The sequence below is a fragment of the Ornithorhynchus anatinus genome, chromosome X1, assembly GCF_004115215.2.
Source record: "Ornithorhynchus anatinus isolate Pmale09 chromosome X1, mOrnAna1.pri.v4, whole genome shotgun sequence".
In the NCBI taxonomy this organism is placed as follows: domain Eukaryota; kingdom Metazoa; phylum Chordata; class Mammalia; order Monotremata; family Ornithorhynchidae; genus Ornithorhynchus; species Ornithorhynchus anatinus.
The window spans coordinates 109,666,594-109,737,590 of NC_041749.1; the positions used below are offsets into that span (position 1 = coordinate 109,666,594).

At 47.7% G+C, this 70,997-nt stretch overlaps 1 protein-coding gene and 1 long non-coding RNA gene across 4 annotated transcripts; both read left to right on the forward strand.

Annotated features, from left to right (window-relative positions):
- Positions 1–897: 897 nt before the first annotated feature.
- LOC100086278 (adhesion G protein-coupled receptor E3-like) lies at positions 898–37,126 on the forward strand. Of its 3 annotated transcripts, XM_029049981.2 has the most exons (18): positions 898–1,033; positions 7,062–7,214; positions 11,663–11,818; positions 12,253–12,399; positions 15,457–15,603; positions 19,540–19,604; positions 20,427–20,528; positions 21,706–21,883; positions 22,839–22,958; positions 24,350–24,522; positions 25,555–25,713; positions 27,483–27,677; positions 28,075–28,310; positions 29,222–29,288; positions 30,669–30,760; positions 30,960–31,140; positions 34,000–34,095; positions 36,684–37,126. In XM_029049981.2, exons 1-18 carry the CDS (start codon positions 1,012–1,014, stop codon positions 36,738–36,740), a joined length of 2,346 nt encoding a protein of 781 aa, XP_028905814.2. In that variant the 5' UTR covers positions 898–1,011; the 3' UTR covers positions 36,741–37,126. The 3 variants fall into 3 exon arrangements, with proteins under 3 accessions (XP_028905814.2, XP_039766360.1, XP_039766361.1); XM_039910426.1 differs by lacking the exon at positions 15,457–15,603; XM_039910427.1 differs by lacking the exon at positions 11,663–11,818.
- Positions 37,127–43,000: 5,874 nt separating this feature from the next.
- LOC103166347 lies at positions 43,001–43,364 on the forward strand. The gene is made up of 2 exons (XR_484824.2): positions 43,001–43,142; positions 43,244–43,364. It is a non-coding gene; the product is annotated as an uncharacterized LOC103166347 (long non-coding RNA).
- Positions 43,365–70,997: the final 27,633 nt, after the last annotated feature.

The window sequence follows — 70,997 nt, forward strand, 5'->3', positions numbered from 1 at the left end:
GTTTCACTCTCAGATGGGGTCTAATTAGATTTTTCAAAGTTATGTACAACTCACTAACCAAACTTTATCAAGTGGAACTTTTACTGAAAGGCAAAGCCCAGTTAAAATTATATCCTCTCCAGGAAACCTTCTCTAAGTTCTTATACCCCATCACCACATTTTCCCGCCCTACTCCCTCTTCCATTCACTTAGTTCTACCCCCTAAGCACTTAGGTTCGCTCCCTGTCCGCCCCCCCACAAACCCCCACAGCACAAAATATACATATTTTTATACTCAGTTGTTTCCTTTACCTGTCATTTATTTTAATGTCTGCCTCCCCAGTTAGACTGAAAGCTGTGTCTGCCCACTCTATGGCGTTGTACTTGCCCTAGGGCTTAGTCCAGGGCTTCGCACAAAATAGATATTTAATACCATTGATGGATTAATTGATTGATTAAGCTGGGCCAATTCTCACGCATCCTCAGCGTTTGTCATCCAAAAAAACTTCTTAGTTTGCTGGGGAACTTGAGGCTGAATAGTAATAATAATAATTATGGTATTTGTTAAGCACTTATGTGCAAAGCACTGTTCTAAGCGTTGGGGTTGATACAAGGTAATCAGGTTGTCCTACATGGGGCTCACAGTCTTAATCCCCATTTTACAGATGAGGTAACTGAGAGACAGAGAAGTTAAGTGACTTGCCCAAAGTCACACAGCTGATAAATGGCAGAGCCGGGATTAGAACCCACGACCCCTGACTCCCAAGCCCATGCTCTTTCCACTAAGCCATGCTGCTTCTCATAATATACAATAATGTGCAGTAGGGTGGAATTCCTCAATTCCTAGAGTCCTAGGCAATGTAACATTGCTGTTGATATTAGCAACTTAATTTTTCCTTCCTTTCTTCTTAAGTCCAAGATGGATGTCAACCTAACTCTTGTCCTGTTAATGCAACTTGTGCTCAAACCCCTAAAGGCTATGAGTGCAGTTGCATCGATGGGTTTGAATCAAGCTCTGGAAAACAAAGCATCATGGGAAATATGGAGTGTTTAGGTAAGTGTACAAAAAGGTGAGTCTGTTGATAATGAAGTTTGTGTTAATAATTATGGTATTAGTTAAGCACTTACCATATGTCAAACACTGTTCTAAGCACTGAGGTCAGGGCAGGCACAGTCCCTGTCTGACATGGGACTCACAGTCTAAGTAGAAGGGATAACAGGTATTGGATCACCATTTTACAATTGCAGAAACTGAGGCACAGAGAAGTTAAGTGACTTGTCCAATGTCACACTCAGTGGTCAAGTGGCAGAGCCGGGATTAGAACCCAGGCCTGTGCTTTTTCCACTAGGCAGAAAGCCTTCAGAAGTTTCTAATAAATCTTGATTTCCTTCTGATTGCTAAGAATTCCTCTCCCACACTTATATGCGGGTAATGGGAGTAAATGCCCAAAGGCCTCTGACAAGATTATTCTCCACAGAGGCTTTCTCCTCAAAAGATTAAAGATGGGGCTGCTCAGCTGTATACCATCCAACTAGGGTTAAATTTACTGACTCTCCATTCCTTCCCTCCGCCCAGCTTATATTCACTGCCATTCAAGGCAGATATGGGATTAAAAAAAACTCCCACCAGGATGCAGTTAAGGTTTTGGGGAAGGCCCAGTGACTCTGACTGAACCAGAATCCCTAACAAGATAATGATCAAAATGGGGATTTCATTAGTAATGCAAACAGGAAAAGATCAGGACAGAAAATACAAGTCTAGGTTTGTGAGGTGATATTTAAAGCCACTGAGGTTTAAGACTGTCAGGTCCAAGTTAAGGATTTGATTCACAGAAAGCAGACACCACATGCTAGTCTGAAAACTGTTCCTAGAGAAAAGGTTGGGAAGTAGGAGTTAGCCTTAGGGAGGGGTCAGGAACCTATGGCTTTGGAGCAAAGCTGGCTCTTTGGGGAACCAAATGGGCATAGGTGCCCACCTGCACACTCAGTATCATGAGAACAACACTTAACCTTACCCTCCAGAGCAAAAAAACTTTGCTGGAATCTGGGCAGGATGTAGCTGGCTCTCCTTGCCCCGTTAAGCAGGAAAGGGGCTGAGGGGAAGTCAAGATGGTGGCTGCCTGCCTCCCCAAACAGTATGGTGAACTCAAACTACTCTCCTCCTCCACCCCCCCCGCTTCCCCAATTCCCATGTCCCACTACTCACTGAGAACAACAGCAACTCTGGAACAGACCAGCAAAGTCAAGGAGGGAAGAAAACTGCTCCCACTTCATGTGAGCTGGATCAAGAGCAATCTCTGTGCCAGGTGCCACGAATACTGATTGAAGCTGGGGATGGGCTAATCAGTCAATCTATCAGTGGTATTTATTAAAGGCTTACTAGATGCAGAGCACTGTACTAAGTGTTTGGGAGAGTACAATAGAGCAGAGTTAAGAAGACACATTCCTTGCTCACAAGGAACTAGAGGAAGGGCTAGAAAGGCAAGCCCTGGGCAGGGAATGAGATCAGTTTCTGTGTGAGGGTGCCTCAAATACTGTTTCCAGGTTCCCCGTGCACAGCAAGGTCTGGGAGAAGCCAAGCCAAGCAGAGGTATTGGTTTTGGTAGCTGAGGTAGAGGAGGAGGAAGAAAATCAGTAAGCTCAATTCTTTTTTTTGAAATGATATTTGTTAGCATTATGTGTCAAGCTCTGTTCTGGGCACTGGGGAAGATACAGAACCATTCTGGGCATGTCACACACACACACCCCCACACCCCAAAATGTCCAGTGGCTGCCTATCAACCTCTGTAACAAACAAAAACTTCTCACTATCGGCTTCAAAGCTCTCCATCAGCTTGCCTCTTCTTACCTCACCTCTCTTCTCTCCTTCTACATCAAGATCCGCTCCTCAGGTGCCGCTAACCTCAGTGTGCCTCGTTCTCGCCTGTCCCACCTTCAACCCCTGGCCCCCATCCTACCTCTGGCCTGAAACTCCCTCCCTCCTCAAATCTGCCAATCATACTCACTCCCTGTCCCACCCCTTCAAAGCCCTACTGAAAGCTCACCTCTTCCAAGAAGCCTTCCCAGATTAAGCTCCCACTTTTTCCTCCTCTCCCCCTCCCATCCCTGTCACCCCGACTTGCTCCCTTTGCTCTTTCCCCGACCCCACAACACTTGTGTATGTAAGTGCATATCTATAATTCTATTTATATTAATGCCTATTTCCTTGTTTTGATGTGTATATATCTATAATTCTATTTATATAGATGCTATTCATGCCTGTTTACTTGTGTTGATGTCTGTCTCCCCCCTTCTAGACTGAAAACCCACTGTAGGCAGCAAATGTCTCTCTTCATTGCTGAATTGTACTTTCCAAGTGCTTAGTACAGTGCTCTGCACACAGTAAGCGCTCAATAAATGCAATTGAATACAAGTTTTTTAGATTGGCCATAGTCCCTGTCCCACATAGGATTCACCATCTACGCTAGAGCGAGGAGGATTTAATCTCCATTTTCTAGATGAGGTAACTGAGGCACAGAGAAGTTGTGACTTGTCCAAGGTCACACAGCAAGCAATTGATAGGGAAGGGTTTAGAACCCAGGTCCTCTGACTCCCAAGCCTGTGCTCTTACAACTAGGTCATGCTGCTTATCTTTTTCTCTCCCTATCTCTCCCTCTCTTCCCCCGATTTCCCAGGTCTCCTCTTCATTAGTAGGGTAAGACAAATGTAGGCTTTACTAAACTCCCCTGCCATTCCCTTATCCAGTTTCTGCTACTGGTGCTAAAGTAGACTTTGAATTGGCCCTTTAGGTCAGATAGCAGCTGGAACAGGGATGGGAACAGGAGCAAAGCCTGGAATGAGGCCTCTGCCACCTTCCTTCCCTCCTGACTCAGCAGTTTTTGGAGTCTGGGGAGAGAGGGAAGAAGGAAATTGAGGGGCTACAGACAGGAGTGGGAGGAGGACCTGGGGCAATGATGAACCAAAAAACTACCTGAGAGGGTGGTAGCATCCAGAGTAGGAAGGATTCCCACCCTTCCTTCTGACTGGTACGTGGCGGGTGGAAACTCCATCTCTGGGCAGATCTCGGAGAGGCATTCTCTAGTAATGGTGGTCTGAGTCTGGGCCCAGGTGCCTCTCCGGCTCCCAAGATGGAGGACCAAGTCTGTGGCCTTCTGGGGGTCAGCATCCACCCATCCAACTTGGCACTTGTACTGCTTGCTGCTGACAGATAATAATAATGGTATTTGTTAAGCACTTTCTATGTGCCAAGCACTGTTCCAAGCCCTGGGGTAGATACAAGGTTATCAGATTGTCCCAATGGGGCTCACAGTCTTAATCCCCATTTTACAGATGAGGTGACTGAGGCACAGAGAAGTTAAGTGACTTGCCCAAAGTCACACAGCTGATAAGTGGCAGAGCTGGGATTAGAACCCATGACCTCTGACTCCCAAGCCTATGCTCTTTCCACTAAACCACACTTCTTCTCTATGTGCCGGAGGAGCTGGGGTGCAGAGCTAGGCTAACATAGGGGCTCAAAGCATTTAATACCAGCGTCCCAGGACTAAGGTGGAGACCCAAAACTCCAACAAATGCAGCCACACTGTTTCTACCCACCACCGGAAACTTTCCTCAAGCACAGCTGGATGGAGCAGTGTGGTCTATTTATATTAATGCCTATTTCCTTGTTTTGATGTGTATATATCTATAATTCTATTTATATAGATGCTATTGTTGCCTGTTTACTTGTGTTGATGTCTGTCTCCCCCCTTCTAGACTGAAAACCCACTGTAGGCAGCAGATGTCTCTCTTCATTGCTGAATTGTACTTTCCAAGTGCAGGACTGGGAATCAGGAGACTTGGGTTCTAATCCCAGCTCTGTTAGTTACCTGTTGTGTGACCTTGGGCAAGTCACCTCACTTCTAGCTTCCTTTTTATCCCAGGTATAGCTTAGCTAGGAAAAATAAGTTTAGCTCATGAAGATCTCTTTTGACTGGGTTTCAGAGGAACAGGCAAGCAGTACCGTCACCCTCCCAACTGCCTGACTTCCCTTTGTTCTGCCTTCAGGAGACCTTGCCCCCTGTCCTCAGAATGGGTGGAGCTCTCCCTCTATGGGCAGAGGGCCCAGCCTTTTCTCAGAATGTTCCAAACAATTCTCGGGCTGGCGGGGCGGGGGCAGCTAGGCCATTGCCTTTCTGCCAGGCCTTTGTCCTTTCTGCCTAATGAAGACCTGAGAGTTTCCAATCACAGCAGAAAAGACTCAAAACAGTTCCTTTCCAGTGTGCTAGCTTTTTGATCCCCATTCCATCTAACCCCCATTCCCTGTGCTCTTTCTCCCTAAAATTCCAAATTTTTGACATTTCCACACCCAAAATGAAGTTAGCACATAATATTAACACACAAAATTTAGATCCACAATATGGACAGAGCAAGGGCCTGGGAATCAGAAGGACCTGGGTCCTAAGCTCAGCTCCACCACTTGTCTGCTGGGTGACCTCGGTCAAGTCACTTGACTTTTCTGGGTCTCAGTTATCTCATTTGTAAAATGGGAATTAAAAGTGTGAGTCCCATGTGGTACAGGGATTGTGTCCAACCTGATTATCTTGTATCTACTCCAGTGCTTAGAACAGTGCTTGGCGCATAGTAAGTGCTCCACCAATTGTCTGCAAATCTGATTTCTCTGTGCCTCAGTTTTCAACTTGATTATCTTGTATCTACCCAAGTGTGTAGTACAATGCTTGTCACAAAGTTAGCGCTGAACAAGTACCATAGAAACAAAAAACACAATTTTTAAATCATTACTATTACTGTATTCGCTTTGCTTGCTTTTCTTCATTAACTGAAGCTTCTTGCATTTATCCCAATTGAATTTCATCTTGCTTTTGTTGGACCAATCTTCAATAATAATAATAAGGATAATATTTCAATCAATCCATGTGTCTTTTAATAATGTTGGTATTTGTTAAGCGCTTACTATGTGCTGAGCACTGTTCTAAGCGCTGGGGTAGACATAGGGGAATCAGGTTGTCCCACGTGGGGCTCACAGTCTTGATCCCCATTTTACAGATGAGGGAACTGAGGCACAGAGAAGTTAAGTGACTTGCCCACAGTCACACAGTGGCAGAGCTGGGATTCGAACTCATGAGCCCTGACTCCAAAGCCCATGCTCTTTCCACTGAGCCACGTTAACTGTGTACAGAACACTGTACTAAGCACTTGGGAGAGTACAACACAACAAAGTTGGTAGACATGTTCCCTGTCCACAAGGAGCTTACAGTCTAGAGGGGAGAATAAAGAAATTACCGAGTGCATTTAATTACTGTGGGACTGAGGGTGGGGCGAATATCAACTGCATAGGTTGGATGGGATGGGATGGCCTCCTGGAGGAGATATGATTTTAATAAGGCTTTGAAGATGGGGAGAGTGATGGTCTGTCAAATATGAAGGGGGAGGGAATTCCAGGCTAGAGGGAGGATGTGGACAAGGGGTCAGCAACAAAATAGATGAGATCCAGGTACAGTTGGAGTTGGAGGGAAGTGTGTGGACTGGGTTGTGGTAGGAAATCAGTGAGGTTTGGATAGGAGGGGATGAGCTGATTAAACCCTTTGAAGCTGTTGGTAAGGGGTTTCTGTTTGATGTGGAGGTGGATGGGCAACCACTGGAGGTTCATGAGCAGTGTGGAAACATGGACTAAACAGCTAAACTTTTTTTTAGAAAAATGATCCAGGAGTGAAGTATGGACTGAAGAGGGGAGAGACAGGAGGCAGGGAGGTCAGCAAGGAGGTTGATGAAGTAGTAGAGGCAGGGTATGAAAAGTGCTCATATTCAAAACCATTTGAATAATATTCCTGTCTTCCAAAGTGTTAGCAACATGGCCAATTTAATAGCATCTGAAAAATTGATAAATATGTTCTCAATTCTTTCATCCAAGTAATATGGTATGATATCACAAAGAATGGGTTGATTCCCTATAAGACATCAGCCAACAAATACTTCACATAGACACAAAACTTTTATCACCACTCTTCGGGAGCAATCCTTGAGCTAGCTGTGAACCCACTTAACAGTAAAATGGTGAGTGGCATGTCTTCTCCTTAATTCTGTAGATATCAACGAATGTCAAAAGCAAAAAGGATTCAACTGCCCGGTTAATTCGACTTGTTTCAATACTGTGGGAAGTTACTACTGCCAATGCTGGCAGGGCTATAGAACAACATCTGGAGAGCACCAATTCCAGGGTCTTGCCAAACGCTGTTTCGGTGAGTAGTGGGCCAGAGGGAAAATTATATTTGGTCCTGAAATATAGCTAAGGTTTATAGGTAAGACTCTCTGAGCAGATAGAAGTGGTGCAACATAGACCTGGCCTTACTGAAGGGGAGTGTGACATGCAATGAAAGGGCAGGGCTAGCAAGATAGATTTGGGAGTTGTTTGCATCAAAGTGGCTACTGTTGCTCTGGGAGTGGATGTGCTCCCTAAGGGAGACAGGGTAATGTGAGAAGAGTGGGGGATCCAGAACAGTCTTGAGGGACACCCACAGTTAGGGGATGAAAAGCAGAGGAAGAGCTGGCAAATCAGTCTGGGAAGTGAGAGGGGGATGAGGAGAAAACTGTGGCAGTGAAGCCAAGGTTAGATAACGTTTCCAGGAGAAGGGGTGGGCCATGGGGTTGAACGCAGTGGAGAAGTCATGGAGGACAGAGTCCTTTGGATTTGGTAAGGAGGAGTCCATTGAAGACGTGGAAGAGAAGAGGGTGACGCTGGATTGTAGAATGTCAACAATAGTTGGGGGAGAGGAAGTAATGCGTGTAGACAACACATCTGAGGAGTTTGAACAAGAATGGAAGGAAGGAAATGGAGCTGGAGGGCACAGTGGCATCCAGAACAAGTTTTCTTAGGATGGGGAGACACCCTGCAGAAACGCTCTGGGCATGTCACTTCCCTTAAAAACCTCCAGTGGTTGCCTATCAACCTCCGCTCAAAACAAAAACTCCTCACTCTAGGCTTCAAGGGTCTCCATCACCTTGCCCCTTCCTACCTCTCCTCCCTTCTCTCTTTCTACTGCCCACCCCACAAGCTCCGCTCCTCTGCTGCCCACCCCCTCACTGTCCCTCGGTCTCGCCTATCCCGCCGTCGACCCCTGGGCCACGTCCTCCCGTGGTCCTGGAATGCCCTCCCACCTCACCTCCGACAATCTAATTCTCTTCCCCTCTTCAAAACCCTACTTAAAGCTCACCTCCTCCAAGAGGCCTTCCCAGACTGAGCTCCCCCCTTTTTCTCTCTGCTTCCTCTACCCCCCTTCACCTCTCCGCAGCTAAACCATCTTCTCCCCCCTTTCCCTCTCCTCCTCCCCCTCTCCCGTCCCACCCCCTCAGCACTGTACTTGTCCGCTCAGCTGTATATATCTTCATCACCCTATTTATTTTGTTTAATGAGATGTACATCACCCTGATTCTATTTATTTGCCATTGTTTTTATGAGATGTTCTTCCCCTTGACTCTATTTATTGCCATTGTTCTTGTCTGCCTGTCTCCCCCGATTAGACTGTAAGCCCGTCAAAGGGCAGGGACTGTCTCTATCTGTTGCCAATCTGTACATTCCAAACGCTTAGTACAGTGCTCTGCACATAGTAAGCACTCAATAAATACTATTGAATGAATGAATGAATGAATGAATGAATGAACGAGAATGTTTGAAGGGACTGGGGAAGGAGCCACAAGACAGTGTGAAGTTGAGGATGGCAGTTAGGAAGGGAAGAAGAGTGGGCTCAAGTGTTTTTAGGTAGTGAGAAGGGATGGGCTTGAAGGTGAATGTAGAAGGGGAAGATTTTGAAAGCAGGTGTGAGCTCTCTTCTTGAGAGATGGCCGAGTCAGGTAACTCTGATATTTGGTAAGTGTTTGCTATGTGCCAACCACTGAATAAAGTGCTGGGGTTGATACAAGACAATCAGGTTGGACACCGTCCCTATCCCACATAGGGCTCATGACCTGAGGGGAAGGGAGAACAGATATTTCATCCCCATTTTACAGATGAGGAAACTGAGGCCCAGACTGTAAGCCCTTTGTCTCTATTGCTGAATTGTACTTTCCAAGCACTTAGTACAGTGCTCTGCACACAGTAAGCCCTCAATAAATATGATTGAATGAATGACTTGCCCAAGGTCACTCAGTAGAGAAGTGTCAGAGCCAGGATTAGTACCCAGGTCTTTCTGGTCCCCAGTCCCTTGCTCTTTCCACTAGGTCACACTGCTTCCCATTGCTGTTATTTGGTTGGGTCAGTGAGGGAGTAAGAGAGTTGGGTAGGTAAGGGAGATCATGCCTGATGATATCTATTTTGATACCCAAGAAGTTGGAGGGGTCATCGGGGCAAGAGGAAGGAAGTGGGGGCATGGCGACTTCAGAAGGGAGTTAAAGGTAGAGAATAATTAGTGCAGTCAATGGGCATAGGAGTCTATGAGCAAAGAGAAGTAATGATCAGTCATCTCTAGAGAGGGTGAGAACAGTTTTGCAGAGATTGGGCTTGTGGGTGAGAAGACAGGCCAAGACAACTCTTGTGGTAGGAAAGTTGTTGAGGTTTGAAATGATACAATCATTAGTGATGATGAGACTCAGTGAGTGTCCAAGTTTGAGAGTCAGTGAAATAGGGTAGAGGAAAACATCTGTGGAGTTAAGATGTGAGAGGAAGCAGGTGACTGGGGGAATTAATAGAATCATCCACATTCTTTCAATCATATTTGAGTGCTTTCTGTGTGCAGAGTACTGTACTAAGCGCTTGGAAAGTACAATTCAGTAATAAAGAGAGACAATCCCTGGCCACACAGGGTTTACAGTCTAGAAGGGGGAAGACAGACATCAAAACAAGTAAACAGGCATCAATATAAATAAATCAAATTATAGATACATACACAACAAAACAAGTATACAGGCATCAGTAGAAATAAATAGAATTATATATACATAAATACATAAGTGCTATAGGGTGAGGGGGAGAGCAAGGGGAGTGAGTTGAGATGATGCAGATGGGAGGGGGAGCTGAGGAAGAGGAAAAGGGGGGCTTACTCTGGAAAGGCCTCTTGGAAGAGGTGAACCTTCAGTAGGGTTTTGAAGGGGGGAAGAGTGATCTTTTGACATGGATAGTGAAATGTCAAAAGGTGAGTACTGGGAAGAAGAGAGAAGGAAGGTGAAAGGCAGCAAAATCCCACACAAAAGCAAAGGTGGGATCAAAGAGGTGATAAATGGCAGCAATTAGTGATTATAATGAGTGGAGGAGAAGGAGGATGACATGAGCTTCACTAAAGGAGTTGGGGGAAAATGGCATTGGTGGGCTAGGAGCGGGCTACCGCCATCCCCTTTCTCCTTGTGGGCCAAATTTAATGCACTTTCTCCTCAATTTCTCACCTACCTTTTGACAATGTGGACCAACCCCTTCTCCAGGAAACACTAACCTAGGTTTTTCTGATACAGTCTTCTCCTGGTTCTCCTCCAACTTCTCTGGTGGATCCTTTTCAGTCCCTTTTTCTGGCACTTCCTCTGCCTCTCGCTCTCCAACTCTGGGAATCCCCTGAAGCTCAGTTTGGGGTTCCCTTCTATTTTCAATCTACATTCATTCCCTTGGGGAGGTCATTTGATTTCATGGCTTCTACAGCCACCTCTAGGTATATGACTCTCAAATCCCAACTACTTTCCTTCTCTGAAATCATGCTTCTCCTGCTGCCTCCAGGACACTTCTGCATGGATGTCCTGTTGGCACCTCAAGCTCACCTTGTCCAAAACTGAACTCCTTATCTTCCTTCCCAAATCCTCCCCACAACTATCATTGACTCCTCTCTCTCTCTCTCTCTCTTTCAACTCTCATATTCAGTCTGCCTCCAAATCCTGTTGGTTCATTCCCCACGTCTTCAGAAACTGACCCTTCCTCTCCATCCAAACTGCCACCACACTAGACCAAGGACTTGTCATAGCTCCACTTGATGTCTGCAGCAGTTTCCTTGCAGACCTCCCTCCGTCCTATCTCTCTACTCTCCCTGGCCATACTCCACTCTGGTCCCAAATGATTTTTTTTTAAGTGCTTACTTTGTGCCAGGCACTATACTAAGCACCGGGGTAGGTACAAGATAATTAGGTTTGACACCATCCCTGTCCTACATGGGGCTGTCTTAATCCCCATTTTACAGACAAGGTAACTGAGGCACAGAGAAGGGGAATGAGTTGCCCAAGGTCACAGAGCAGACAAGTGGCAGAGTCAGGATTAGATCACAGGTCCTTCTGACTTCCAGGCCCATGTGCTATCCACCATTTTTAAGATTTTTATTATTGCTAAAAAGTTGTATTTTCAGTCGCCAATGGGCTATATACTTTACATTTGTTATCAATAAACAATTCTTGCAGCTTGCACACATGTGGATTTTTGGTCATGTGTTCCACCCCTGAAAAACCGTGGATGCCCCTGGCCTAAATATTTGTAACTGGCTCAACCGTACCTTTTGTAGTGTTTAGTGGAGATCTAGCTAAATACTTCGTGAAGCTACAGTCTCCTGTCCATGAAGCCTGATGGCTCCGTTACCCCCAGAAACTACAGATGGGATCATTTTTTCTACTTCCCTACACAGATGATCATGGCAAAGAAACACTTAGTGCTTCATATGTGTTTCTGATTGCCAGTAACATCTTAGGACATGAAATACTTTTTGACTCAATGTCATCTGTTTTCTAGACATAGATGAATGTGCTCAAAGGCCTTCACCTTGTGGCCCTTATTCTACCTGCAATAATACCCTGGGAAGTTACTCATGCAGATGTTTAGCTGGATTCTGGCCTCCCCCTGGAACTGTTTGGAAACCTGGTATCCGTGGGACTTCCCACTGTGCAGGTAACTTGTATCTACCCTAGCTCTTAGCACAGTGCTTGATACATAGTAAATACTTAACAAATGTCTTAATAATAACAATAAGCTAGAACAGCATCACTGGCCTCTTCAGCCCAGGCCTAGAATCCTAGAATCAGAATTTAACAGGAACTTCTCCAGTAGTTCCAGAAATTGATGCCTGTTTCCATGGTTCCACCTGCCTTCAGAATTTCGACTGTCACAACACCATGGGGAGTTACACCCGCACGTGCAGGGATGGCTTTGCCTCCAAGAACCTCCAGTGTAAAGGTTCTGTGGACATTCATTTTTATTTTTAAGCCTATTTCTGTTTTTGCTAACCTCATTTGCCAACCTGTGGGAATGTGAACTAGCCAAGATCTGGCTTATAAAACCAGCTAACTAGACTTCCCTCCATTGTCTACTCTTCTGCCCCCCAGATGTTGATGAGTGTCTGGACACCAAGATTTGTCCTTCACATGCAACTTGCACCAACACGCCTGGAAAATATTTTTGCACCTGCAAAAATGGATTTGCAACAAGCAGTGGAGAACAGACATTTGTGGGTCAAGGAGTAGAATGTAAAGGTGAGTGGAGAGCTGGTTCCAAACAAGGGTACTGAGACTTATGTTTGGGACAGATTTCAAAAGAACTGCAGTCATAATAATCATTGATAATAATGATAGTATTAAATGTTAGTATTAAATGCACACAGTAGTATGTGCTAAACTCTAGGGTAGATGCAAGATTATGAGATTTGACATACCTCTACCACCTCTGCATGGATGACTTCCAAATCTGCCTCACTAAAGCCTAAACCTCTCTCCTCCACAACCTTGCCTTTCCTCTTGCCTCCAGGATATCTCTACAGGCTTGTCCTACTGGCAATCAAACTTGATATAACCTAAAATGAGCCCCTCATTTTCCCTCCCAAATCCTCTCCTCCAAATAACTTTCCCATCAAACTTGACAACCCCATCACCCTCCCCATTTCTCAAGCCCCTAACCTTGGCATTACCCTTGACTCTTTGACTCCTCTCTCTCTCCTTCCACTCCCATATTCCAACTGTCACTAAATCCTATCAATCAATGGTATTTATTGAGCACTTACTGTATCCAGAGCACTGTATTAAGGGCATGGGAGAGTACAAAAGAGTAAATATATACAATCCCTGCCCTCAAGGAATTTACAATCTGGCAGGGGAGGCAAACACTAACAATCTCCTCTTCCTCTCCATCCACACTGCCACTTCACTAGCCCAAGCACTTGTCATATTCCCCACTTGACTTGTTCATTGGCCTCTACTCAGAACTCCCTTCCTCCTGTCTCTCTCCTCTCCGGCCCATATTTCACTCTGCTGCCTGGTTAGCTTTCCTAAAACATCTTTAATCACTTATCTCCCCAGTCCTCAAAAACCCCCCATTAGTATACATTCCTTGCTGCATCAAGCAGAAACACTCAGCCTCCCCTACCTCTGCCCTGCTTGGCCATTCAATTCTCCCCCTACTACCCAGCTTTCATGTTTTGTTCCTCTCAAACCAACCTACTCACTGTACCTCACTCTTGTCTTTCTTGCTCACACCTTCTCTTCTGCTGAGAACTCCCTCCCCCTTCACACCTGGCAGACCACTATTCACCCTGTCTTCCAGGCCCTTCTGACATCACATCTACTTCAGGAGGCCTTCCCTGATGAAACTCTCATCTCCACAACCTATTTCCCTCTTAAATGCCATTTCAATACTACAGCATCATCTGAACACCTGGGTATTCACATTCGCTCCAATTGTCTTTGGCTGTACATATCTTTACACTCTGTTCTTTCTTCTTGCCTCTAATTGATTATAGCATCTTTCTCCCCTTCTAGACTGTAAGCTCCTTGTGGGCAGGGATTTTGTATACTATCTACCATCTCTATTATCTTGTATTCTCCCAAGTACTTAATAGAGTGTGTTGCCTGAAGAAAGTGTTTGTGCTCTTCATTGACTAAACTCTCAGTGTATACTATGGATTGGTTGATTGTTTGATTTCCTTGTGGGACTGAGTGGAGTGGGAGAAATTTAGGTCCACATAGGAGACAGCAATAGGGAAGAAAGTATCATGCTTACCTAGTGAACTCAGGCTCGGGCAAACAGTAAATGGCATAGGAAGAGGTCAAGAATGAAGGGGATTTTTGCCCTCAGTGGCTGTTGGCGGAGATATGTCGTGGAGAGCTGGGGAAAAGGCAGTCTAAGGAATGGAGATTGGAGGTTTGGGTTGGTGGTGAAGAGAGGAGGACTGGGCCCCATCTGAAATGGAGGGCTGTGAGGAGGAGGCCAGGTGACTGTCCCAGCCCAGCTGGGTTTGTGTTTTTGATGACCACCTCAGGTTGAGGGGCTCAGTCCTGAGGGCTCATGCAGAGCTTTACCTACAGATTTTGGTGCTAATTCCATCTACCTTCCAATGCCTTTTGGCCTTTGAAAACATGGTCACCAGGGCAATTTTAGGTGATGAGATGAGTTACCGCTAATAGGTATCAGGAAATTTATTAGAAATTAACCACACACTTTGCCATCCTTTTTATAGATTTTTGTCAGGAGTCTCATCAGCTCAATCTGTCCTTGGAATTCCAATTGTTCCAACCCTGTGGGCAGTTGGTTAAAAGTACACCAGTAAAAGCAGGTTTGGCCCCCAGAAACTCCCGATTTGACGGAGGTCAAGCTCAGATCGCTACTGACAATGTGAAGTGAGAAATCATTGCTGTTTTCTGGGTGTCTCAGTCACAAACACCAACTTTCTCCTGCACCAACTAGTGTCCCCTGAAATGCCTAAGTCAGGGGGGCTGCATCAGGAAACCCGATTGACTGCAGTGTGCTGCCTGCTTCATATTTTTACCACCTATTTTTACACAAGTGGCTAGCACACAAGGCCAGCAGGGTCTAGTCAGAATTGATATGTGCCCTGACTGAAAACCCCCCACAGTTCTTGAGAGTAGTAGAATCAATGCCAGCATACTCACTGATGTGATCAGAATTGATCAATGGCTACTACTAGGCTTGGAACAGTACCGTTATGTACTAAAAATGGTGATTAAATGGTTTCATCAGTTTAGTTACTGCTATGCAGGCAACTTGCATCTACCCCAGTGCTTAGGAGAGTAATTGACACAGACTAAGTGCTTTATAAATATCAAAATAATAATAATAATTCATCTTAGATGAGGAATTCAAGTCAGGCCCTTTCAGGATTTAACCACAACTTTTCCTGTAGATTTTTTTTTTAATATTCAGTCATTCAACTGTATTTATTAAGCGTTTACTATGTACAGAGAGTTGTACTAAGCACTTGGGAAAGTACAGTACAACAATAAACAGTGATATTCCCCATGCACAAAGAGCTCACAGTTGAGAGGGTTGACGAGTATTTCCTTGGTTCCAGTGTTCTGTGGTCACAACAGTGTGGGAAGTTATTCCTACATCTGCAGGGATGGCTTTGCTTTCAGGAATACGCAGTGTGAAGGTGCTGTGGGAATTCATTCTAATTTGTAAACTTGTGATTTTTCTGGCTAATCTGATTTGTGAACTTGTGGGATTGTGAACTAGCCAAGGTCTAGCCTATTAAGCCACTGAACTAGACTGGCCTTTCTGTCGACTCTTCTGTCCTCCAGATATTGATGAATGTCTGAACACCACAACTTGTCCTGCATATGCAACTTGCAGCAATACTTTGGGAAGATACTTTTGTACTTGCAATAAGGGATTTTCATCTAGCAGTGGCAAACTGAAGTTTGTGGGTAAAGGAGTAAAATGTAGAGGTGAGTGGAGAACTGATTCCAAATAAGGGGACTGAGACTTACGCTTGAAGAATAGTCTTCAAAAGACCTGCAATAATAATAATAATCAATGGTAATAATTATAGTTTTTATTATGTGCTAAACTCTGTGGTAGATATAAGATTGAGATAATAATAATAATTTTGGTATCTGTTAGGCTCTTGCTATGTGCCAAGCACATCGGACACACCCCTACCACCTCTGCATGGATGATTCTCAAATACCTTATTAAAGGCCTGACCTGTCTCTTCCACCACCTTGCATTTCCTCCTGCCTCCAAGATGCCTCTAAAGGCATGTGCTGGCAATCGAACTCAACATGTCCTAAACCGAACCTCTCCCTCCCAAATCTGCTCCTCCAAATAACTTTACTCTCTTTCTTAGCTTTACCCTTGTCTCCTTGATTCTTCTCTTTCAACACTTATATTCAGCCTGAGCCAAATCATATCAATTAATCAATTGAAAAATGGTATTTGAGTGCTTACAGTGTCCAGAGCACTGTAGTAAGTACTTGAGAGAGTACAACTGAGTAACCATTTACAATCTCTGCCCTCAAGCAATTTGCAATCTAACAGGAATTTACAATCTAGCGGTAGAGATAAACATTAACAGAATCTCCCCTTCCTCTCCATCAAAACTGTTGCTTCACTAGCCCAAGCACTTGTCATATCCTCACTCAACTTCTGCATCAACCTTCTCTCAGAACTCCCTGACTCCTGTTTCTCTCCTACCCAATCCATACTTCACCGTCAGGCTTGGATCATTTTTCTAAAACATCTTTTATCACACGTCTCTCCAATCCTCCAAAACTTACATTCAATTAATCAATCTTCTCAATCAATGAATGGCATTTATATGGCATTTACTGTGTGCAGAGCACTATCCTTAGCTACAGTTAACAGAGTTGGAAGACATGTTATATCCCCACTTGACTTTTGCATCAGTCTCCTGTCAGAACTCCCTAGCTCCTGTCTCTCTCCTCTCCAATCCATACTTCACTCTGATGCCTGGATGATTTTACTAAAGCATCCTTCAACACTCATCTCCCCAGTCCTCAAAGATATCCTCCAATAGTTGTGCATTCCCTTCTGCATGAAGCAGAAACTCCTGACCAGTGTCTCTAAGGCACTCAATCAGCTCTCTTAATCAATCATATTTATTGAGCACTTACTGTGTGCAGAGCACTGTGCTAAGTATCTGGGAGAGTACAATACCACAGAGTTAGTCGACACACTCCATAGCCACAAGGAGCTCACAGTCTAGAGTACTCTCTCTTCTACTTAGCCACTCAATTCTCCCCCTAAAACCCAGCTTGCATGCTTCGTTCATCTCAACCTACTCGCTGTACCTCATTCTTGCCCCTCTTGCTCATGCCTTCCCTTCTGGTGGGAGCTCTCTCCCCCTTCATATCCAGCTGACCCACTGCTCACCCTGTCTTCCAGGCCCTTCTGACATCACATTTACTGCAGGAGGCCTTCCCTGATGAGGCTCTCATCTCTACAACCTACTTCTCCCTTGACTGCTATTTCAATGCTAAACACCTGGCTACTCACATCCCCACATTGTCTTTCTCTTTACATATTTTTACGCTTTCTTGTTTCCTTCTACCCCTAACTGATTTTAATGTCTGTCTTTTCCTCTAGATTGTAAGCTCCTTGTGGGCAGGGATTGTGTCTACCAACTCTATTTCATTGTACTCTCCCAAGTGCTTATAGAGTCCTCTGCATGGAATAAGTGCTTAAATAGATACTATTGATTCACTGATTTCCCTGAGAGCTGAATGGAACGAGCAAAGACAAAATCTCCATAAAGAAAGCATCATGTATATTGAATTGGGTCTTGGAGGAAATGTTATTGGGTTAGGAAGAGGTCAAGAATGAAGGGAATCTCGCCCATGACAGCTCTTGACAGGAATATGTGGTGAAGGGCTGGGGAAGGAGCAGCCTTAGGAATGGAGATTATGGGTTGGGGATGGCAATAAAAAGAAGAGGACTGGGCCCCACCTGAAAGGGAAGGCCAGGAGACTGTTCAAACCCAGCTGGGTTTGTGTTTTTAAGGACCGCCACAAGTTGAGGGGCTCAGTCCTGAGGGTTCATGTAGAGCTTTATTGGTGGAGCAGGGATTAGAACCCAGCATGGCATAGTGGCTAGAGCTCGGGCCTGGGAGTCACAAGGTCATGGGTTCTAATCCCGGCTCCGCCACTTGTCTGCTGTGTGACCTTGGGCAAGTCGCTTCACTTCTCTGTGCCTCTTTTCCTCATCTGTAAAATTGGGATTAAGACTTAGTACAGTGCCTGGCACATAATAAGCACTTAACAAATACCACAATTATTATTAACCCAGTTCCTCCTGACTCCTAGGCCCGTGCTCTATCCATTAAGCAATGCTGCTGCTATTTCTGGAAGCCTAGTTCTCCTGGGTGTTCCCATTGTACAGATATCAATCAAAACATCACTGGCCTCTTCAGCTCAAACCTAGAATCCGAGTCAGGCTCTTTCGGAATTTAATGGAAACTTCTCCCCTTGCTTTCCAGATATTGATGAGTATCTCCATGGCTTCATCTGTCCCCAGAATTCTCAATGTCACGACAACGTGGGGAATTACTCCTGCATGTCTTTGCCTTCAGGAATTCCCAGTGTAAAGATATCATGGGCCAAGTCTCTACTAACATAACAAAACCCAGACCTGAGCAAATTACCCAACGAGGTTGCCCTAGGAGCCTGTCAATATACCAACTGACTGAGACTCCATTTTGGGCTTTTCTCCTCCTCAGTCAGATCCACTGTAGCCTTCCCTGTGGACCCCAGGGGAACCTCAAAGTCGAATTTAAAGTCCAGGAGTCTGGCCAGGATGCAGAGGTCCAAGCATTCTGGGGCAACAACTGACATTCGGGCTGATTAATAATAATTATAGTACTTGTTAAGTGTTTTCTATGCACCAAGCACTGTTCTAAACGCTGGGGTAGAGGTTAATCAGATTGGACATAGTCCCTGTCCCACTTGAGGCTTACAGTCTTAATCCCCATTTTATAGATGAGGCAACTGAGGCCCAGAGAAGTTAAGTGACTTGCCCAAGGTCACACAGCAGAGAAGTGGTGGAGCTGGGATTAGAACTCAAGTCCTTCTGACTCCCAGGCCCGAGCTCTATCCACAGGGCCATGCTGCTTTTTCTGAGTCATTCAGGAGACATGTGCAAACTCACAATTTTGTGCCCAATCAGCCATGATTATATGGACTCTCACAAGTGGTTGGAGCAGAACCTGAAATATTGAGACAAAATGTATTGATTGGACTGAGGGAAAAGGAAACCGATCATAATGGCACTTGATTGGGCATTTGGGATCCAAGTGGTCTCAATTTTCAGATGGAACTGAGGTCCCTGATCCCTGGGGAGAGAGGCGGGGGCGGGGTGCCACATTTTTGGTACTGAGTGAAGAAAATTCAAACATAACCAGCACTACACTGTCAGAAACATTCTCAGTATAGAGAAGCAGTGTGGCTTAGTGGAAAGAGCATGGGCTTGGGAGTCAGAGGTCATGGGTTCTAATCCCAGCTCCGCCACTTGTCAGCTGTGTGGCTTTGGACAAGTCACTTAACTTCTCTGTGCCTCAGTTACCTCATTTGTGAAATGGGGATTAAGACTGTGAGCCCCATGTGAGACAACCTGATTACCTTGTATCTACCCCAGCATTTAGAACAGTGCTTGGCACATAGTAAGCACTTAACAAATACCATAATTATCATCATGATTATTATTTTGGTCATGGTCAATCCTGAGACTTTTTTCAGTTTTAGATCCCGGAAGTATAAGGAATCAGGGAAGAAAGTGATGGAAAGTTTCCATTACCTTCTGTCAGCACTGGGATTTGATATAAGAAAAAACACTTCTTTAACAAGTCTGAATGTGTTTTTTATTCCTAGCAAATTTCAGCAACTGCTCTAACCTCAAAAAAGAAAATTCATTTCCACAAGACTGTGAAGTTAAGGTATGTTTCAGAAGGTCATGAATTTGGTTTCTATATGTGGAAGGGGGATATGGAATTAGAAAATGCAACAAATAATAGTACAAAATGGCTCTTACTAGTGTCACAGAACCATCACGTTTACCTGTATTGCTTTTAATCCAACCTCCTGTTTATCTGAATCTGTTTTGCCTGTTTCTTTCCATGATTATATAAAAATAATAATAATTGTGGTATTTGTTAACCACTTACTATATATCGAGCACTGTTCTAAGCACTGGGGAAGATACCAAGATGATTAGGTCAGACACAGTCCCTGTCCCACACAGGGCTCACAATCTAAGTAGGAGGAAGGAGAGGGATTTGAATCCCCATTTTACAGATGACTAAACTGAGGCACAGAGAAATAAAATGACCTGACCTAGGTCAAACAGCAGGCACGTGGCAGAGCCTGAATTAGAACCCAGGTCCTCTGACTCCCAGGCCAGTGCTGACTATTAAGGATGTCACTTACAGGGTCGTAATGTAGTCAGTTCAGTTCCTAGGCCCCAGGACTTCCCCCTTGTTTTGGGGGCTGTTTTTTTCTTCCAGTGCTTAAGACAGTTCTGGCAAAAACAGTTCAGCTTAGGAAATAGTATACAAAGCCTTTTGTGATGTATGAGTGGGTTAGTCACTCTCTGAGGCATTTGCTAGTTAGGATTGAATAAGGCATTTTGATTGGCCAATTTATATCTTAAAGGCATTGGAGTGGGGCTCTTTGACCAAAAATTTAGGTGTTCTAACAACGGCATCAACAGCTTGATTCAAAATCTAGATAAAAATAATACTTCTGATGTTCTCTCACAGCTTAATACTATCTATTACTGGGAAAACAGCAATCAGATTTGTTCCCATCTGAGGCGACTATCGCAGGGATGTGGATACGGAAATGCTGCACTGTCTTTACAGGTGAAACCCACCCCTGCCGTTCTTCCTTCTAACAACCCCCGTGCACACACTCCTTCTCTCTCTCACTCTCCATTTCTGTCTCTGTCACATCTTCTGTCTCTGTCACATCTATCCGAAGAAAATTAAGAGTGAGAAGAGTTTTTTAAAGACATCACTAAAATTTAAAAAGGATTGCAAAATGATATGACTGATGAATGTCAAAATAATGAGTTAAGGACTAAGCATCCTGTGCCTGAGATATTTGTGACTGGAACTTCTGAAAAGGCCATGCCCAGAACTAAGTTGTTGTCGTTGTTGGTCTCATTCTTTGCTTGAAGATGTCACTGCCAGTGGTCTGCAAAAAGGCTCTGGGCATCCTCACGGACTCTGTGCTACGATAGAAACTTATTTTACGAGTGTGGCGTGTCATTACGCCAGCACCCACAGAAATCCCATATTTGAACACCATGGAAATCATATAGTGCTCATTTTCTTCCCCAGGTGTTTCTCTCCCACTTTATTTCTCTACAGATGTGTTTATTATTGTATGTCTACACTGACATTCTCTCCCAAATGCCAACTGATTTTCTCTATCAGTCTTGTTGGCTTTCCTGTCTGGCCCCTTTTCCATTCTGGTTTCTGTTGTTCTTTCAGTGAATATGCCCTGCTGCTAGTGTTATTGAGTGTCCTTAGTCTCTGATGAGGTTCAGCTTCCAGACCCATAGTTTGACAATACTTTTGTTACATGATCCATACACCTATTTCAGTGTCACAAAAAGTCATCCTGAGCCACACAGAGTGTTAGGAAGGTGGTAGTTCCTATTGTTATTTTGAATATATTGTTCTCTAATTGATCGTCTCCCACTAAGAAGTGGAGTAAGAGTGTAGTACAGTGCTTTGCCACCATAGACACTCAATAAATACCTTTGACTGGAAAAAGGGAAAACCGGTTAACTTTTTCATTGAAATGATTTTCTCCAGAAGTGTTGACTCTCTTGCCATTGATATCCTGAGGAGCTTCCTTCTGCCTCTGTGAAACCCTGGGAGATCTTTGAGAGAAGTATTTCTATGATTCCTCTCAGACTGGGCCAAGGGCAGGGACATGGTCATACCCAAGAAATACAAGCCTCTTGTCACTCCTGTTCCCCAGGAATCTCACTTGTTTCCTTGCTTAAGGGGATATTTATTCTTCCTGCAGGAAATTACAAATTTTTCCAATGCACTCTCAAACAACATCTTCCAAGTGATTCCTGGGAGAAAGGAGAGGAAGACTCAGTTGGTGACACTCTTTCTGGAGAGTGTGCAATCAGCTGCGTTCTCGGCTGCCCTCAGACTTTCCACAAATGAAACCCTGAGGGAGGAAACTGAGTTTATGGGTAAGAAACAACATCCAACATTCAACACGATAGCCACTTGGATTTCATTAGGTCCAATAAGATTTTCAAAACTCTTAATGGAGTGCTAAGCTGTGTGTGCTCAGGACCCAATTCCTGACTGCCTGACTGAGGTATGTTGTTTACCAAAAAGTAACTGTTTGAGTGTGTTTCCACACTGCTTGGTTGTAGATTTCGCAGTTGGTGACATCAACACAAGCTGCTGCCGCTGTTGTGTGCTTTTGGGAGAGGTGACCCCAATCTTCTTTTGCCACTGGCAGGGTTTAAAAGGCAGTCACTGAATTGACCCCTGCCAGCAAGTCTGAGACAATTTCAGCAGGGTGGACAGGGCTTTAAATAGAAGTCCTCCGCTGTAAAGAACAAAGACTACGGGAATTATTTGCCTCTAAGAATTTGATAAAGAGGAAGAATCAAAGGCAATTCATTGTAATTCTCTTCTTACTTGCAGAGAAGCAGGAGGTAGCCTTGGCCTCTAGACTCTCTGAAAGATTCCTCACTTTGGTGGGGCAGGAATGGCCTGTTGGGCTCTCACCTTCCTCCTCTTGGGTGTCCAAATCATGAGCTTCCAGTTAGGAGGCCAGAGTTCTAGCATCAGTTCCACGCCTTAACTCGTGGAACTGTCTAGGCAACAAATCCCATCCTGCTTTGGGACCCAGTCTCCTCACTTGTAAAGTGGGGATAGTCATTACATATGGTGATCAAGGAAGTTCATTATTACACTCAACTTCATTATTTCTGTTTCTGTAGTCGAGTCCCTGATCTACTCCTTATGAGGGGTTCATTGGGTTTTTTAAGTTTTGAACCCACTGCATTTCCTAGAGAAAGTCAAGCATCACAGTCTTATCAGTTTGTACAAAAAGAATAAAGACTTCGAATGAGAGAGAGGTGAAAAAGGAGAAATAGGTGAAATAGTCTCAACTGTGAACCTGTTTTTCAGGTATTGAAACACGTATAGTTAAGGGTGCCTGCACAGCAGAAAATGAGATATTCCACCTGATGGCTAAAAATGAGTCTTTGAAGATCCACTGCTCTACAGTTTACAGAGAAGACTTGGAAGGTAAAGGGGCACAGAGACTCCTAGCAAGAGAGCAGCCCCAACCTTTAAACCTTTTCACTTCTTTCTGAATTAATCCCTTAAAACTGCCCCCACTATCCCTGGACTGTGTTGCCAGGTTGGAGAATCCACTGATTGGTGTTACGGGCTCAGGGAAAGGGCTGGGAGGATCCTGGATACAGATCTGAAGAACTGCTCACAGGCAGAAGATATATTTCAGCGTTGTCCACCTGAATTTTAGATTTCATACAATGGGATAGAAGCTAGGATACCTGGGTCCCATTTTGGGCCTGGCTATTGCCGTGCAGGGTGAATCTCTTCTTGGGTGCCATTTCCCCAAGCCTTGATCATTCAATCAGTTTATCTGTGGTGTTGCCTCCCTCTACTCACCGGTCTCCCTGCCTTCAGACTCCCTGATCTGATCTCTACTGCATGGATCATCTTTTGGAAGCATTGTTCAGCCCAAATTCTGTCCCTCCACGTCAAGCAAAAACTCCACACGACAGGCTTCAAGCCTCCCCACCTACTCTGCCCAAATCAAATATTCATTCTCTTCATCTGTCCTCACTGGCTCACTTTTATCATTCCTCTCAAATTCACCTTCTCTCTTGTTTCTGTCCCCTCACTCATGCTGTTCCCCTAGACTCTCCAAATTGGACAGGCCACAGCTCTCTCGTGCAAAGCTCTCCTAAAATCCCAACTCTTACAATGAGCCTTCTCTGATTAACTCCTGACACCCCAGGTTGTAGTAACTTATCAGTCATTTCTAACTCTAACATATTTATTTACACTCATCTTCAGTATGTGTGTGTATTTATTTCACTGTACATACTGTTACCTATTTTGATTGCTCCATTTCCAAATACTTTTACTTCTGTCTCCCATATTAAAATGTATGCTCCCAGTGGTCAAGGGATGTCACCTCTCTGTAATCAGTCAATCAGTGCAATACTCCCAGTGGGTGTTCAATCACACGTATTAAATGTAATAATGTTGGTATTTGTTAAGCGCTTACTATGTGCCAAGCACTGTTCTAAGCGCTGGGGTAGACATAGGGAAATCAGGTTGTCCCACGTGGGGCTCACAGTCTTAATCCCCATTTTACAGATGAGGGAACTGAGGCACAGAGAAGTTAAGTGACTTGCCCACAGTCACACAGCCGACAAGTGGCAGAGCTGGGATTCGAACTCATGAGCCCTGACTCCAAAGCCCGTGCTCTTTCCACTGAGCCACGCTGCTTCTCTTACTGAGCTTGTAGTGCTGAGCAGTAATGTGCTTACTGAGTGCAAAGCTTGGTACTAAATGCTTGGCAGAAACCAACAGAAGCAAAACACATGCTCCAAACACTCATGAAACTTACAAAGTAATGGGTATTCTGTCCTTCATTCTCACAGGTGCTGTTGTTTTTATATCCTATGCTACCTTGGGGTCCATCATGAATGAGAGTATCACACAAGGAGAACTGCATGATTTCCGCCTGAACTCTAAGGTAGTGAGTGGAACAATTGGACTTGAGAAGAATATTTCCCTCTCTGCCCCAGTTAACTTCACTTTCCAGCATGTTCAGGTGAGTAAGAATCCGATTGGTCTGGTCCTTGAGCTCTGATCCCACCCCTCCAACCCTGAGTGAACTGGTCAGTGGTCATTAGCCAGACTTCATCATGGACCTGACAACAGGTAAATGGCTCCAGCTTGGGTCCTGCTGGGTCTAAGGAAGGTTTAGTGAGAAGCAGCATGGCTTTGTGGGGAAAGCCCAGGCTTGGGAGTCAGAGGATGTGGATTCTAATCCCGGCTCTGCCACTTGTCTGCTTTGTGACCTTGGGTGAGCCACTTAACTTCTCTGTGCCTCAGTTACCTCATCTTTAAAATGGGGATTAAGACTGTGAGACCCACATGGGACAACCTGATTACCTTATATCTCCTCCAGCACTTAGAACAGTGCTTAGCACATAGTAAGCACTTAACAGATACCATTATTATTATTATTATTAGGTCATATCCTTTCCGAGTTGGGCTTCTCAGCTAACCAAGGGGACTTGTGAGTTGGGAAGTCACACAAATACTCGTATTTCCTGACTTGTGACCGGTAGTGTATCTGAGGCGTAAACAACGATTCTCAGCAGGATCTGGACATTGGACGGGGTTACTACTGCTCATACCTGAGACCAAAGAAACCTCCTGAAATTCAAGTGTCTATCTGAACTCAGGTCCCTCACTAACCAGGGCTTTACTGGCCTGCAACAGGTCCAGAATTTCTGCTCAGACAGGGCAGCACATCTGAAGATCAATCAAGTTCACACAAACATCGTTGAAGTGGCCAGAGTGCATTTACCTGCGATGGGGAGACAATATCTACTCAATCAATAGCCATTATTGAGAACCACTCCTGGCATAACACTGTACTGAGTGGCTGGGAAAGTACAGTGGAGTAAGAAGAAACTTTCCCTGCCCTCAAGGGGTTTTACAATCTCCCAGGAAACTTTCATGCCAAATATTCTGGGAAAGTGATATTTAGAATTACTCAACAGAACTCCATCTCTAATTTTCTCTGGGGATGAACCGCGATCGGGTGGAGATGGTAATGTGATTCTACTTCCAGGCATTAACTCCAAAGGAACGGTCTCTTTGTGTCTTCTGGAACAACACAACCTGGTCTAAGCATGGCTGTGAGGTCATCTCTGCTGATGAAAATCAAACGAGGTGTAGCTGCAACCATCTCTCCACCTTTGCCGTCCTCCTGGCTTCCACTGATTTGATGGTACATTCATTTGGAGAAGTCAATTTTATCTTTGAAGAAGCAGAATTTATCTTAGAGAAGCAGAGTGGCTCAGTGGAAAGAGCACGGGCTTTGGAGTCAGAGGTCATGAGTTCGAATCCCAGCTCTGCCACTTGTCTGCTGTGTGACCTTGGGCAAGTCACTTCACTTCTCTGTGCCTCAGTTACCTCATCTGTAAAATGGGGATGAAGACTGTGAGCCCTACATGGGGCAACCTGATTCCCCTGTGTCTACCCCAGCGCTTAGAACAGTGCTCTGCACATAGTAAGTGCTTAACAAATACCAACATTATTATTATTATTAATGCATTAGAGCAGGGGCCTGGGAGTCAGAGTACCTGGCCCCGAATCCCAGCTCCACCATTTGTCTGCTGTGTGACCTTGGATAAGTCACTTCACTTCTCTGCACCTTAGCTACCTCATCGGTAAAATGGGGCTTCAGGGCCCCATGTGGGACATGGATGGTATCCAACCTGATGACTTTGTATCTACCCCAGTCCTAAATATAGTGCCCAGTCTATAGTAAATGCTTAACAAATACCATAAAATTAAAATCTTTACTTGGGATCTGATGCCATTTGGCCTTCAAAACCTACTCTATTTACTCCAGCAGATATATGGGTTCCCTGCTCATTAGAACTACTGTAAAGCTTTTATCTGAACAACATGTTCCCTTGGAAACTGGAAATAACATTAAGAAACACAAATCTCGATTCTAATTCCAGCTCCACCACTTGTCTGCTGTGTGACCTTCTCCGTGCCTCAGTTACCTCAGCTGAAAATAGAGATTAAGACTGTGAGCCCCATGTGGGACAAGAGCTGTGTCTAACCTAATGAATAAGTATCCACCCCAAAGCTTCATAGAGTGTCTGGCACATAGTAAATGCTTAACAAATACCATTTAGAAAAAAAACACACCTACTTTTCCAGATGCCTGACTGCCTGAGTCTACAGTTTATCTCAGAAATGAGCTAACATCTGGCATCCATTAAATTGTTCAGAAATCAATCTGTATCCTTAAGAATATGGTGATTTTTGGAAGCTTCCTGCAATCTGACTTTTAGAATTCAAGCAAATAGATGATTTCACAATTGGTGGTGCCCATGCTAGTCGATCATATTTCTAGTGTTTGAATTAAAATGAAGACTCTGACTCTGCAGTGCATCTAGCCTGCCTTTTGGCCTAGTCTGGCACGAATAGGGGAGCAACCAAGATCTGTTGAAGCTCAGTGAACCCTTGCACTCCTGGAGAGTGAATGGGATGCTGGGGAGCAGTTCCAGAAATACCCCAGGGCTAATGGGACCCAAAGGTCCATCAATCAATCAATCAATTGCATTTATTGAGCATTTACTATGTGCAGAGCACTGTACTAAGTGCTTGGGAGACACATAAACAATAGAACAGACACGTTCCCTGCCCACAATGAGCTTACAGTCTAGAGGGGGAGACAGACATTAATGTAAATAAATTGCAGATATGTACATCAGTGCTGGGGGGGCGGTGAATAAAGGGAGCAAATCAGGGTGATGCAGAAGGGGGTGGAAGAAAAGGAAATGAGGGGTTAGTCAGGGAAGGCCTCTTGGAGGAGATGTGCCTTCACTAAGGCTTTGAATATGGGGAGAGTCACAGTCAGTTCCGCTGCCAACCTTGCTTGCTCTGTGGCTTCAGGCTTGTCAGTCATTTCCTGTTACCCAGTGGGAACCAAGGATGCTAGCATAGAGTGACAGACATTTCCTTTATTCTGGGTTTCAGGAGGACCCCGTGCTGACCCTGATCACGTACGTGGGGCTGAGCCTTTCTCTGCTGTGCCTCTTCCTGGCTGCCCTCACGTTCCTCCTGTGCAGAACGATCTGGAACACCAGCACCTCTCTTCACTTGCAGCTCTCTGTGTGTCTCTTTCTGGCCGATCTCCTCTTCCTCACAGGAATAAAACGCACAGAACCTGAGGTAAACAGACAACGGAGTTTTTCTCTCCCCCAAATTGGAGAGGGGCCTTTTGGCTACTGGAGGGCAGAAGGGGCAGAGGGAGGGAGGAGGGGCAGAGAAATGAACTTGTGCCAATCTGGGTTACTGATATCTCTGCCCTCTGTCAGACTGCAGTACAAGGATTGGGCACTGGGGAGTAAGTCCCCCAGTTGGCATGGCACAGCAGCTCAGTTGACCTCTCCCGGGCCCCCGGAAATCTTTTCTCCCCTGCACCATCCCCCTAACACAGAGCACCAAGGATCTGTCCTGCACTGAATGGGCCCAGGGACACTGAGGTTGAAGCCCTGGTGAATAGTGGTCACTCCGCCTTAAGGGGTCAGTCCAACATCCCCACTGCCTTTCTTTTCTCCTCCTCCAGCTGTTATGTTCCATCATTGCTGGGGTGTTACACTATCTGTTCCTGGCCGCCTTCACCTGGATGCTCCTGGAAGGGCTGTATCTCTTCCTCACTGTCAGAAACCTCAAGGTGGCTAATTACACCAGTGCAAGCAGGTTCAAGAAGAGGTTCATGTACCCCTTTGGCTATGGGATTCCAGCCGGGATAGTGGCCATTACAGCAGGAGTTGGCTACCGAGGCTACGGGACCTCCACTCAGTAAGTGCAGGACTTGCCCTGAATAATAGGTGCCAGTCTGATTCCCTGACACATTGTAAGGTATCTGAGGGCAGGGACCAGATCTTTTCATCCGTCAATCAATTGATTGATGAAAGTGATAAATTTTACTTCTATTGTTTTCTCCCAATCTTTTAGTACTGTGCTCTGTACATAGTAAGCAGTCAATAAGTACGCCCAATCAATCAGTAGTATTTATTGAGTCCTTACTGTGTACAGAGCAGTGAACTAAATGATTGGGAGAGTACAAGACAATAGAGTTGGTAGATATGATCCTTGCCCTCAAGAAGTTTACGATATAGCAGAATTGATTTATTGATTGAGTCCATGTAAAAATAATAATAATGACATTTGTTAAGCACTTACTATGTGCCAAGCACTGTTCTAAGCGCTGGGATAGATAGAAGGTTATCAGGTTGTCCCACATGGGGTTGTAATCCCCAATTTACAGATGAGGTAACAGGCACAAAGTTAAGTGACTTGCCCAAAGTCACACAGCGACAAGTGGCAGATCCGGTATTAGAACCCATGACCTCTGACTCCCAAGCCTGGGCTCTTTCCACTAATTCCAGCCTCTGCCACTTGTCTGTTGTGTGACCTTGGGCAAGTCACTTAACTTCTCTGTGCCTTAGTTCCCTCATCCCAGGTCCTCTGAATCCCAGGCCTGTGCTCTTTCCATTAGACCACATTGCTTCTCAATAAATACCACTGATTGATTAATTGTGTTATAAGAATTGGGGCTCCATTCTTAGCTTCTTCTCTGAGATGTGTGTTATTCCCACGTGTATCCTGTTCCATCTGCCCAAGGTGGGAAAGATGTCATTACATTTCATGTTCCTTTACCTTTTTGCCACAGCTAAACTGCTAGATATTCTTGCTTTCTTCCTTTTCAGTTGCTGGCTCAAGATAAAAGGAGGGTATATCTGGGGCTTCCTTGGACCGATAGTTGCAATCATCATGGTGGGTACTCTGGGTTTTTCTTTACTGGTTTGGGGAAATTGGGTGAATTTCTGTATCTGTATCTGTATCCCTGCTCCCTGTACTAACAGCTTGAAAGGAGCTTACAATCCAATCTAAAGTGAGAGTCAGATATTAAAATAAATTACAGGCATGTATGTAAGAGTTGTGGGGCAGATAATGGGTGATCTTGGGCTTACAAAGGAGCTTACAATCCAATCTAAAGTGAGAGTCAGATATTAAAATAAATTACAGGCATGTATGTAAGAGTTGTGGGGCAGATAATGGATAATCTTGGGTGAATATCCAAGAAGAAGCCATTTTCCCATGGTGCAACATTTCTGCCAACAAGCCCAAGCTCATACAGCTCTTCCAGTCAAACACCTCAGTCTGAGATCTTAGCTTCAACTTGCCCCCTCCTACCTTACCTCACTGATTTCCTACTACCACCCAGCTTGCAAATTTCGCTCCTCAAATGCCAACCTACATGCCAACCTAGATTTCATCTACCTCACTGCCAACCTCTTCCCACATTCTGCCTCTAGCCTGAAACTCCCTCCCCTTTCGTATACAACAGACCACCCTTCACCTTCACCTTCACCTTCACCTTCAAAGCCTTTCCTCACCTTCAAAGCCTTATTAAAATCACATCTCCTCCAAGAGGCCCTCTCCAACTAAGCCCTCATTCCCCTAGTCCCGCAACCTTCTGGACCTCTTTGCACTTAGATCTGTACCCTTTAGACACTTGATACTCCATTATCTGCCCCACAACTCTTACATACATGCCTGTAATTTATTTTAATATCTGACTCTCACTTTAGATTGGATTGTAAGCTCCTTTCAAGCTGTTAGTACAGGGAGCAGGGAACATGTCTACCAACTCCGTCGTATTGTACTGTCTCATGCTTATTACAGTACTCTGTACTCAGTAAGCGCTCAATAAATACCATGGATTGATTGCAGGGAACTTAGAATGCATTGCTTGATAAGTCTGGTGGAAAAAGGCATCAATACACATCAATCAGTCAATGGTACTTATTGAGCACTTACTAAGGGCATAGTACTGTACTAAGAACTTGGGAGAGTACAATACAGCAGAATTAGCAGATACATTCCCTGCCCATAACGGGCATGAAGTAGAAATTCCCACATCCCATAATTTAATAATGTTTTTGCTCTCAGCACTGAGTCACCACAGGACCAGTTGCTGTTTTCTGGGATCCAGTGTAATGTTGTGTATTAAAAAGTTAAGGCATGTACCCAGCCTGCTTGTGCAAAGGATTGACTTATACCCTGCAGGAAGGATTCCTAGATCCATTCTGTGCTTTGTCTTTACACACCTAAAGGACAATTCAAAATTATTATTTCCTATCATCTCCACAGATGAATTTGTCCTTTTATTTGACCACCCTGTGGATTCTGAGAGACAAGCTATGCTCCCTTAATAAAGATGTGTCCAAGATCCAAAACACAAGGTAAGGTAACACTAACCCTTCCAGATGGGCTCAGAGATCCAAGCGTCAGAAACCTTTGTCAAGCACTTACTATGTGTCCAAAACTGTTTTAATCGCTGGGGTAGATACAAGATAACCAGGTTGGACACAGTCCCTCTCCCACAAGATGTGAGTGAGTGACAGGGAGGGAAAGAGTACCTCACTATCTTGTATTTTTCAGGACGCTGACATTTAAAGCCCTCGCTCAGCTCTTCATCCTAGGCTGCTCATGGGGCCTCGGATTTTTACTGATCGAGCCGATGGGTGACCTCTTCAAATCAGTCATTGCTTATGCATTCACTATTACCAACAGCCTGCAGGGAGTCTACATCTTTGTGGTGCACTGTCTACTCAATCACCAGGTAAAAGTGCTTACCTTTGGTCATGTCATATGTGGTAGAGACTCATCTATTCCTGCACTTCTTGTTTTGGATTCCTATTGCTCCTCCCTATGGTCACTCCCTTGACACTCATTTATGCCTCATGCCCTAAATGTAGGACATTTATAAAAGGTAGCCTGCATAGGTGTCTTCTTTTCACGTGGAGGGCAGCAAAAAACTTGAGGGGGGGGAGTTGATCCAGATCCTAACACAGAAGCACGAGGAGATTGACTCAGTGGACCAAGACACAATAGCCATGATAGGCAGAGATCACAAGGACACGAAATGGAGAGAGCATTTTTAGAACAAAAACAGGATTTTTGTGAAGCCCAATGTCTTCTACAGAATAACAAAAGAAAAATCAAATAATAATAAAGATTGTAATAATAAATATAATATAATCAATGATAAAATAATACTAGGGTGCAGTATCTTTTCTTTGATAGGTGTTCGGCTAATAAACCCTGTCAGACATTAAAATAAATTATGGATATGTACATAAGTGCTGTGGAGCTGAGAATGGGGTGAATAGCAAGTGCTTGAAGGCTACATACCTAAATGCCTAGATGACACAGAAGGGAGAAAGAATAGGGGGAATAAGGGCTTAGTTGGAAAAGATCTCTAGAGGAGATGTTATTTTAATAAGCTTTTGAGTGGTGGTCAGGAGAGTGGTGGTCTGTCACATATGATGGGGGAGGGAGTTCCAGGCCAGAGGGAGGGCGTGGGTGAGGGATCGACCATGAAGTAGATGAGTTCAAGGAACAGTGAGTAGGTTGGTGTTGGAGGAGTGAAGTGTGCAGGCTGGGTTGTAGAGTGGAAATCAGTGAAGTAAGATAGGAAGAGGCAAGGGGATTGAGCGCTTTAAAGCCAATGGTAAAGAATTTCTGTTTGATGTGGAGGAGGAGGGAAACTCCTGAAAGGTTTTGAGGAGTGGGTGGATGTGAACTTAATGGTTTTCTAGAAAAATGATCTGGGCACCAGAGTAAAGTAAAGACTGGAGTGGGGAGCGACAAGAAGCAGGGAGGTCAGTGAGGAGCCCGTTGTGGTGAAGGTGGGTTATGATAAGTTCTTGGATCAGCATAGTAGCAGTTTGGCTGGAGAGAAGAAGTGGATTTTAGCAATGTTGTGAAGGTAGAACTGATAGGATATGGTGTCAGATTGAATGTGTGGATTTAATAATAGTAATTAAGGGAGAAGCAGTGTGATTTAGTGGAAAGCACATGGGCTTGGGAGTCAGAGGATGTGGGTTCTAATCCTGGCTCTGCCACTTGTCTGCTGTGTGACCTTGGACAAGTCACTTCACTTCTCAGTTACCTCAGTTACTTCATCTGTAAAATGGGGATTAAGACTGTGAGCCCCATGTGGGACAATCTGATTACCCTGTATCTACCTCAGCATTTAGAACAGTGCTTGGCACATAGGAAATGCTTAACAAATAAAATAATTATTTCCAAACTACGCCACCCTTTTCCGTTGCTCCCCCTCCCCTCCCCATTGTCCCGACTCACTGCCTTTGCTCTACCCCCCTCCCCGCCCCACAGAACTTCTGTGTATATATGTACATCTTTATAATTGTAATTCTATTTATTTTTATTAATGATGTGTATATATCTATAATTCTATTTGATTATAATGATGCTACTGATGCCTGTTACTTGTTTTGATGTCTGTCTCCCCGCTTCTAGAATGTGAGCTCATTGTGGACAGGGATTGTCTCTTATTGTTGCTGAATTGTATTTCCCAAGTGCTTAGTACAGTGCTCTGCACACAGTAAGTGCTCTATAGATATGATTGAATGAATAATTATGGTATTTGGTAAGCACTTACTATGTGTCGAGCACTGTTCTAAGTGCTAGGGTAGATTGAATGAATACAAGTCAATCAGGTTGTCCCATGTGGGGCTCACAGTCTTAATCCCCATTTTACAGATGAGGTAACTGAGGCACAGAGAAGTTAAATGGCTTGCCCAAGGTCACACAGCAGACAAGTGGCAGAGCTGGGATTAGAAGCCATGACCTCTGACTCCCAAACCCGTGCTCTTTCCTCTAAGCCATGCTGCTTCTCTAAGGAAAATGAGCCGAGGATAATGCCAAGGTTAGGGGCTTGTGAGATGAGAAAATAGTGGTGTTGTCTATGATGGTGGGAAAGAAAGGGGTAGGACAGGGTTTGGGTGGAAAGATGAGGAGTTACGTTTTGGACATAAGTTAGAAGTGTCCAAGTAGAGATGTTCTGAAGGCAAGAGAAAATGCAAGACTGCAAGAAGGAAAGAGGACAAGAATGGAAAAGGAGATTTGGGAATCATCCACATAGAGATAGTAGTTGAAGTCATGGGAGCAAATAAGTTTTTCAAGGGAGTGACTGTAGATGGAGAATAGAAGGGGACCCAGAACTGAGCGTTGGGAAATCTCAGAGTTAGAGGGTGGGAGGCAGAGGAGGAGCCCGCGAAAAAGACTGAGAATGAGCAGCCAAAGAGATAGGAGAGGAGAGGATAGTGTCAGTGAAGCTGAGGTTGGATAATGTTTCCAGGAGAAGGGGGTGGTATATAATGTTGACGGCAAGGCTCAAGGAGGATTAGGGTAGTCTACAGGCCATTGAATTTGGCAAGAAAGAGGTAATCGCTAACCTTTGAGAGGGCAGTTTCCATGGAGCAAAGGGGGTGGAAGCCAGATTGGAGAGGGCCAAGCAAAGAATCAGAGGAGAGGAAGTGGAACTAGATGAATAAACTTCCCCGAGGCCATAAAGAGTACCAGAAGCCAGGTCTCCCATTCCCGATCCTTGTGTCCATTCTCCTAAACCAAGTTTCCTACCACAACTCAAGTCCTTGTGTTCATGAATTTCCAGGTAAAAGATGAATACAAAAAGTGGTTCAAGGGGTTGCAGAAAAGGACTGAAACAGATTCCTACATGCTGTCTGGCAGTACGACCCATACCAGAATGGTAAGGCAACTTTCCCTCCAGAATTCCAAACTAACGTCCAAGTCCAACCCCTGAAACTACATCCAGTTTACTGAGCTCCCTGTTTCTTCCTCTCCCAAGAAGAGAGCAAGGGGGTCATCATCACTTTGACATCACCTGGAGGTGGAGATTTGGGTTCTCATCTAAGACCGAGCTAAAAGATGCCATATTGCTTGACAAGTGGTTTTTTTTTCCAATTAGAAAATTATCCAGTAGATTTCTATCCATATCAAGCAATCTTCAGCTGGTAGCAACAGGGGCTTTGTTATAGGAAATCATACTCATCCCGTTAATTTATGACGATACCAGTGAGACCGTTTCCCCTTCGTCTTTGAACCTGCCCAGTTGTGAGAGAGGGGAGACAAGCACAGATCAGTTACTTGTCCTACTCCCTGCCCCCTAATGGGCAGCTCAGCACTTTGTCCTTGGGTGTGAATAGAATTACATCCATGTGTCCCACCTCATGGATGTGTCCCACCTCATGGACTGGCATGAGGATAGAACTGGTTGTTTTTGAGGGAGAGAAGAGCTTGGGGTGGGTTGGGATATCCTGTGCAGAGTCCAGGCTGTTTTCCTTTAGCAAAGAAGAGCTGTCAGTCCCACCAGCATCGAGTCTGCCTCTCTCCTTTGTGAAGTGCTTAGTAGTCGCTGGCCCTGGCATTATTTCTACTTCCAGTTCCCTCTGTGGAAATTTGCCTTAGGATGGGAATGGACTGGATCAATCAATCAATTGGATGGGGACCAAGGCGAATTTGATGGTTTGAGTAATCAATGGCCAACATTTTGTTGTTGTTTTCTTAATATAGAGGCTGAAACCCACCTCTCTGATGATTATCAAGCTGGGAACTCATTTTTCAGGTCTACTTTATTAAATCACTTGAGGATAGTGCAATTATGGGGAGAATTTGAGGTAGCCTAGACAACCAAGTTGGGTGGCTTTGAGGAACAGCAGTTCTGAAGGGAAAAATGGCAGACTGACTCAGCAAGATCTTTTTATTTGTCTTCCTCATCAGCTCTAGGTCCTCATTCTGAGAATGAGGGGACTGAGAAAAACCTAGAGTGCCAAGAGGATGTTGGGGTTTATTACAAAAGACTTTCATGTCCTCAGAGTCTCATTCTCTGAATTGTTCTGCTTTACGATTCCAAATCCACTTTGTTTCCCCTGCACTTGTTATTTCTTAGCAGTCAGCCACCCTCCTGCAGAAGACTTCGGTGGATAGTTTCCTTTAGAATTGTGTGTGCCAAGTCCAACATGGACAGAAGGTGGGAGCACGACCAATCATCCCAGTTAGTTATCACTGATTGGGAGTTGCCCCCACCTGGGATTTATCCAAGTGAAACTCCAATCAACTTTGGAATGATGAGGTCAAAAAGTCCCAGGCAGAGTCACGCAATTGCTGCAAAAATCAAGACAATCAGATCCCATTCACCCCCCCCTTCCCAACCCACCTCCTAGGAATATTGTGGGGATATCAGGGTCACACCTGGAGAGTTTCCAGTACTCTACCAGTCTCAGCTAAGGGAGGGAGAGTCAAGCAGAGGCCTACCCATTCGATTACTAGCTGGGACAGTGGCTAGCTAGTGGAAGGCAATCTGCTATGAGTCAAAACTCACTTGTGGTGGGCAGCAGCGACATGGGAGAGAGTCGAGGGTGGAGACTCAAGTTTACTGTGTGGAAGGCGGCAATGGTAAACCACTTCCGTATTTTTACTAAGAAAAGTCCATGGATCCACTACCAGAATGATTGCAGATGGAAAGTGGGGCGATCTGGGAGAGATGTGTTGGTGGTGTAGCTATGGGTCGGAAATGACTCGACAGCATAAGACAAGACAATTAAAAGAACACCACACAAAGTCCAGATAACATCTTTCTGCCCACTGCCAGCCCACAGAGCTCTCTGCTCAATACTCACCTTCAGCCACCAAAGTTGTGTCTTGTTCCGCACCCATGTGCCAATTTGGCAAGTAGCAGTAAACTGGGGTCATCCTCGGGCATCATCAGTCCCTTGATCTCTGAGGTCGTGCCATGGGACATGCCTGGGGTTATCTCAGGGACCTTTGCAATTTCAGAAGTGGATACATGGGCAGAGAGTTTGGCATACCTGTGGCTCTGGGGACAGGGCTTTATCAGGTACTAAAGGAATATTCAAAGTCGAGTCAATGGGCTGAACTCTGGTGACCTCAAGGTTTCTGCACCTTCATTATATTTAGGGTAGGTACAACTTCAGGAGACAGCAGGGAACCAATGGAGGCATGTATGGAGAGTGGAAACTGGTGTTCCAGCTGGTGGATAGAGCAGGGCACAATGTCAGTGGCAGTTTTCGCCCATTGTTTTCACAATGCCAAGAGATAAGGTAGATTAGGTGACAGTTGACTTTTAATCTTTAGTTATGACAGTCACTTCCTTCTCTATTAATAGGCGACAAATGGTTCGCTGAGTTCCCAGTTGTGCGTATTCTAATTTTTTTCTTTGTCTCTGTGAGAGAAACCAGTCGTTCAGACTTCCAAGTCATTTTTAACATATTTTCTTTTTTACTCTCCCTCTTTTCATTCCCCCACTTCCCAACATAGGAAGAACCTGAGAAAGCTACCTACTGTACTAGGAAAAGGGACAGCAGCTATTCCTGAAAACATCAAACCGCTACAGACCCACCGCAATCCCCTATCTCCAGTTGAGAAGAGGAAAATGTGTTTCCCTGTTTACATCATCCTGACTGGGAAATATTCCTTGGGGAGTGTAGGTGTTTATAGAAGAGGGAAGCTGAGCAGGAAATGTGCTTCTGCTAATCATCAAATATACAAGATTTATAATATCTATGACATTTGACACTGTCCTTTGTTCTAATTGCTTTGCAATTTTATTAACAGTTGATAGCTAAAGGAAGCTGGGAGGGTTACATCCCTCCCCACCACCAGTCTCTCTGTCTCCCTCTTTCTTAGTACCATATGTATTATTCTGTACATCACTGAGTTGAATGAACTGTGCGCATAATAAACGACATCTAGCAAAATTCTGCGGCAGGGCGGGCCTCGCATCATTGGTCAATCAATAGTATCCATTGAGTGCTTACAGTGTGCAGAACACTGTACTAAGCACTTGGAAAAGTACACTATAACAGGGTTGTAAATTCATTCAAAGATCGACTTTGAGCCTTTTTCTTGGTAAAGAATATGTAGGGATGGTCCTGCCTTCCAGAGGACCCAAAATTCCTCCTGGATTTGAAGCATCGTAAGACTCAGTTGGCTAAATCACCTGTGGGACAACTGAGCTTAGTGTGGGACAGGGACTGGGTCTGACTTGATTATCTTTTATCTACCCTAGTGTTTAGTATAATGCTTGGCATGGAGTAAGTGCCACACAAATACCACTTTTATTATTATGGGCCTTTTAGTTAGATTCTCTTAAAAGACAGAGAGTTCAGTATTTTGCCATGACTGCAAGACATAAGACAATCTTTATGTGTGCACAGTGTGGTCAGGACTGGAGATCCTACATTGGCCTCTTCAGCCACAAATCCCATGAAAAGCAGTGTAGCTTAGCGGCAAGAGCACTGGCTTGGGAGTCAGAGGTCGTGGGTTCTAATCCCAGCTCCACCACTTGTAAGCTGTGTGACTTTGGGCAAGTCACTTCACTTCTCTGCACCTCAGTTTCCTCATCTGTAAAATGGGGATTAAGACTGTGAGCCCCACACGGGACAACCTGATTACCTTGTAGCTACCTCAGCACTTAGAAGAGTGCTTAGCACATAGTAAGTGCTTAACATATACCATCATCATTATTATTATTATTTATTATGCACAGTGGTGAATTTCATCATTAATGGGGGTCTTGTTTGAGAGCAGAAAGCAACAATCTACATTCACATTAGGGCCACCTGATAGTTGGGGGAAAATACCTAGATATTCTGAGGATATCTGGTGCTTTGTTTTAACCAGGTTTGAAGTCTCAGTGCAGATAACATACCCAAATCTAAAAGACAAGTGATGGGACTATAAAGGAAAAAGGCATCTCAAGGGGAAATTCATAAGAAAAAAAGAAAGGAAGTAATAGACAAGGGAAATAGAAGCTGAGTCCAGAACAGGAAAGAAAATTTAAAAAAAAAGTTTAGCTTTCCAATCCTAAGAATAAACACTGAAAATAACAACCCACTATAGAATCAGCCTGGTCCTGTCTGATCATTCCACATCTCTCTATTATAGTATGTCTTTTATCTTCCTTTCTCCTCTCTCCTCCTCGTGTTTTTCCGGCATAAGCTTCTCATTCTCTTCTCCCATAAGACCATGTATAGTGCCATTGCTGGATCAAAACACTGCTACTTGCAGATCAGTGCTCTGCCTCTCAGCAGCCACAGAATGATTGGAGGAAGCCTATGAACACCCACCCTAAAGGTTATGGTCGTATCATCTAGCATCCCTGACTTTTCTCTCCTAGCCCTTAGCTTCACTCCGGTAATCCATTATGGACCTCTCATCCATAAATATATAATAGAGTCAATTATGGTATTTACTGAGGGTTAACTGTGTCACCTCGGCATTTGGGTCTGTACCCCTCGAACTCTTTGATTCATTCAATAGTATTTATTGAGTGCTTACTATGTGCAGAGCACTATACTAAGCACTTGGAATGTACAATTTGGCAACAGATAGAGACAATCCCTGCCCAATGACAGGCTCACAGTCTAATACCCCACCCCCAGCCCCTCAGCACTTAGGTCCATGTCCATATCGTTATACTCGGCTGCTTCCCCCAATCTGTAATTTATTTAAATGTCTGTCTCCCACACTAGGTTATAGAATCTTTGAGGGCAGGGATCGTGTCTACCAAACCTACTGTATTGTGCTCTCCCAAGCTTTCAGTACAGTGGTCTTCACACAGTAAGCTCTCAGTCAATATCACTGATGGATTGATTGATTCCTACCATTGTTTCCTGTCTTTCGGCCAGTTTTCTAGCACAGAAGTGCTTTGTCACCCTCTTTAGCAAATAAGCTCCTACGGTGTCTTCTGAAAAACCTACCTTGTGCAGGAATCGTTTCCCAAATAATTTCCACCTCCCTTGTCATGTCATTCCAACAATCATCTCTGGCATTCGTTTAATCACTTGCTTATTTTTCCATACTCTTGTTGCCAGTTGAATCTGGATCTGAACATATAGCTTATTCATTCATTCATTCATTCATTCATTCATTCAATAGTATTTATTGAGCGCTTACTATGTGCAGAGCACTGTACTAAGCGCTTGGAATATATAATTCGGCAACAGATAGAGACAATCCCTGTCCAATGACAGGTTTACAATCTAGCATGGCATTAATAATAATAATTATTACTATTATTATTATGGCATTTGTTAAGCACTTAATATGTGCCAGGCACTGTACTAAACTCTAGGGTGGATACAAGCAAAGCATTGCAGCCAGTGGGTGCTTGAGTAATACTCTACCTATCAATAAATAGTATTCATTACACACCATGTGCAGACCACTGTACTAAGTGCCTATTACTACTATTACTTGGATCTACAGTTTTCCCCATTCCTATTATCTCTATACAATTTCTGTCTGCCTGTCCTACTAGATTGTAAGTTCCTGGAGAGAGGAAACCGTGTCTTTTACTTTAATTGTTCTCTCCCTAATTCCTTGTTCATTGTTGATTAAATAGCAGAAGCAGTGTGGCTCAGTGGCAAGAGCACAGGCTTGGGAGTCAGAGATCGTGGATTCTAATCCTGCCTCTGCCACTTATCAGCTGTGTGACTTTGGGCAAGGCATTTAACTTCTCTATGCCTCAGTTCCCTCATCTGGAAAATGGGGATTAAAACAGTGAGCCCCACGTGGGACAACCTGATTACCTTGTATCTACCCAGCGTTTAGAACAGTGCTTGGCACATAGTAAGCACTTAACAAATACCAAATTATTATTATTATTTATTACAGTACACACTCAATGCTACTGGATGAATGACTGAATGAATGATAAATAAACAGCCTGGCCCAGTGAGAAGCACCAGGGTCTAGTGGATAGAGCACAGGCCAAGGAGTCAGAAGACATGGGTTCTAATCCCAGCTCTGCCACTTGTCTGCTGTGTGACCTTGGCCAAGTCATTTAACTTCTCTGGGCCTCAGTTAATTCATCTGTAAAAGGGGGAATAAGACTGGGACCCCATGTGAGAGATGGACTGCATCCAACCTGATTACCTTCTAATAATAATAATAATGTTTGTATTTGTTAAGTGCTTACTATGTGCAGAGCACTGTTCTAAGCGCTGGGGTAGATACAGGGTAATCAGGGTGTCCCACGTGAGGCTCACACTCTTCATCCCCATTTTACAGATGAGGTAACTGAGGCACAGAGAAGTTAAGTGACTTGCCCACGGTCACACAGCTGACAAGTAGCGGAGTCGGCATTCGAACTCATTCATTCATTCATTCATTCAATAGTATTTATTGAGCGCTTACTATGTGCAGAGCACTGTACTAAGCGCTTGGGATGAACAAGTCGGCAACAGATAGAGACAGTCCCTGTCGTTTGACGGGCTTACGGTCTAATCGGGGGAGATGGACAGACAAGAACGATGGCAATAAATAGAGTCGAGGGGAAGAACATCTCGTAAAAACAATGGCAACTAAATAGAATCAAGGCGATGTACAATTCATTAACAAAATAAATAGGGTAATGAAAATATATACAGTTCAGCGGACGAGTACAGTGCTGTGGGGATGGGAAGGGAGAGGTGGAGGAGCAGAGGGAAAAGGGGAAAAAGAGGGTTAAGCTGCGGAGACGTAAAGGGGGGATGGCAGAGGGAGTAGAGGGAGAAGAGGAGCTCAGTCTGGGAAGGCCTCTTGGAGGAGGTGAGTTTTAAGTAGGGTTTTGAAGAGGGAAAGAGAATCAGTTTGGCGGAGGTGAGGAGGGAGGGCGTTCCGGGACCGCGGGAGGACGTGACCCAGGGGTCGACGGCGGGATAGGCGAGACCGAGGGACGGCGAGGAGGTGGGCGGCAGAGGAGCGGAGCGTGCGGGGTGGGCGGTAGAAAGAGAGAAGGGAGGAGAGGTAGGAAGGGGCAAGGTGATGGAGAGCCTCGAAGCCTAGAGTGAGGAGTTTTTGTTTGGAGCGGAGGTCGATAGGCAACCACTGGAGTTGTTTAAGAAGGGGAGTGACATGCCCAGATCGTTTCTGCAGGAAGATGAGCCGGGCAGCGGAGTGAAGAATAGACTGGAGCGGGGCGAGAGAGTTCGAACCCATAACCTGTGACTCCCAAGATCATGCTCTTTCCACTGAGCCCGCTGCTTCTCTACCCCAGTGCTTAGTACAGTGCTTGGTACATAGTGAGCTCTTAATAGTGCCATCATTATTATTATTATTACTATTACAGTGCCTGGTACATAGTAAGCGCTTAACAAACACCATTAAAAACAAGGCAGAGTGGAAGGCAGATTGCGGGGAACACAGGTGAGGAGGATTTACCCTGAATGGAGAAAAGTGCGCCGCCTGGCGGGGGAAGTCCAGAGAGCAGCGTCCCTGCCGCTCCCGTCGGGCTCCCGCTCGGCTGCCCCGGGCTTGAGCGCGCCGCTCTGCTCGGGGCGGGGGCTCTCGGGGGGCTCTGCCGCGGGGACCCCTGCCCGGCTGGAGGGAGACAGGTGAGTCTCTTTGGGCTTCATTCTATCGGTGGTGTCTGTCTAGCGCTTACTTTGTGCAGCACTCTGGACTAAGCCCTCAGAAAAATAGAGTCCATAGAAGCCACTGGTCTGCAGAAGGCGCCTGCGGCCTAGAGGGGGGTAGAGATGTGGAAACTATAGTTAAAGGAAATGGTAGAGGGTAAGGTCATGGATACAAGTGTGGTGGGGCTGAGGGGTGGTGGGGAATATCAGGTTCTCATGGGATACTCTGAGGACCAAGAACTTGCCTGGAGGATGTGTTTTTTAGAGTGCTCCTGGCTTGTTTACTTACCCAACATCACTGGTGGGCTCTCAACCTTGTGAATCGTGTCCTTGATGGGGCAGAGGGTGCAATGCAAGGATGGGGTTCACTCAGTTGTATTTGAGTGCACACTGTGTGCAGAACAGTGGACTGAGTGCTTTAGAGAGTATAATATGGTAAAAGTTGTAAGTCTCTGCTCAGTACCAAGGACTTTCTCATTCAGGACCTGCATATGGCCCAAGTGACCGCAGCCTAGCGCTAACCCTCTGCTGGGAGCCAGCAGAAGGTTGTCTTGAAAACTGCTGTAGTCTTTGGCCACCACATGAGCTGGCTGCTGGGGATTTCCCTTGGACCTGTCTGCCTTGCAGAATGCCCTAAGTGGTATTGTGCTAGTGATGAGTCAAAAAACAAATTGCAGCACAAAGTATTTTTTATTGCAATATTACAGGTCTGTATGGGGTGGACAAGAAGTAGTCTGTTGCCCCAAAAGTGGGAGAGGGAGCTATTTAGTCTTTGGGTATGGAGTTGCTTCACACCAGCAACAGAATGAAATCTCATCTGGCTCCAATTTTAAGTGATGATGTGGTGTGGCTGAAATTGACAACAGGGGAAGGGTGTGGCTGAAATATGATTTAGGGAAATTATAGGTTAATGCAAAATGAAGACTGAAAAAGTGGAGTAAAGACATTTAAGAGTTGACTTCCACACCAGAAAGCTTGCCCACTGATGGCACAGGCAAGAAGGCGGCAGAGTTGACACAAGCACTCAAGTCTCCTGACTTCGAGAGGTATGCTTTTTCTACCAGACTGAGGGCTTCTTTACTTCCATAGAGCTGCTTCTCTTGGGAAGTGGCTGAATCCCTGGTAATATGTGGACATTTCACTTTAGGAATTAGTCAACCATCCCCACCTTTTTGTTCTTTTCCAGGTCTTATGTCCCATCATGGCTGGTGTGGTACATTGTGTGTTCCCCGGGGATGCCCTGCACCTGCATTTTCCTGGAAGCCTGCATGGGCAGGTTGAGGAACAGGCCCAGGAAGTCCTTGGGCTCTGGGTTTCCAGCTGTGACCGTGGCAGTTTCAGCAGGAGTTGGCTACTGTGGCTAGGAGACCATCACTCGGTAAGTGCAGAGCTTGCCCTGAATGGGAAAATGTACCAATTCAATTCATGACCTTTAAGAAATAGCTTTTTATCTATTTTTTTTTCAATTTCTCCTGGCAGACACACTTCCCCACGTCTTGGGATTGAGCTAATGAAGTTTGGTAATCCTCTGCTTAGGGAGAAGTATGGGATTGTAATGAACTATAGTTGACTGAAATGAAGGAGAATTTTTAAATGCAAATGAATAGAGACCTCTTTTGTACCTGGGGCACAGATTTACTTAAAAGTACCAAGGCTTGACAAGGCAATTGATATGTATTCCTTTTTTTTTTCCCCCTCCATACTGATGCCTTTGTCCTGCTATACTCTTGGTGCTGAAATTCATATCCCCGTTTTTCTTCTGACTTATCCTTGTTCTAAATAACTGGAGTTGCCCTCTCTTCCTCCTCCCCTTTCTCTTTATCCCTCCCTTCTCCTCTCTTCCTTCATGACTACTGCTGATGCCAGAATCTCCCAGAAACCTTTCCCTTTGTTGGACTCCAGGTGGTAATAATAAAGTTGGTATTTAAGTGCTTACTATGTGCAGAGCACTGTTCTAAGCGCTGGGTAGATACAAGCTAATCAGGTTGGCCTACGTGAGGCTCACAGTCTTAATCCCCATTTTACAGATGAGGGAACTGAGGCATAGAGAAGTGAAGTGAGTTGCCCAAAGTCACACAGCTGACAAGAGGCAGAGCTGGGATTTGAACCCATGACCTCTGACTCCCAAGCCCATGCTCTTTCCACTGAGCCATGCTTGGGGGGGGGGGGGGGGAGGGGGAAGGCAGCTGCCAAGCAAATGTAGACTTAAATGGATTCCAAAGACCAAGTGGAAAGAAGTGGGATTTCATCCGTTCAATCGTTAGTGTGTGGAGAAGAGGGATTTGTGCAGGGATTTCGGGTCTGGTCATTACGTGGCCTTTTTTTTTTTTCCTGACACAGTTCCCCGGGCAGAGGGAAAGCTTTTTTTATTTCAGGATTCAGAGCATCTATAGGACAGGTTATTCAAGGTGATCAATTTCCAAACAGGCCAAGTATTTAACATGCTTGAGGGGTGGTAAATGATCAACTGAAAATGCTGCTCTTTTGGCCTGAACTCTCCCATGTTCTCGTGCAGAAGGAGTGTGACCGGTGACGACTCAGGGATGCAATAGCCAGTATTGGAGGGATCCACACTCCAGGATCACCAGGTGGCCATGGGTCTGCGTAATGGTGAACTCTCTGGAGCTGATGGGGGCAGGAAGACTTCTGTAACGAGCAAAGAACAGCGGTGGCTGTTGGACTGGGTCCAAGACAATCGTGCAGTTGACGGGTGGGTGGTATTGGAGGATGAGTGTGTGTAGAAGAGGTGAGAGAAAGTAACCCGTTGCAGGCTAGAGCCAGGTGATTTGACTGGCCCTGCCGGGAGAGGGAGCCAGAAACACATCCTCTGGCAGTGAGTTGAGGGCTCTGGGCACTGAACCCGGACAAGGGCGTGATGGTAGTGTGGGAGGTGGGGAGGGGACTGGAATAGGAGTTGCCTGTGGGGAAGTGGTTCAGGAAGAGAAACTCCCAGGGTCTAAGTGGGCCTTGGTGAGCCAACAACTGGACCAGGAACCCTGGGGAGGGCAATAGCTCAACTGAGTCACCCACACCAAGGGTGGGCTGGGGGAAGTGGAAAGTCTAACTTGAGCTGACTTCTCCCCAAAACCAGGCTCGCACTTCCCCGGGAAGCAGTGGGTGACTGGGACCATTAGAGCCTATACTGAGTTTCAAATGAGGATGGAGAGAGAGAGGGCAGGGGTTGGAGATTTTTTCCAAGGGAATTAGGTAGGCCCATCCTTTTCAGGAAATCTCCCCCAGGCCCGGTAGGAGGTGGTTTTTCCCGAAGCCTGTGGTGCCACTTTGGTGCATGAGGGAGGTTGTGTGGGGTGGTGACCTCAGCTCAGCTGTGGCCCCTGCTATACTGAGTCAAGTACTTGGGAGGGGTGCGGGGTGGGGGGGCGGAGAAAAGGAGGGAATGGACTAGGGGCTATCTCCACTCTGCCCAGACCCGCCTACTCATTTCAGTGGGAAGACAAATTTATTCCTTTTTCTCCTTGCAGCCAAGTCAATTTTTAGTATTTGGATGTGAGAATAGGGTGGGTTTTGGGTTGTTTGGGTTTTTTTTTGTGTGTGTGTGGGTGTGTGTGTTCCCACCCACTACTTTGTCCATATTTTAAGGAATGACACAGTCTGTTTAGCTTAAGTGATGGTGTATGAGCGCTTACTGGGGGCAGAACACTGTACTAAGACCTGGCTAGAGGAGGGGAGAAAAGTGGAGGTCAAAAAACACAATCCTTGCTACCGCGGTGCTGCTCTTCTGTCCCCCTTCCCAGTTGGTAAATCAGAGCTGGTGACAGTTTACTGTGTGCAGCAGACTGCACTCACCGCTTGAGATAATACAGTGCAATCAAGTAGGAAGATGCGATCCCTACCCACGAGGTGCTTATAGACTAGAAGCCCTTTCCTCCTGGGGCCACTCCCCCAGGGCGGCTATTCCCTGTTCCTTCCGTGAGGCTGTAAATCGGGGGTAGGATGTCTCAAATGCCCTTGATAGCATTTTTCCTTTTCCCCTCATGTTACTCACTGATGTTGCTCAATCTGGAAGGAGACTAGGTAAGGGGAGAAAACAGCAGTTTAGCTGGGACCAAGGGTGAAAAACAAGTGAGGTGTGCCTAAAGCATTTCCCTTGGCTTGGGTATGGAATTGGAGGGGCAGTTGTTGAAGTCCGGTCTCTCCCCTGCCGTCCCTCCCATAGAGTTGGGTGGCTGTGGAGGTCGCTCTCTGGAGGACTTGCCTTCAGGGACCTTTTCAGCTAAAGCCTGCATGGGGGATATGGCTGACTGCCTCACTTTACAGGTGAGACCCTTTGGGCTCCTTCATATCTCTTCTTCCCCTCTTAAGTCAATGCTTTGACTTTCCACCCCTACTATTGTCCCCTGTATTTCCTTGGCTGTTGCTGGAAGTGACATCCCAGTCTGCAACAATGTCATTCAGTGGTATTTATTGAGCATTTAGGTTGGGCTGAGCACTGTACTGAGCACTTTGGAGAGTACAGCAGAGTTAGTAGATGTGATCCTTGTCCCCAGTGAGCCTGTGGTCTAGATGGGGAGATGGATGTTGATATAAAGAAATGGATTATGGATATGCACAGCGTAAGGGCTGTGGGGCTGAGGTGGAGAGACTACCTAGTGCCCAAAGGTACAGATCCAAGCGTGTAGGCGACGAAGGAGGGAACAGGAGGGCTTAATGGAGGAAGGCCTCTTGGAGGAGATGGAATGTTAAGACTTTGAAAGTGGGGCGTTCTGGGCTTGGCATGTCTCCCTGCTCTCCTTAAGGCCTAATGAGTGGTGGGGCCCAACTTACTTGATTCCACATGTTTGCCAATGTGTTCCTCGGGGATCGTGGTTGGAGTCGCTTCTCCGTGGACGCCCAGTCTACTTGGGAAGTGCCTTGCTTGTGTGACTTCATCCCCTCCTGAAATTACACTTAAGGTATTGCCTTTTCTTGACTTACCCCCTCCTTCCCCCCTTCCCCGACTCCTTAGTCTGCTCTGTACCCCATGCCCTTGGGTGACTCTGCCTCTGTCATTCATTCATTCAATCATATTTATTGAGCACTTAATATGTGCAGAGCACTGTACGAAGCGCTTGGAATGTACAATTCAGCAACAGATAGAGACAATCCCTGCCCAGTCACGGCTAAACGGGGGAGACAAACAGCAAAGCAAAACAAGTAGTCCTGGAGTAGATATCAAGATAAATAGAATCAGATATATACACATCATTAACAAAATAGAGTAATATATACAAATATGCATAGTGCTGAGGGGAGGGGAAGGGGGAAGAGCAGAGGGCAGGAGAAGGGGAAATGGGGAGGGGAGGAGGAGCAGAGAGGAAGGGGAGGTTCAGTCTGGGAAGACCTCCGGGAGGAGGTGAGCTCTCAGGGCTTTGAAGAGGGGAAGAGGGTGAGTTTGGCGGATACGAGGAGGGAGGGCATTCCAGGACAGTGGTAGGACTTGGGCCAGGGGTCGACAGTGGGACAGGTGCAAGCGAGGGACTGTGAGGAGGTGAGTGGCAGAGGAGTAGTGTGTGGGGTGGGATGTAGAAGGAGAGAAGGGAGGTGAGGTAGGAGGGGGCCAGGTGATGGAGAGCTCTGAAGCCAAGTGAGGTTTTTGTTTAATGCGAAGCTTGATAGGCAACCACTTGTGGTTTTTAAGGAGGGGAGTGACATGCCCAGAACGTTTCTGTAGGAAAATGATCCAGGCAGCTGAATGAAGAATAGACTGGAGCAGGGAGAGACAGGAGGAAGGGAGATCAAAGGGGAGGTTGACAGAATAATCCAGTTGGGCTATTATGAGAGCTTGTACCAGCAAGGTAGCAGTTTGGATGGAGAGGAAAGGGCGGATCTTGGCGATATTGTGAAGGTGAGACTGGCAGGTGTTGGTGACAGATTGGATGTGTGGGGTGAATGAGGGAGCCGATTCAAGGATGACACCAAGGTTGTGGGCCTGCGAGACGGGAAGGATGGTAGTGCCATCCACAGTGACAGGGAAGTGAGGGAGAGGACAGAGTTTGGGAGGGAAGATAAGGAGCTCAGTCTTAGACATGTTGAGTTTTTTAGGGGGCGGGCAGACATCCAGGTGGAGATGTCCTGGAGGCAGGAGGAGATACGAGTCTGGAGGGAGGGGAGGAGAACGGGGGGGGGGGGTAAGATGTAGATTTGGGTGTCATCTGCATAGAGATGATAGTTGAAGTCGTGGAAGCGAATGAGTTCACCAAGGGAGTGAGTGCAGATGAACAGAAGAGGACAAAGAACTGATCCTTGAGGAACACTTAGAGTTAGGGGATGGGAGGGGGAGCTTCTTCTCCTCCCTCATCGACACCCATGCCCGTCACCCCCGCCGATTGTTCCGGACCTTTAACTCTCTCCTTAGGCCCCCTGTTCCTCCCCCTCCCCCATCTCTCACCCCCAATGATCTGGCCACCTATTTCCTCACGAAAATCAACACGATCAGGTCTGAGCTCCCCAAAGTCACCCCTCCGCCTCTCCCCTCCCCCCCACCAACCCCCTCCCCTACTTTCCCATCTTTCCCTGCAGTATCCTCAGAGGAGATCTCCTCCCTCCTCGCAAGTGCCACCCCCTCCACCTGCGCCTCGGACCCCATTCCCTCTCACCTTCTTAAAACCATCGCCCCTGCCCTCCTCCCTTCCTTAACTTCTATTTTTAACCACTCAATCTCCAAGGGCTCCTTCCCCTCTGCCTTCAAACATGTCCACGTCTCCCCCATCCTAAAAAAACCCGCTCTTGACCCCACTTACCCCTCCAGTTATCGTCCTATCTCCCTACTACCCTTCCTTTCCAAAATCCTAGAACGAGTCATCTACAATCGATGCCTAGAATTCCTTAACTCCCATTCTCTCCTAGACCCCCTCCAATCTGGCTTCCGTCCCCTCCACTCTACCGAGACTGCTCTCTCTAAGGTCACCCATGACCTCCTTCTTGCCAAATCCAATGACTCCTACTCCATTCTGATCCTCCTTGACCTCTCTGCTGCCTTTGACACTGTCGACCATCCCCTCCTCCTCCATACCTTATCTCACCTTGGCTTCACGGACTCTGTCCTCTCCTGGTTCTCCTCTTACCTCTCTGGCCGATCATTCTCGGTCTCCTACGCTGGAGCCTCCTCCCCCTCCCATCCTTTAACTGTTGGAGTTCCTCAAGGGTCAGTTCTTGGCCCTCTTCTGTTCTCCATTTACACTCACTCCCTCGGTGAACTCATCCGCTCTCACGGCTTTGACTACCATCTCTACGCAGATGACACGCAGATCTACATCTCTGCCCCTGTCCTCTCCCCCTCCCTTCGGGCTCGCATCTCCTCCTGCCTCCGGGACGTCTCCACCTGGATGTCGGCCCGCCACCTAAAACTCAACATGAGCAAGACTGAGCTCCTCATCTTTCCTCCCAAACCCGGTCCGCTCCCAGACTTCTCTATCACCGTGGATGGCACGACCATCCTTCCCGTCCCGCCGGCCCGCAATCTCGGTGTCATCCTTGACTCGTCCCTCTTGTTCACCCCACACATCCTATCCGTTACCAAGACCTGCCGGTTTCACCTCTACAATATCGCCAAGATCCGCCCTTTCCTCTCCACCCAAACGGCTACCTTACTATTACGGGCTCTCGTTATATCCCGGCTAGACTACTGTGTCAGCCTTCTCTCTGACCTCCCTACCTCCTCTCTCGCCCCGCTCCGGTCTATTCTTCACTCCGCTGCCCGGCTCATCTTCCTGCAGAAACGATCTGGGCATGTCACTCCCCTTCTTAAACAACTCCAGTGGTTGCCTATCGACCTCCGCTCCAAACAAAAACTCCTCACTCTAGGCTTCAAGGCCCTCCATCACCTTGCCCCTTCCTACCTCTCCTCCCTTCTCTCTTTCTACCGCCCACCCCGCACGCTCCGCTCCTCCGCCGCCCACCTCCTCACCGTCCCTCGGTCTCGCCTATCCCGCCGTCGACCCCCGGGTCACGTCCTCCCGCGGTCCTGAAACGCCCTCCCTCCTCACCTCCGCCAAACTGATTCTCTTTCCCTCTTCAAAACCTTACTTAAAAATCACCTCCTCCAAGAGGCGTTCCCAGACTGAGCTCCTCTTCCCCCTCTACTCCCTCTGCCATCCCCCCTTTACGTCTCCGCAGCTAAAGCCTCATTTTCCCCTTTTCCCTCTGCTCCTCCACCTCTCCCTTCCCATCCCCACAGCACTGTACTTGTCCGCTCAACTGTATATATTTTCGTTACCCTATTTATTTTGTTAATGAATTGTACATCGCCTTGATTCTATTTAGTTGCCATTGTTTTTACGAGATGTTCTTCCCCTTGACGCTGTTTAGTGCCATTGTTCTTGTCTGTCCGTCTCCCCCGATTAGACTGTAAGCCCGTTAAACAGCAGGGACTGTCTCTATCTGTTGCCGACTTGTTCATCCCAAGCGCTTAGTACAGTGCTCTGCACATAGTAAGCGCTCAATAAATACTATTGAATGAATGAATGAGAAGGAACCCACGAAGGAGACCGAGAATGAACAGCCAGAGAGATAAGAGGAGAACCAGGAGAGGATGGAGTCCGTGAAGCCAAGGTGAGAAAGTTCATTCATTCAATAGTATTTATTGAGCACTTACTATGTGCAGAGCACTGTACTAAGCACTTGGAATGTACAAATCGGTAACAGATAGAGACGGTCCCTGCCCTTTGATGGGCTTACAGTCTAATCGCGGGAGACAGACAAGAATAATGGCAATAAATAGAATCAAGGGGAAGAACATCTCCTTAAAACAATAGCAAATAAATAGAATCAAGGTGATGTACATCTCATTAACAAAATAAATAGGGTAATGAAGATATATATAGTGCAGCGGACGAGTACAGTGCTGAGGGGATGGGAGAGGGGGAGGAGCAGAGGGAAAGGGGGGGAAGGGCTTAGCTGAGGAGAGGTGAAGGGGGGGTAGAGGGAGCAGAAGGGAAAAAAGGGGGGAGCTCAGTCTGGGAAGGCCTCTTGGAGGAGGTGACCTTTAAGGTTTTGAAGAGGGGAAGAGAATTAGTTTGGCTGAGGTGAAGAGGGAGGGCGTTCCGGGACCGCGGGAGGACGTGGCCCCGGGGGTCGACGGCGGGAGAGGCGAGAACGGGACGGTGAGGAGGTGGGCGGCAGAGGAGCGGAGCGTGCGGGGTGGGCAGTGGAAAGAGAAGGGAGGAGAGGTAGGAAGGGGCAAGGTGAGGGAGCGCCTTGAAGCCTAGAGTGAGAAGTTTTTGTCTTGTGCGGAGGTCGAGGGGCAACCACTGGAGGTTTTTAAGAAGGGCAGTGACATGCCCAGAGCGTTGCTGCGGGAAGATGAGCCGGGCAGCGGAGTGAAGAATAGACTGGAGTGGGGAGAGAGAGGGGGAAGGGAGATCAGAGAGCAGGCTGACACAGTAATCTAGCCGGGATATTACAAGAGCCTGTAGCAGTAAGGTAGCCATTTGGGTGGTGAGGAAAGGGGGGATCTTGGAGATATTATGAAGGTGAGACCAGCAGGTTTTGGTGACGGATTGGATGTGTGGGGTGAACGAGAGAGCCAAGTCAAAGATGACACCGAGGTTGAGGGCCCGAGAGACGGGAAGGATGGTCCTACCATCCACAGTGATAGGCAAGTCAGGGAGAGGACCGGGTTTGGGAGGGAAGATGAGGAGCTCAGTTTTGGTCATTTTGAGTTTTAGGTGGCAGGCAGACATCCAGGTAGAGACGTCTTGGAGGCAGGAGGAGATACGAGCCTGAAGGGAGGGGAGAGGACGGGCAGAGATGTAGATCTGTGTGTCATCTGCATAGAGATGATAGTTGAAGCTGTGAGAGCGGATGAGTTCACCGAGGGAGTGAGTGTATATGGAGAACAGAAGAGGGCCAAGGACTAACCCTTGAGGAACTCCAACAGAGGATGGGAGGGGGAGGAGGAGCCTGCGAAGGAGACTGAGAATGACCGGCCAGAGAGATAAGAAGAGAACCAGGAGAGGACGGAGTCCGTGAAGCCAAGGTGAGATAAGGTGTGGAGGAGAAGGGGATGGTCGACAGTGTCAGAGGCAGCTGAGAGGTCAAAGAGGCTCAGGCTCAAAGAGCCCCGATTAGACTGTAAGCCCATCAAACGGCAGGGACTGTCTCTGTTGCCGACTTGTTCATCCCAAGCGCTTAGTACAGTGCTCTGCACATAGTAAGCGCTCAATAAATACTATTGAATGAAAGAGGATTAGAATAGAGTAGGAGCCATTGGATTTGGCAAGAAGGTCATGGTGACCTTAGAGAGAGCAGTCTCGGTAGAGTGGAGGGGATGGAAGCCAGATTGGAGGGGGTCCAGGAGAGAATGGGAGTTAAGGAATTCAAAGCAGCGAGTATAGACTCGTTCTAGGATCTTGGAAAGGAAGGGTAGTAGGGAGATAGGGCGATAACTGGAAGGGGAAGTGGGGTCGAGAGAGGGTTTTTTTTAAGATGGGGGAGACATGGGCATGTTTGAAGGCAGAGGGGAAGAAGCCATTGGAGAGTGAGCAGTTAAAGATAGAAGTTAAGGAGGGGAGGGGTGAAGGGGCAATGGTTTTTATAAGGTGAGCAGGAATGGGGTCCGAAGCACAGGTGGAGGGGGTGGCACTTGCGAAGAGGGAGATCTCCTCTGAGGATACTGCAGGGAAGGATGGGAAAGTAGGGGAGAGGGTTGGGGGCGGTGGGGAGGCAGGAGCGGGAAGGGTGACTTTGGGAAGCTCAGACCTGATTGTGCTCATTTTTGTGATGAAGTAGGTGACCAGATCATTGGGGGTGAGGGATGGGGGAGGGGGAGGAACAGGGGGCTTAAGGAGAGAGTTAAAGGTCCGGAACAATTGGCGGGGGTGCCGGGCATGGGTGTCGATGAGGGCGGAGAAGAAGTTTTGCCTGGCAGAGGAGAGGGCAGAGTTAAGGCAGGAAAGGATAAATTTGAAATGTATGAGGTCGGCTTGGTGCTTGGACTTTCGCCAGCAGCACTCGGCAGCTCGAGCATAGGAGCATAGGAGGTGGACAGAGGCAGTGACCCAGGGCTGTGGGTTAGTGGAGCGACAGCGGCGGAGGGAAAGGGGGGCGAGAGAGTTGAGATGAGTAGAGAGGGTGGAGTTGAGAGCGGTGACCTGATCATCGAGAGTGGGAAGAGGGGATGGAGGGCAAGGTGGAGAGAGATGCTTTTGGAAAGAAGGACGGGATCAAGAGAGCAGAGGTCTCTGTCAGGGAGTAGCAAAGATTTGCACGGGGAGGGAGTGTGAGAGATGAGGCAGGTGAGAAGGTTATGGTCCGAGGGAGGGATTTCAGAGTTGGTGAGGGAGAAGATAGTGCAGCGGTAGGAGATGACAAGGTCGAGGGTGTGATCGAGTCGGTGAGTGGGCGAGGTATGGTGGAGCAGGAGGTTGGCAGAGTTGAGGAGGGATAGCAGGCGGGTGGCAGAGGAGTCACCGGGTACATCCATGTGGATGTTGAAGTCTCCGAGGATCAGAGTGGGCAGAGAGAAGGAAGGTGAGAAAGGGGTCAAGGTGGTTGAAGAAGTCGGAGGTGGGACCAGGAGGGCGGTAGATGACAGCTACAAGTATCTGGCGGGGGTGGTAGAGGCGCATGATATGGGCTTCAAAGGAGGGGAAGGAAGGGGGAGGGGGGGATAGTGCGGAAGCGGCAACGGGGTGAGAGGAGGAAGCCGACGCCTCCTCCCTTTCTGGTGAGTCTGGGGGAGTGGGAGAAGGAGAGACCTCCACTGGAGAGAGCAGCTGCGGAGACCTTGTCATCAGGAGTGAGCCAGGTTTCCGTAAGGGCGAGGAGGAGGAGGAGAGAACAGGAAAGGAAAAGGTCATGGATGAAAGGTAGTTTACCTGTAATGGAGCGGGGGTTCCAGAGGCCACACTTGAAAGTAGCTGTGGGTGCGAGGGGGGAGAGCCGGGGGAGGGGAGGGTTTGGATGGGAACGAGGTGGCGGGGCCCTGGACAGGGAGAGAGGGAGGAGGGGTGGCGGTGGGACAGGAGGACTGGGATGGGGCGTGGGTGGGGAAGGGGGGAGGGTGGGAGGAGGGGGTTTGGTCGGAGGGAGAGGGGAAAGAGGGGTGGCGCTGGTAAAGTGCAGTTCTAGGGTGGGGGAGAGGAGGCGGGGAGGAAGCAGAGGAGAGAGTGGGAAAGCTGGGCAAGAGAGGGGAAGGAGAGGATTGAGAGGGGCAGATGGGAGGAGGGGGGATGGAAGGACATGGTGAGGCCAGAGAGGTAGGTGGCAGCACTGAGAACAATTAACGATGACATGCGAAATCGGTAATATAGTAGCATGATACAATATGATACAATAAAATAGTATTAATAAGCGGGTGATGACCAGGGTCGGGAGTTGACTAAGGGTCGACCTGATCAAAATCAAAGTCAAAAAGCTAGCGGCAAGGAGAGTCCTGGGGCTCATGTCCAAATGTCTCTGAGGCTGCTGCGGGAGCCCTGAAGATGTCCGGGTTGGGTCGCGGGTACAGGCGGCAGCTAAGGTAAGGTAACATAGTGAGAACAAGGACATCGTTGCCCGAGGCAAGGGAGATGAATCACCTCACAGAGGAAGAGGGAGTGAGGGCTTCCCAAAATGGCCGCTTCGGGCGGAGTGGGGGAAGGGCATTTGGGGAGCGCAGTGTCCCCGGGCCCGAGCAGGGGAGCGCAATGTCCCCGGGTCCGAGCAGGGGAGCGCAATGGGAGCTGGTGGCTGGGGGGTCTGCAGGGGCGGGGGGTGGGGGAGAGATCCTTAGTGGCAGAGTCCTTGAGCAGGGGTGCAGAGGTCCGGGTTGCATAAGGTCCGGCCGGGCGTGGGGCCGGCTGGTCCAAGGAGCAGCTCCCCGGGAGAGGCGGTCGCGGCGCGGCTGAGTCGGCGAGCGGCAGACAAAGGGCTTGCCGGGAATAGGGGCCGGGCGGTCCAAGACTCCGCTGCAAGGGAGAGGAGCTTCCGATTCCATGTGGCAGTTGATTCAGTCGGGAATAAGGGGACCGGCGGTCCAGAGCTCACCTCCAAGGGAGCAGAGATCCCGAGCCCACGTGGCAATGGATCCAAGGGGCCGGGCGGTCCCAAGGCTCAGCTCCCAGGAGAGGCGGTCCCGGCGTAGATGAGTCGGCCTTCGGCAGCCAAAGAGCTAGCCGGGAGTAGGGGCCGGGCGGTCCAAGGCTCCGATGCAAGGGAGAGGAGCTCCCGAGTCCATGTCGCGGCCGATTCAGTCGGGAATAATATATACACATCATTAATAAAATAGAATAATAAATATGTGGTTATGCACAAGTGCTGTGAGGCAGGGAGGAGGGTCGATGGGGAGGAAGAGCAGAGGAAAAGGGGGGCTCAGTCTGGGAAAGCCTCCTGGAGGAGGTGAGCTTTCAGTAGGGCTTTGAAGGGGGGAAGTGAGCTAGTTTGGCAGATGTGAGAAGGGAGGGCATTCCAGGCCGGAGGTAGGATGTGGGCCACGGGTCAACGGCGGGACAGGCAAGAACGAGGCACAGTAAGAAGGTTAGCATCAGAGGAGTGGAGTGTGCAGGGTGGGATGTAGAAGGAGAGAAGGGAGGTCAAGTAGGGGTCAAGGTGATGGAGAGCTTTGAAGCCAATAGTGAGGAGTTTTTTCCTTGATACAGAGGTTGATAGGCAACCACTGGAGATTTTTGAGGAGAGGGGTGACATGCTCAGAAACAATCCGGGCAGCAGAGTTGAGTACAGACTGAAGTGGGGAGAGACAGGAGGTTGGAAGATCAGAAAGGATGCTGATTCAGTAATCCAGTTGGAATAGAATGAGTGATTGTACTGACTTGGTAGTGTTTAGGTGGAGAGGAAAGGGCGGATCTTGGTGATGTGAAGGTGAGACCGGCAGGTTTGGGTGACGGATTGGATGTAGTAATAATAATAATTATGATATTTGTTAAGTGCGTACTATGTTCCAATCACTGTTCTAAGTGCTGGGAAAGATATGGGGTAATCAGGTTGTCCCATGTGCGGCTCATAGTCTTCATCCCCATTTTACAGATGAGGTAACTGAAGCCCAGAGAACTTAAGAGACTTTGCCAAAGTCACACAGCTGACAAGTGACAGGATTAGAATCCACGACCTCTGATTCCCAAGCCCGTCTCTTGCCACTAAGCCAGGCTGCTTCTCGGGGTGAATGAGAGAGCAGAATCAAGGGTGACACCAAGGTTGCGGCCTTGAGATGGGAAGGATGCTAGTGCTGTCCACAGTGACAGGAAAGTCAGGGAGAGGACAGGGCTTGGGAGGGAAGATAAGGAGCTCAGGCTTGGATGTGTTGAGTTTCAGATGGCGGGAGGACATCCAGGTGGAAAAGTCCTGAAGGCAGAAGGAGATGCAAGCCTGGAGGAAGGGAGAGAGAACAGAGAAGGAGATGGAGATTTGGGTGTCATCCGTGTAGAGGTGATAGTTGAAGCCCTGATGCTTTTCCAGATTCTATTATTCCATTACACAATGGTTGCTTGAGCCCCTGAGTCGGAGGAAGGATCTGTGTTCTACCTGTTAGGGGGTCCGGTATATGGTTACTGGCCAATAAGGCCTTGGATCAGGTGAGGCCCATGGGGGACATATAGGTGGGCTCCCTTTGAGCACTCCTAGGTATCTGAGAGGCCTCCCTGCGGCCTCCCTCCGCTTTGCGTGCCTTTCAGGCTAAGGTGGAAGCAGGAGGAGAGGGTGTCCTGGCTGCAGTTTACCTGAATGTTTCCCTTTTCTTCTTCTCCTTCCTTGTGTTAAGGTCTGGAGGATCCCCTCTAATACTGACGTGGGGAGCCCATCAATCTCTACCCTCCATATTCCCAGGTCCACTCCGTATTCACAGGCCGGACTGTGTTTTGGTGTGGGTCTGAGCCAGCAATCTGGGGTCCTATCAAGCTGCCAGACAGTGCCTGTCCCTGTCTCCCTCCTTTGTCTATGGCTACTATGTGGACCTGGGCAGGAGGAGGGGAGTTCCTCCCTCGGTTATGAGCCAGGGCTGCATCTCTTCCTATCTGTCAGACGATCTAAGGCAGTGGTGACAGTGCCTTCCTTCCCTAGTCCCGTTAGGCCACTTGCCAGAGTTCTCGGAGAGGAGGTAGGGGCCAGTTGGATCAAGATCTTCAACATGGCTCTCAAGGGGGGCTTCTTCAGGATCTGGATCAAACTCATAACCGAGTGCAAATGTACTGTTGTGCTTCATCCAAATCTTTCCAGGGTCTGCAGGTGTAAGGGACCTCCCCAGGGCCCTTATAGGTCCCCGTTTATTGCTGCCGTTATCCTATTCCAAAGGGAACCTCGGCTTGTGTGAAAGGTCTCTATAGCCTTGCTCCCGAATCTGCCCAAGACACCTACACCCTTTGCTCCTTTCTCTGTAAGGGTGAGTAAAGCTGTTCTGTTATTGTAGGCCCGGAGTGTGGGCTCTCCAATGCCCCTGTGGAATCGCTGAGCTAACTCAGCTAATTCTGCCCCAGTATAATCCTTTGAGACAGTGGGGGGCGGGGGGGCCCTCTCCCCAGGGTCTTGGTAACCACAGCCAAGGCCACCCTTAAAGTGGGGTCAGTTTCATGGTCTGCTTCCTCTGGCTCATTCATTCATTCATTCGATCATATTTATTAAGTGCTTACTCTATGCAGAGACCTGTACTAAGCACTTGAAGAGTACAGTTTGGCAACAAAGAGACAATCCCTATCTAAAAACGGGCTCAGAGTCTAGAAGGGAGAGACAGACAACAAGACAAGTAGACAGGCATCAATAGCATCAAAATAAACATATAGAATTATAGATATATACACATCATTAATAAAATAGAATAATAAATACGTAGTTATACACAAGTGCTATGGGGCTGGGAGGTGGGTAGAGCAGAGGAAGGGAGTAGGGTCAATGGGGAGGAGGAGCAGAGGAAAAGGGGGGGCTCAATCTCGGAAGGCCTCCTGGAGGAGGTGAGCTTTTACTAAGGCTTTGAAGGGGGTAAGTGAGCTAATTGGGCAGATTTGAGGACAGAGGGCATTCCAGACCAGAGGTAGCATGTGGGCCAGGGGTCGATGGTGGGACAGGCGGGAACGAGGCACAGTGAGGTGGTTAGCATCAGAGGAGCAGAGTGTGCCGGCTGGGCTGTAGAAGGAGAGAAGGGAGGTGAGGTAGGAGGGGACAAGGTGATGGAGAGCTTTGAAGCCAATAGTGAGGAGTTTTTGCTTCATGTGAAGGTTGATAGGCAACCACTGGAGATTTTTGAGGAGGGGGGGTGACATGCCCAGAACGTTTCTGTAGAAAGATAATCCGGACAGTAGAGTCGAGTATATACTGAAGTGGGGAGAGACAGGAAGTTGGGAAATCAGAAAGGTTGCTGATTCAGTAATCCAGTTGGGATAGAATGAGTGATTGTACTAACTTGGTAGCGGTAGAGCTCATCTCGGGGAGCCAGTTTTATCTATTTTTGCAGTACCGTCTGTAAACCAAGCTGTGTGCCTCTGCCCAGGGGTCAAATCGTCATATGCTGGAGCCCAGTGAACTGGGTTAGGGACTGTTCGTGGGAGGGACTTTGCTATTTCTGTCCCAGTGAGCCAACGGAGGAGGGTTTCTACTAAAGCTGGGGTACCTCCCAAGCCGTGCTTGGCCCAAGACTGTTCATAGGCTGCCTGTTTGACCCAGGGGAACTGCTGTCCTGTTTCCTTGGGGTGTTGCCCAGTCAATAACATCACTAACACCCACCGCCCCCTTCTCACCTGGATCAGCTTGCTCCCTGTCAGCATTTCAGTGTTAGCTAATCTCTCATAAACAGCTAGGGCCTATTGCTTAAGGGGAGAAATAATTTCCCCCCTTATAGGAGTAGCTCCAAAACCCTAGCGGTTGCGAACGGACAGAATCCGTGGGTTTTTGCCACAGACATTAAGTAATGCTAATGGGGACAGCTTTCACAAATAAGATCTTTTCCACCTTGGGGTCCCATGGTCCCAGGGTCATAGGGAGTGAAATTTGCTGCTTTAAGCCCTGAAACGCTTTGTCTTTTATGGAGCTCCATTTGAACTCGTTCCGTTTCCTACTTGTCGTGCATCGGTTTGGCGATTTGGGCCAGAACCCCACTGCCCCAAGGAATGCCTGGACTTTTTATTAGTGGGGGCGTCCCACGCCAATACCTCCTCTATGACCTCTGATGGAAGACAGCGTCCAACCCCCGTCCTCTCGATCCCAGGGAACTTTATGGGCTGGCTGGGCCCCTGGATTTTATCTGCCCTGAACACCAGTCCCCGTGCCTCAGCTGAGGACACAAAGAGTTGCATTACCCATTCTACCTCATGAGGGTCATCCCCGCCAATCTTGACTGGGAGTTCCCCTAACTCAGGAACCTCTTTAATTTCTTCTGCCATAATGCTATGGCATAACATAGGGCTATTCCATAACCCTGTGGCAGTCGCGTGAAGGTATACTGGATTCCCGACCAGGTAAAAGCAAGCTGTTCCTGAAAAGTGGGGTGAATCGATTATACTGAAGAAGGCATTTGGCGATATCCATGGCTCCCATGTATGGGTATCCTGCCAATTCCACTTGATAGATCAGGTCACCCAATAAGGGAACTGGCCCTGTAACTTTGGGGCTACTGTGTTTAATTTTCTATAATAAAGGAGTAGCGATAATTAGATGGAGTAGAGGCTGTTGGATTTGGCAAGGAGGAGATCGTTGGTGACCTTTGAGAGGGAGGTTTCTGTGGATTGAAGGGGACGGAAGCCAGATTGGAGGGGTTCAAGGAGAGAATTGGAGAAGAGGAGTTTGAGACAGTGGGTGTAGCTCAAGGAGTTGAGGAATGATAGGAGAGAGATGGAGCGATAACTAGAGGGAGCTATGGGGTCAAGGGAGGGGTTTTTTTTAGGATGGGGGGACATGGACATGTTTGAAAGCAGGGTGAAAGAAGCCATTGAAGACCTAACAGTTGAAGATGACAGGGAAGGAAGAAGGGAGAGGGGGTAAGTGTTTTTGGATAAGGTGTGAAGGAATGGGGTCAGATGCTCAAGTTTTGGGGGTGGGGGTGGATTTAGAGGAGACCTCCTGCCTTCTCTCAAGAGAGAGTTCTGGGAAAGATGGGAGAGTTGAAGTGGCAGGAGTGGGGAGGGCTGGGGAAATTTTAGGGAACTCGTGCCTGATAGTGTCAATTTTCTTAAAGTAGGTGGCTGGATCATTGGAGACAAGGGATGGAGGTGGTGGGGGGACAGGGTGTTTGAGGAGGGATAGAATGAATGATTGTACTAACTTGGTAGCTGTTTAGGTGGAGAGGAAAGGGCGGATCTTGACGATGTTGGGAAGGTGAGACCGGCAGGTTTTGGTAATGGATTGGATGTGTGGGGTGAATGAGAGAGTGAAATCAAGGATGACACCAAGGCTTGTGAGATGGGAAGGATGGGAGTGACGGGAAATTCAGTGAGAGGGCAGGGTTTGGGAGGGAAGATAAGGCGCTCAGTCTTAAACATGTTGAGTTTTAGGGGGTAGGAGGACATCCAGCTGGAGATGTCCTGAAGGCAGGAGGAGATGTGAGCCTGGAGGGAGGGAGAGAAAACAGGGGAGGAGATTTGGGTGTCATCTGTGTAGCGATGATAGTTGGAGCCATGGAAGTGAATGAGTTCACCAAGGGAGCGAGTATAGATGGAGAACAGAAGGGGACCAAGACTGACCCTTGAGGACCCCCTACAGTTAGAGGATGGGAAGGGGAGGAGGAACCCGCAAAGGACACTGAATGAGCAGCTAGAGAGATGAGGAGAACCAGAAGGACGGAGTCCAGGAAGTCAAGATTAGATAATGTGTTGAGGAGAACGGGATGGTTGACAGTGTCAAAGGTAGCTGAGAGTTTGCGGAGGATTAGGATAGTGTAGGAGCCATTGGATTTGGCAAGGAGGTCATGGGAGACCTTTGAGAGGGCAGTGTTGGTGGAGTGGAAGGGACAGAAGCCAGATTGGAGGGGGTCCAGGAGAGAGTTGGAGTTGAGGAATTTGAGGCAGTGAGTGTAGATGACTTGCTCTAGGAGTTGGGAAAGGAAGGGTAGGAGGGAGATAAGGCAATAACTGGATGGGGCAGTGGGGTTGAGAGGTTTTGGTTGTTTTTTGGTTTTTTTAGGATGGGGCAGACAGCATGTTTGAAGGCAGATGGAAAGAAGCCATTGGAGAGTGAGCAGTTGAAGATGGAGGTTAAGGAGGGGAGAAGGGAAGGGGTGAGTTTTTTATGATGGGGGGAATGGGGTCCGAAGCACAGGTGGAGGGGATGGCACTTTGAGACATGGTAGCGGTTTGGATGTAGAGGAAAGGGCGGGATTTTGGCGGTGTTGTGAAGATGAGACTGACAGGATTTAGTGAAGGATTGGATATGTAGGTTGAATAATAATGTTGGTATTTGTTAAGCGCTTACTATGTGCCGAGCACTGTTCTAATTGCTGGGGGAGATACAGGGTAATCAGATTGTCCCACATGAGGCTCACAGTCTTCATCCCCATTTTACAGATGCGGGAACTGAGGCACCGAGAAGTGAAGTGACTTGCCCAAAGTCACACAGCTGACAGGTGGCGGAGCTGGGATTAGAACCCAGGACCTCTGACTCCTAAGCCCGGGCTCTTTCCACTGAGCCATGCTACTTCTCTAATGAGAAGCGTTGAATGAGAGAGTGGAGTCAAGGATGACACAGGTTATGGGCCTGCGAGACGGGAAGGATGGTTGTGCCTTCTACAGTGATAGGAAAGTTTGGGAGAGGAGAGGTTTTGGGAGGGAAGATAAGGATCTCTGTTTTGGACATGTTAAGTTTGAAGTGGCGGGAAGGCATCCAAGTAGAGATGTCCTAAAGGCAAGAGGAGATGCAAGCCTGGAGAGGGGAAAGAGAGATCGGGGGAGGAGATGTAGATTTGGGTGTCATCTGCATAGAGATGGTAATTGAAGCCATTGGAATGAATGAGTTCTCCAAGGAATCGAGGGTAGATGGAGAATAGAAGGGGACTGAGAACTGAACCTTGAGGGACCTATACAGTTAGGAGATGGGAAGGGGAAGCCACGAAGGAGACTGAGAATGAACGTCCAGAGAGATGAGGAGAACTAGGAGAGGACAGAGTCAGTGAAGCCAAGGTTGGGTAATGTATCCAGGAGAAGGGGGCGGTCCACAGTGTCAAAGGCAGCAGAGAGGTCGAGGAGGATTAGGATGGAGTAGGAGCCGTAGGATTTGGCAAGAAGGAGGTTATTGGTGAACTTTGAGAGGGCGGTTTCAGTGGAGTGAAGGGGACAGAAGCCAGTTGGAGGAGGTCCTGGAGAGAGTTGGAGGAGAGGAATTTGAGGCAGCGAGTGTAGACAACTCCCTCAAGGAGTTTTGTAGAGGAAAGGTAGGAGGGAGATGAGGCAGTAACTGGAGGGAGCTGTGGGACCAAGGAAGGGTTTTTTTAGGATGGGGGAGATGTGGGCATGTTTGAAGGCAGTGGAGAAGCTGCCACTGGAGAGTGAACGGTTGAAGATGGCTAAGGAGGGAAGGGGCGAGAGTTTTTTGGTTTGTTTTTTTTAATAAGGTATGAAGGAATGGGTCTGATGCATAAGTGGAGGGAGTGGCATTTGAGAGGAGGCAGTAGATCTCTCCTGGAGATACTGTTGGGAAGGCTGGAAAAGTTGAAGGGAGCTGGGAGGAGGGGGCATTGAGAAGTGGAAGGGGTAATTTTTGTGGAGCTCACACACCTGATGGTGTTAACTTCCTTAAAGTAGGTGGCCAGATCATTGGGGGCAAGGGATGGGAGAGGTGGGGGGACAGGGGGCCTGAGGAGGGAGTTGAATGTCTGGAACAACTGTCGAGGGTGAAGGGCCTGATTGTCAGTAAGGGAAGAGAAAATGTTTTGCTGAGCAGAGGAGGGGGCAGAGTTTAGGCAAGAAAGGATAAACCTCAAGTGGACAGGGTCGGCCTGCTGTTTAGATTTGTGCCAGAAGCATTCTGCCACTCGAACATAAGAGCTAAGGAAGTGGACAATGTGGGTGACCCAGGGCTGTGGGTTAGAGTTATGAAAGCAATGAAGGGATGGGGAGCGAGTAAATTGAGTTGAGTGGAGAGGGTGGTGTTGAGAACATCTATTTGGTCATCAAAGAGTGAGTAGTTTGGGTATGGACGCTAGGTATGGTGTGATGCTCTGAGAGGGATGGGGTTGAGAGATTGGAGTTCTTGGGGGTGGGGGGAATAATACAGATTTAGAGGGAGGAGGAATGTGGGAGAGGAGGCAAGTGAGAAGGTTGCAGTCAAAGAGAGGGATTTCTGAGTTGGTGAGGGTAGAGATTGTGAAGTGGTTAGAGATGATGAGATCGAGTGTGTGTCCAACTTGGGTGGGGAAGGTGAGGTGGAGCAGGAGGTCGGCGGAGTTGAGTGATAAAAGGCAGGTGGCAAAGGGGTCATCGGGTCCATCTCTGTGGATGTTGAAGTCTCCAAGGATCAAAGTGGGCATGGAGAAAGAAGGAACAAAAGAAAGGGGTCAAAATGGTTAAAGAAGTTGGAGGTGGGACCTGGGGGGTGGTAGATGACAGCTACAAGAATGTGGAAGGGGTGGTAGAGGTGGAAGATATGGGGTTCAAAGGAGGGGAAAGAAAGGGAAGGGAGAGGTGGAATGGTGCGAAAGCAGCCTTGGGGCGCGAGAAGGAAACCAGCACCTCCTTTCCCAGTGAGTCTGGGGGAATGGGAGAAGGAGGCTCCCACTAGAGAGCAGCAGGGGAGTCAGTATCATCTGGGGAGAGCCCAGAGATGGCGAGGAGGAGGAGCGAGTGGGACAGGAACAGGTCAAGGATGAAGGGGAGCTTCCCTATGATGGGGCCGGGGTTCCAAAAGCCACACTTGGCAGCAGCTGTGGAGGGGGAGAGTGGGGAGGGATGGCTTTGGGGGTGGGAAGGGTTTGGATGGGAGGGAGATGGGTGGTTTGGATGGGAGGGGTGCTGCTGAGACAGAGGGATCCCAGGGAAGGGTAGGGGGGAATTGTAGGTTTATTGTGAGGTCTGGTGAGATAAAGGACAGCAGTTAGATCAGTTACTACTTTAATATGCGACAGCAGTAACAACATAATCTGGTGATACCCAGTGGAGGTGGTTGAATTGTACTTGAGCCATTCAGTGCAAAAAGACTAGGGGAGCTCGGGGCCGAGTTGTTCCTGGGGTGGTGGAGGGAAGAGTCCAGTATTCAAAGGAGTCCTGGAGTTTGCTGTATTGTTATAGGAGACAGGGATTAAACACCTGAGAAAAGGAGTAAATAGCTTGGGTTGGGCAGGCAGATAGCTATTGAAAAGCAATAGTGTGTAAACCTGAGTCTAATAGAGGATGCTCTGCACCCCCATTCCTCAAGCAGCTCTTGCCCCCGATTCCTTGAGGCTCTACCCCCCATTCCTCAAAAGGCTCTGCACCCGTACTCCTTGGGTGCCTCTTCCTCCCCCCTGCCATTTCTTGAGAGGGTCTGCTCCTGCCTGCCCCCCAAGGACAGCTCTGTAGACAACTCCTCTGTAAATCTGCCCTCCACAGCTCGGGCAGCCCTGCCCCACACTCCTCTCATTGCTCCTCTTGAGTGGCTGCACATGGCATCCAGGATCATAACAAGCTTTAAAGGAATCCCGGACCCTTAGCAGCCTGGCCACCAGTTCAGGAGCAGCTGGAGAGACTGGAGGAGAACCAGGAGAGGACAGTATCAGCAAAGCCCAGGTTGGATGTTTCCAGAAGAAAGGGGGTGGTCCACAGTGTCGAGGGCAGCAGAAAGGTCGAGAAGGATCAGGAGGGAGTACTGGCCATTGGATTTGGCAAGGAGGTGGTCATCGTCATCCTTCAAGAGAACCATTTGGGTGGAGTGGGCGGAAGCCAGATTGCAGGAGGTTGAGAGCGTTGGAGAGAAAATGGAGGTGGTGAGTGTAGACAACTTGTACTGGAAGAGGTGGGCCTGCCATCTGGATTTCTGCCAGCAGCGCTTCGCTGCTCATGCGTGAGAGCTGAGGAAAGTCCCTGTTCTCCCTCCTACTTGAACTGTGAGCCCTGTGGGGTACCCCTTTATCTTATATCTACCTCAGTGCTTGGTAAAGTACTTGACACTTAGGAAGCGTTACCAAATATCACGATTGTTTCTTTCTGATCCAATGGCTTTGCATGCCAGCCACATCCACAAAAAGCTCTTTAGGAAGCCTTGACCTAATCCCTTCTTAGCACTGTGGTCTCCCGTTCTGGGCTCAATGACTCTTCTTGCTCTTCTACTAGCATCCTGAGCAACAGACTGTGCCATTTACAGGGACTCTGAGCATCATGGCCTAATCTGATGCCTTGGATCCGTCCCAGTGCTTAGCACAGAGCTTGGTCCCTCATTAGTGCTCAGTAAATGTCATTATCAGTATCATTATTACATCTTAAAAATGCTAGCTCATTGTGGGCAGGGATCATGTCTACTAACCGTTCTATACTCTCCCAAGCGGTTAGAACAATGTGCTGCACACAATAAGCATTCAGTCAATACCACTGGGTGATGGATTGACAGTGGAGTCAGCTACATGGCATCCCACCTTCGACCCAGGAAGTGGCCATGCCACCCTTAACCCAGACTAAGCACGTTGTGCCCCAGGGGTGGAATAGACACCAGGGAAGGCCTTGGGTTTTTGATGCCTTTTCTGTCTCGTGCCCTAGTGTGTAGTACAGTGCTTGGTTCCTGGTAAGCGCTTAACAAATAACACCATAACTATTATTGTCATTGCGGTCATGAGTGTACCCAGCCTCGAAACTTGTGTCCAAATGTCTATTCAAATGTATATGCAATAATTCTGATTCCTCTGGTAAATAGTTTTATGTTCGTCTCTCTACATTCCTCCCCACCGCCTTAAGAACATGAGCCTCTTGTGGGCAGGGAATGTCTCACACTTGGAACCAGGCATCGCACCCAGTGGGTGCTCAATAAATACCATGACTACTACCATGAATTCTTGTTTTGGTTTTCAATCTTTCCTCGGGCGTCAGTCTCCCTCCTCTTTGTCCCTCATTCCTAGACTGTGAACCCTGATGTGGATTGGGGGCCATGTCTCATTGATCCTCTGTAGTCATCTTCCCCCAGCACTTCATATAGCTTTCTGCACATAATAGGCACTCAATAAATCCTGCCAAATAACGAATAAAGGCTGTAAGTTCCAGGGAAGGGGGCTTTCAGTCCTCCAGGCCTACAAGACAGGGTGGTGCCCCCGCCAGTGAAGAGTACCGCCTGAGGGGTGGTTATATCTCTGCTGTGGTCATCCCAGGGATGGGGACTTGTCCCTTGGATTACAGGTGAACAGATCAGGTTCAGCTTCCCAAGTCACCCACCCGATAGACCGGGAGCTGCGCTTATAACCCCAGTCAGACTTAGGGGGGGTCACAATCCAGGAGCCATCCTCCCAAATGTCGCTGACAGGTAAAGGCTGGTTCCCCAGAGAGGGTTGCTTGAAGATGAGATGGTAGAAGGATCTAGGGGTTAGGTCTCCTCCTTAGTTTTTCACAGGCTCATCCTCCACCTCCCACCCCGTAATTGTGGGAGTTCCTCAAGCTTCTCAGTCCTAGGTCTACCCCCTTTTTCTTGGAGAACAAGTTCTCTCCCATGGCTTCCACTACCATTTCTATATGGGAGATTCCCAGATCTCCCTCTCTAGCCCTGACCTTTCTCCTTCTCTGCAGTCTCATACTTCCTTCTGCCTTGAGTGTAGTGGATAGAGCACAGGCCTGGGAGTCAGGTCCTGGGTTCTAATTCTGGTTCCACTTGTCTGCCGTGTGACCTTGAGCAAGTCACTTCACTTCTCTGTGCCTATTACCTCATCTGTAAAATGGGGATTGAGACTGTGAGCCCACGCGGGACAAGGGACTGTGTCCAACCTGATTTGCTTGTATCCACCCCACCGCTTAGTACAGTGCCTGGCGCATAGTGAAGTGCTTAACATGCCATAATTATTACCCAGATGTCCTGGCAATATCTCAAATTTAACCTGTCTAAAACAAAACTCCTCAACTTCCTTACCCACATGTGTCCTCCCCAAGAAGTTCCTATCAATGCAGACAATCCCACTGTGCTTGCTATCTCACATGCCCGTAACCCGGGCGTTATCCTCGACTCACCTCTCTGCTCCTAGTTGCTCGGTTGACTCTCTCCCTCCTATGTGACCTCACTGATCTCCTATCATAACCCAACCCTCATAGTTCATTCCTCTAGCACCAGCCAAATTCCTGTGTCTCAATCTCGACTTTGTAGGAGCCAACATGTTTGTCATGTTGTCCCTCTGGCCTGGAACTCCCTCCCACTTCATGTCTGACAGAATCAGTCAATCAATCCTATTTACTGAGCACTTAGTGTGTGTGGAGGACTGTACTAAGCACTTTGGAGAGTACAAAAAGAACAGAATTGGTAGATGTGATCCCTGCCAACTAAGAGCTTACAGTGTAGGGAGGAAGATATAATATAAAGGAGTTATGGGCATAATAATGATGGTATTTAAGTGCTTACTATGTGCCAAGAACTGTTCTAAGCACTGGAGTAGATACAGGGAATTAGGTTGTCCCACGTGGGCCTCACAGTCTTAATCCCCATTTTACAGATGAGGGAACAGGTGCAAAAAATTTACTTGCCCAAGGTCACACAGCTGACAAGTTTCAGAGCTGGGGTTAGAACCCATGACCTTCGACTCCAAAACCTGTGCTCTTCCACTAAGCTACACGGCTTCCAAATGTTTTGGGTCTGAGGGAGGGGTGAATAAAGGGACCAAATCCAAGTGGAAGGGTGGCACAGAAGGGCGTGGGAGAAGAGGCAATGAGGGTTTAGTTGGGGAAGGCCCCTTGGTGGAGATGTGCCTTCAATAAGGCTTTGAAGGTGGGGAGAGTAATTGTTGGATGTGACAAGGAATGGTGTTCCAGGCTGGAGGCAGGTCGGTGACATGATAAACAAAATCAAGATATGGTGAGTAGGTTGGTATTAGAGGAGTGAAGCATGCAGACTGGGTTGTAGTAGGAAAACAGTGAAATAAGCTAGGAAGGGGGTGAGGAGATTGCGTACTTTAAAGACAGAGCCCCATTGTCTCCAAACCCAACAAAAATCACATCTCCAAGAAGTCTTCCCTGACTAACCTCTTTTTTCCGATTCACCCTCCTTTCTGTGTCTCCCATACCCAAGGTCTGGTATCTCTTAAGCACTTTGATACCCTCCCCACCTCCAGTCCCACTGCCCTCATGTACATATCCTTAAGCTCTGCCATTTCCCCATCTTTAATTTATTTTCATGTCCAGCTCTCCTACTAAGTTGTAAGCATATGCAGTGTGGCTTAGTGGAAAGAGTGAAGTCATGGGTTCTAATCCCAGCTCTGCAACTTGTCAGCTGTGTGACTTTGGGCAAGTCACTTAACTTCTCTGTGCCTCTTATCTCATCTGTAAAATGGGGATTAAGACTGAGGCCCATGTGGGACAATTTGATTACCTTGTATCTTCCCCAGCGCTTAGAACAGTGCTTGGCACATAGTAAGTGCTTGACAAATACCATCATTATTATTAATCGTGGCTCTGCCACTTGTCTGCTGTGTGACCTTGGGCAAGTCATTTGACTGCTCTGTGCCTCAGTTACCTCATCTGTAAAATGGGGATTGACAGTGAGCCCCACCTGGGACAACCTGATTACCTTGTACCTACCCCAGTGCTTAGAACAGTGCTTGGCACATAGTTAGCGCTTAACAAATACCATTATTCTTCTAGACTGTAAGCCCGGTTTGGGCAGGGATTGTCTCTCTTTATTGCCAAATTATACATTCCAAGCACTTAGTACAGTGCTCTGCACATAGTAAGCGCTCAATAAATACTATTGAATGAATAAATGTGTATATATCGGGTTGTGGGGGTGAGGTTGAAGCAATTACCTGAGAGCTTTTAAAGGGCAGTCAGTCAGTCATTCATATTCTCTGAGTGCATACTGTGTGCAGAGCACTGTATTAAGCGCTTGGGAGAGTACAGTATAAAAATATAACAGACACATTCCCTGTCCACAACAAGCTTATGGTCTAGAAGGGGAGAAAGACATTAATTCATTCATTCAATAGTATTTATTGAGTGCTTACTATGTGCAGAACACTGTACTAAGCGCTAGGAATGTACAATTCGGCAACAGATACAATCCCTGCCCGTCTCCTCCCCCCCTCCCCTCTCCCGCCCTAGAACCCCACTTTACCAGCGCTACCTCTCTTCCCCCTCCCCCTACTCTTCCCCCCACCAAACCCCCTCTTCACCCCCTCCCCCCTTCTCTCTTCCCCACCCATGCCCCATCCCAGTCCTCTTGTCCCACCGCTACCCCTCATCCCCCTCTCCCCGTCCAGGGCCCCGCCACCTCCTTCCCATCCAAACCCTCCCCTCCCCCCGCCCTTCCCCCCCTCCCCCCCTTGCACCCACAGCTACTTTCAAGTGTGGCCTCTGGAACCCCCGCTCTATTACAGGTAAGCTACCTTACATCCATGACCTTTTCCTCTTTCGCTCTCTCCTCCTCCTCGCCCTTTCGGAAACGTGGCCCTCTCCCGAAGACGCGGTCTCCGCCGCCGCTCTCTCCGGCGGAGGCCTCTCCTTCTCCCACTCCCCCAGACTCACCGGTAAGGGAGGAGGCGTCGGCTTCCTCCTCTCGCCCCGTTGCCGCTTCCGCACTATCCCTCCTCCCCCTTCCCTCTCCTTCCCCTCCTTCGAAGCCCATATCATTCGCCTCTACCACCCCCTCCAGATACCTGTAGCTGTCATCTACCGCCCTCCTGGTCCCACCACCGACTTCCTCGACCACCTAGACCCCTTTCTCACCTTCCTTCTCTCCTTCTCTCTGCCCACTCTGATCCTCAGAGACTTCAACATCCACATGGATGTACCCGGTGACTCCTCTGCCGCCCGCCTGCTATCGCTCCTCGACTCTGCCGACCTCCTGCTCCACCATACCTCCCCCACTCACCGACGCGGTCACACCCTTGAACTCGTCATCTCCTACCGCCGCACTATCTCCTCCCTCACCAACTCTGAAATCCCTCTCTCGGACCATAACCTTCTCACCTGCCTCATCTCTCACACTCCCTCCCCCTGCAAATCTTCGCTACTGCCCCACAGAGACCTCCGCTCTCTCGATCCCATCCGTCTTTCCATTAGCATCTCTCCTCACCTTGCCGCCCTGTCCTCTCTTCCCACTCTCGATGATCAGGTCTCCGCTCTCAACTCCACCCTCTCTACTCATCTCGACTCTCTCGCCCCCCTTTCCCTCCGCCGCTCTCGCTCCACTAACCCACAGCCCTGGATCACCTCCTCCGTCCGCCTCCTACGCTCCTATGCTCGAGCTGCTGAGCGCTGCTGGCGAAAGTCCAAGCACCAAGCCGACCTCACACACTTCAAATTTATCCTTTCCTGCCTTAACTCTGCCCTCTCCTCTGCCAGGCAAAGCTTCTTCTCCTCCCTCATCGACACCCATGCCCGTCACCCCCGCCGATTGTTCCGGACCTTTTACTCTCTCCTTAGGCCCCCTGTTCCTCCCCCTCCCCCATCTCTCACCCCCAATGATCTGGCCACCTATTTCCTCACGAAAATCAACACAATCAGGTCTGAGCTCCCCAAAGTCACCCCTCCGCCTCTCCCCTCCCCCCCACCAACCCCCTCCCCTACTTTCCCATCCTTCCCTGCAGTATCCTCAGAGGAGATCTCCTCCCTCCTCGCAAGTGCCGCCCCCTCCACCTGTGCCTTGGACCCCATTCCCTCTCACCTTATTAAAACCATCGCCCCTGCCCTCCTCCCTTCCTTAACTTCTATTTTTAACCACTCAATCTCCAATGGCTCCTTCCCCTCTGCCTTCAAACATGCCCACGTCTCCCCCATCCTAAAAAAACCCGCTCTTGACCCCACTTCCCCCTCCAGTTATCGCCCTATCTCCCTACTACCCTTCCTTTCCAAAATCCTAGAACGAGTCGTCTACAATCGATGCTTAGAATTCCTTAACTCCCATTCTCTCCTAGACCCCCTCCAATCTGGCTTCCGTCCCCTCCACTCTACCGAGACTGCTCTCTCTAAGGTCACCCGTGACCTCCTTCTTGCCAAATCCAATGGCTCCTACTCCATTCTAATCCTCCTTGACCTCTCTGCTGCCTTTGACACTGTCGACCATCCCCTCCTCCTCCATACCTTATCTCACCTTGGCTTCACGGACTCCGTCCTCTCCTGGTTCTCCTCTTACCTCTCTGGCCGGTCATTCTCAGTCTCCTTCGCTGGAGCCTCCTCCCCCTCCCATCCTTTAACTGTTGGAGTTCCTCAAGGGTCAGTTCTTGGCCCTCTTCTGTTCT

Bases quoted from the DNA above. Each gene is read 5' to 3' on its own strand.
- LOC100086278 (XM_029049981.2), top strand. From the start codon at position 1,012: ATGGGAAATATGGAGTGTTTAG. The intron at 7,215-11,662 runs GTGAGTAGTGGG...TCTGTTTTCTAG, and splicing joins TCTTGCCAAACGCTGTTTCG to ACATAGATGAATGTGCTCAA. The intron at 20,529-21,705 runs GTGAAACCCACC...TTCTTCCTGCAG, and splicing joins ATGCTGCACTGTCTTTACAG to GAAATTACAAATTTTTCCAA.